Source organism: Tenrec ecaudatus, chromosome 7 (genome assembly GCF_050624435.1).
Source record: "Tenrec ecaudatus isolate mTenEca1 chromosome 7, mTenEca1.hap1, whole genome shotgun sequence".
In the NCBI taxonomy this organism is placed as follows: domain Eukaryota; kingdom Metazoa; phylum Chordata; class Mammalia; order Afrosoricida; family Tenrecidae; genus Tenrec; species Tenrec ecaudatus.
In genome coordinates, this window is record NC_134536.1 from 106,125,841 (window position 1) to 106,197,929 (window position 72,089).

The window sequence follows — 72,089 nt, forward strand, 5'->3', positions numbered from 1 at the left end:
CCTTTGACCATAATTATTCTGTCTCTATGCTGAAAAATAATCCTTGAATGATCTCAAGAAAAACCTGAAGGACTGCATGATTAATGGCAGGCTTTAAGAAAGGCTTTTTAAGAACCTACGGCATGCAACTGGCATAACCTTGCCTCCTAAAAGCCTTTGAAACTCCAGACTCTATTCTTTCTGATAGCTGGACACCACATAGTTTCTTTACCCTGTTTTGCTAGAGCACCCATATTATCATTGGCCTCTTCATTAAGATACTTATAAACCCGGGTCATATCATAGGAAATCATTGCTCTTAGATTGGGACAGGAATCAAGTGTGAGACCAAACTTCATTCATTTACCTACGGTTTATATATGTCTCTGGTTTGCTTTAAAGACATCATATCCTAGGACATGTAGTAATTCTGTTGATATTGCTATTAATTTAGTCCAAAATTTAAACCATTGTTGAGAAAAGGAAATTATACAAGTATAGGCTGGCTACAAAATACAGTCTATGAATTGCTGATTTGTACAGATTAAAATCCTGGATAACTGGACACTAGTTACCCAGAATATGGGGTTGGTGATAGGACAAATCTTCCACTCACTTTCATTCCCAAAGGCAGAATCAGGATGACCAGATTAATACATGTCAATATAAAGCAAGCAAGGCATTAAAATATTAAGTATATGTTAGTCCCCGGGACACCATTCATTGGGCACCCTTAAAACAATAGATCCAAACTAAAGCCCAATGACCATTAGTTCTGTACCCTTAGGATAGCAGTCATCTGTTTCTTCTCACACTAGGAAGCATCGGTCTTAAGTTCAAGGACTACAGGTGAGTGAGCTAAAGCCCAGTTTTCTAAGGGACATTTCCACATCAACTCCTTCTGGGACAGCCTATGAAAGATATTGTGCTCCTCTAAAGAACAGAACCAAAAGTTCCAATAGTTAAGATCACATGTACTGGGCCACCAAGAGCTGGCTAGAAACCCAGCTGAAGCGAGGGCTCCTTTGCTGAAGTAGGGTTGGGGTTTTTTTGTTGTTGATACTTTTATTAGGGGCTCTTACATCTTTTATCACAATCCATGCATTCATACAGTGTGTCAAGCACATTTGCGCATATGCTGCCATAATTTTCAAAGCATTTTCTTCCCAATTGAGGCCCTTATATCAGCTCCCCATTTCTTCTCCTGTGTTAGTCTGGGTATATTAGAGAAACAAATCCACCGAAACTCATATGTATAAGAGAGAGAGTTTTATATGAAGGGTAAGTACACATCAAGAAAGCATCCCATCAGTTATCAGGCATCAAAGAGCAAAAAATCATATCATTGGGTGCACACCTCCATGATATGATTGCTGAGGACAAATGGGTACATAAGTAAATGTGGTGAAGGAAGCTGATGGTGCCCGGCTATCAAAAGGTATAGCGTCTGGGGTCATAAAGACTTGAAGGTAAACAAGTGCCATCTAGCTAAGAAGCAACAAAGCCCACATGGAAGAAGCACACCAGCCTGTGCGATCACAAGGTGTTGAGGGGATCAGGTATAAGGCATCATCAGAACAAGAAAATCTTACCATAGTGAATGAAGGAGGAAGTGCAGAGTGGAGACCCAAAGCCCATTTGTCGGCCACTGGAGATCCCCTTGCAAAGAGGTCTGGGGAGGAGATGAGTCAGTCAGGGTGCAATGTAGCACTGATGAAGAATACAGCTTTCCTCTAGTTCCTAAATGCTTCCTGCCCCCCATCATGACCTGAATTCTACCTTGCAAGTCTGGCTAGACCAGAGGATTTACACTGGTGCAGAAAGGAGCTGGACGCACAGGGAATCCAGGGCGGATGATACCTTCAGGACCAGGGGTGTGAGTGGTGATACTAGGAGGGTAGAGGGAGAGTGGGTTAGAAAGAGGGAACCGATTACAAGGATCTACATGTGACCTCCTCCCTGGGGGATAGACAATAGAGAAAGGGGTGAAGGGAGACGTCGGACAGGGCAAGATATTACAAAATAATAATTTATAAAGTATAAAGGGACCCTGAGGGAGTGGGGAGCAGGGAGGGAGGGGAAAAGGAAGAGGACCTGATGCCAAGGGCTTATGTGGAGAGCAAATTCTTTGAAAATGATGAGGGCAATGAATGTACAGATGTGCTATACACAATGGATGTATGTATGTGGATTGTGATAAGAGTTGTATGAGACCCTAATAAAACATTTTTTTAAAAGAAAGCATCCCAACCCAGTGCTGCCCAAGCCCACAAGTCCAACATTAACCCACGTGTTCAACACTAATCCACAAACTCCTCCTCCATCTCACAAAACACACCCAATGATGCAAACTGCTGGAGGAAAGTCAAATCAGTGAACATGTAAGCATCTTAGCGCTGGCAGGGGTCTCCACATGGCTGCTCCAGCACCCAGGGATGCATCAGGGTAGTTCCATGTGGCTTCTCCTTAGGGATATCTTGCAGAAAGTGAGCCTTGCCAGCTGAAGCAGGGAGCTGGCTAAGGCAGTTGCACCCTGGTCCCACCATCACAAAGCAAGAGACCAGAGAACTTGAAAGGAGAGACTTACTGAGCCATTTATCTCTTTGCCCTTCAATTAACCCCACATGTGTTTATCAGCCAGGTTGGCACAATAAAATTTAACTATCCCCCCCCCAATCCCTGCCCATCCTCCCTCATGAACCCTTAAGAAGTTATAAATTATTATTTCCATATCTTACATGGTCCTCCTTCACCCCTCACTCACTTTTGTTATTTGTCCCCTTGGGACAAATATTCCCTCTTTCACCTCCCACCCTCCCCTAATCCTCCTTCCAGTTTTATGGTGCTTCCTTGCACCACTCTCATGACCTCAATTCTACCTTACAAATTGGATTAGACCAGAGCATGCACACTGTTACAGTTAAGAGCCCACAAGCAGGGGATCCAGGATAGAGAAACCCCTCAGGGCCAACAATGAGAGTAGTTTTTAAGATGTACATGTAGAGGAAGTGATATCTGGTTCATGGTCTGAAGGATTCTACGAGCATAATTTGAATGACACAGAAAAATTAAAGGAAAATGTAAGAAATTAAAAAGGTCAATGTGTCCAAAATAATTGGTTGATATGTAACTGTTTCAGAAGATAGTATATTATCAAGATCCATGATATTGAAGGAAAAGTGTCAATAGGCACTCAAGTTATTGACAAAATCATAGTTAGAAGAATTGGCCCAATATCAATTGACATGTTACAACAAAGTATCCAGTGTTAGAAGCACTGAATTGCCTACACTAAAATATATTAAAGACTACTACTTGGTCAACCTACTGGAAGGGATCTATATCTGTGCCTGTACCAAAGCAAGGTGCCTCTCCTCTGCCATTCCTTTGTGTCATAGCTTCATCTCCTGGAAATGAGAGATTCAGGATACTGGGTTCTCAGGACCAAAGTGCACACTTCACTTCTGGCTCTTCTTTCTTTATTGTAATGGAAGACTCCCACCCTCTTCGTGATTCTGAGATGGCTCACTTTTACCCAACAGGATTTCAAAATTGACCATTTCCATTATTAGACTTGCAAGATTTTACAACCACAATAACTCTGTTAAAATAATTTATAACGGAATCATAAAATCCCATCAGCCTCTACTCCTACCTTCTCTTATCAAGAAAGGAAATAGCATCAATTTTCATGACCTGAACTCCGGCGGTGTAGTGGTTATGTGTTGGGCAGTGTACCTAAAAGACAGCAGTTCTAAACCACTAGGTACTCCTCAAGAGAAAGAGGAGGCTTTAGAGAGAGAGAGTGGACCTCAGAATGGCCCACCAAGCCCCAGAGATGACATTCCTGCTCAAGCAGCCAATGCACAGAGAGGATCCCACCATGAGGCAGGACATCCCTTCACTGTCCCATAACGCTTGGGGGACAGCACTGGAGACACAGTGCATAATGTGTCCACTCTGCCCCATGCACAGTGGGGTGAAATGCAAAGGGAGCACAACAGAGCAGCAAGAGGAGCAACATAGCCCTGTCCCTGAGTAATTCTGAAAATAGATTTCTGACTTGCGGGGAAGGGCTTGGCACCTCATCAGACTTGATCGGGAAATCTGCATAATGGGGTTAGCAGACAGACATGGAACTATCTGGGGTTTTTTTTTCTTGTTTTGTTTTCTTTGCTTTTGTTTATTTTTATTTTTATTTTGCCCAATGTCTATCTGTATAAGATAGGCCGAACAAACAATCCTGAGGAGAAAACAACGGGCCTGGGGGGATATGGGAGAGGAAAGAGTGTATTAAGATAACAGATGGACTTTAACACAAGAACACTTTGTTCTAATAACTTGTTATTTTTTGAAACTCACCTTCCTGACACAATCGCTGAAGACAAAATGGGTGCATAAGCAAAAGTGGTGAAGAAAAGTGATGGTGCCCAGCTATCAAAAGATATGTCTGCAATCATAAAGGCTTGATGTTAAACAGGCTTCCATTCAGCAGGGAAGCAAATAAGTACACATAGAAGAAGCACACTAGCCTGTGCAATCAAGAGGTATCTATGTGACTAGGTATCAAAAGATCCAAAACAAACAACTATATTGATGCGAATGAAGAGATTTGAAGGGAGATCGAAGGTCCATCTGTAGACAATTGGATATCTCCACACAGAAGGGTTATAAGGAAGGGATAATTCAACAAAGGGTCTGTCCAGCAGAGAGGAAGCACACATAATTCCTCTAGTTCTTGAATGAGCCTCCCTTTCCTCCCCTTTACCATGACCCAGTTCTACGTTACAAATCTAGCTAGATTGGAGGACACACATTGGTACAGGTTGTACACGCATATTATAAGATCAATGAAAATACACTGGATTGAGTCAGGCACACTTTAGCTCTTAAAGTGGTATTTTGTTCTTTTCACATTATAAAGCGGTCTTTTGTACTGGATTTGACCCACGCAAATCCTCAATTTGATGAACTAAATGTAGCATATTTTATAGGTGCTCTATAAAAGTGCTTTTTTTCTAAGTGAATGAATGAAAGACTGATGGAACTTCTTTGTCGTTATTATTATAATCACTATGTAACCACATAGTGGTTACATGTTGTCCTGCTAATCCCAAGTTCCAAAGTTCAAAACTACCAGCCACTTTGTGGGAGAAAGAGGGGGTTTTCTACTCTCACCCAGAATTACAGTCTCTGAAATTCACAGAGTCGGTTCTACCCTGTGACATAGGACTGCTATGAGTTGTAATCAACTTGATGGCAGTGAGACTAGAGTTTGGGGGGGTATAGTTTGAGTTGTACCCCCAATATACATTGGAATCCTAAGCCACCTATGATGAACTGTACAGTGTGATGACTTTCCATAATACAATCTAACATTTTCTAATGTAGGGGTGTCCTAAACATAAACACTTCTAAATTACAAAAAGATCCTATTGGACACAGGAAGAAGCCGCACAAAAGAAGGAAGGCAGATGAAGCAATAAAACTGTCAAGAAGCTGGCAAAAAGCTGAGAGAGTCAGTAAGTATCTGACCTAAACTTGATGCTCTAAATTTGAACTTGCAGCCTCCTAAACTGGAAAAAAAAAAAAAAAAAAAGGAAAGACTGTCTGTCCTTTAAAGCAAACCTCTGTGGCATTTCTTTCACAGCTGTACCAGAAACTAAGACAAGGCTATCACTCATTGTCTCCGAACAAGAGGGAGAGCATACTGAATAAGGGAGAATTGAGGATTCCTGCGCATTTCAGCTTGAGGAGTCTAGAGGCAGTGGATGGCTGGCACTTTAATACAGTCATGGTATATATTCAAATCTTGGTTAAGTTTTCCATGAGAAAAATTCTCTAATTTACACATTTTGTTTATGATCAGATTTCCTACTACTAAGCAGAGTAGTTCCAGAGGAAAATGAGATTAGAGCATGAGGACTCTGGATGTCAGGTCAAGGCTCTTGAATCTGGTTAGGACAGCTCGGCTAGACTGTTATGGTCAGGGAAGCTGAGTACATTAGAAAATAATTAAGATGACCAGTCAATCATTGATATAGTGCTTGAGGAAATCTAGTTTTTCCAGTGAAGACATATAAAAAAATAACTCAGGCAATCAATTATGCATAAAGTTCCTTCCTATGAGGAGGGTATAGTGTTTGCCGAAAGATCATGTATACTTAGAGATGATTTCAACTAGTTTTGTTGTTGTGAGCTGCTATCAAGTCAGGACCTGAATCAAAATGACTCCATGAGCAGCCCAACAAAATTCTGCTCTGACTCTGTCTTTTTGATTCATGAGCTTGTTTATTTTTAATGTTTTATTGTGAATTAAATGGGGGATTACATACCTGGTCATCATTCTTTCATTCCACTTAAATAATTTTCCCAACATCAAGATTTCTTTCTTTAAAAAAAAAAAACATTTTATTTTGGGCTTGTACAATTCCCATCACAATCCATACATACATCCATTGTGTCAAGCACATATGTACATTTATTGCCATCATCATTCTCAAAACACTTGCCTTCCACCTGAGCCCTTAATATCAGCTGCTCATTTCCCTCCCTCCTCACTCCCTCATGAACCCTTCATAATTCACAAATTATTATTATTTTGTCATATGTTACACTGTCTGATGACTCCCTGCCCTTTCTCTGCTGTCCATCCCCCAGGGAGGAAACTATACATAGATTCTTGTAATCAGTTCCCCTTTCTACCCCACATTCCCTCCAACCTCCAGGCATCGCCACTCTCACCCACCACTGGTCCTGAAGGAATCTTCTGTCCTGGATTCCCTGTGTTTCCAGTTGTTATCTATACCAATGTACATCCTCTGGTCTAGCCAGATTTGTAAGGTAGAATTGGGATCATGAAAGTGGGGGTGAGGAAGCATTTTAGAACTAGAGGAAAGTTATGTGTTTCATTGTTGCTACCCTGAACCCTTACTGCCTCAACTCCTCCCCGCAACTCTTCAGTAAGAGGGCGTCCAGTTGCCTACTGATGGGCTTTGAGTCTCCACTCTGCACTCACCCACATTCACAATGATAAGATTTTTTTGTTCTTTGATGCTTGATACCCGATCCTTTCAACAGCTTATGGTCTCATAGGCTGGTGTGCTTCTTCCATGTGGGCTTTGTTGCATCTGAGCTAGAATGGCTGCTTGCTTATCTTCAAACCTTTAAGACCCCAGATGCTATATCTTTGGCTAGCCGGGCACCATTAGCTTTTCCCCCACCTTTGCTTATGCACACATTGGGCTTCAGTGCCTATTCCCCACACACTCTTTGTTTCTCTAACTTCTTCTGATAGAACATTATCTTCCCCTTTGCCTTCTGACATCTGTCTAACCTAGTGGTTCTCACCTTTGCTAATGTTGCAACCCTTTAATACATGTTGTGGTGATACCCTAACCATACAATTATTTTCATTGCTACTTCATAACTGTAATTTTGCTACTGTTATAGATAAGGCAACCCCTGTGAAAGGGTTGTTCGAACCCCAAAGGGGTCATGACCGACAGGTTGAGAACAGCTGGTCTAACCTCTCCCACCTCTGGCTACCTTTGAAGTCTGTTTCTTTTGGTATGAAAATTGTTTCTTGATTAAAAAAAAATCAGTGATCTTATATAACATCTCCTTTCTGTAATTGAATACATTCACTTAGTATAAAGTTCTCAAAATCCAACCATATCTTATGGTGCTTCCCAATTTCATCATTATTCATATATATTTACTAAAGTTTACTTATCCATTGTTTCACCGATGGGCATTTAGGTTGTTTCTATTTTCTTGTTTTGCCAATAGTGCTGCAGTAGACATGGGTGTGGATATATGTTCATGCAATGCTCTTTATTTAGGTAGAGTATATACCAAGTAGGATTATGACTGGGTGAGATCTATTTCTATTCTCAATTGTTAGAGGAAGTACCACACCACTGTCCACAATGGTGGTACAGTTCTACAGTCCCACCATCAGTGTGTGAGGATGCCAATATCTCCACACCCACTGCAACATTTGTTCTGGGCTATCGGTGCTGGAGTGTACTTCCAGAGTCAAGTTTAGAGAGTTTGGTAGAAGGATGCATACTGTAGAGACCAAGATGACATGTCAGAAATTACAACACTACGAAGTAAATTTTAATACCAACATTTAACTGACAAGACCATTAAGGATCCATATAGAGAATGTAGAGGAGCCTGAAGGAAATAAAGCAAATCTGGGTTGATTCCAAGGCAATGCTGAAGCTAGAGCTAAAGAACGTGGACAGCGTTGAGTTACACATGCTTATTGAGCGTCAGCTAGCAGTAAGGCACCATGCATGACACAGTGAAGCAACAACAAATTCAGAATGTATAAATCCACAGGGCAGTGAATAATTGTGAGTTTCCTTTAAATAAAATGGCTTGAACAAAGGCAAAGACTATTTCCTTGTTATACAAAATTCCTTACTGAAAGTTTTCTAATGCCAGACTTGCTCAACCTCAGCTAGAAATATAAACTGGTATCATATTGTAATGAACAAAAAAGATAGAGCCTTTAAGCATTCCTATAAATTAAATGTTTAAGCTTCTAATTTTTTTTCTTCTCAAGCCACTGAATTGGGGGATTGGTAGCACTTAAAAGACATATGTTGAATGAGATCATAAAATGCAAGGGAAAGAAAGATTGCATTTATTTTGTTGGTTTTTTTGTTTGCTTTTTAATCATTTTATTGGGGTTCATACAACTCTCATCACAATCCATACATACATCAATTGTGCAAAGCACACTAATAAGAGAACATTTATTGCACAACTAAATGTTGAAATGCTTAAGATGAACTTGACGCTGCAGTAGCTGCCGTCTTGGGTCTAGGCGTTGTTCCTTCCCGGAATCCATGCCCGAATCTGCGCTATACAATTTTTAGGTGTCTCATTGGACCAGTACTGGTAGTATTCCTTCTTTTAGCCGGGGCACTCCAGTTATACTTTCTCTTGTGCTTGGCTGGGCAGCCATGTTTGCCACAGGCGTCCCATCTGGAGACAGTGGCCTTGGAGCCACAGCGGCGGCACAAGGTGTGCATCTTATTGTGACGCTTTCCGAAGGTTGATGTTCCCTTGTCACCTCCCTTCTGCGCCTGAGATCAGAGGCATTTATCTGTTAAATAAGGATGTCTGTATTACATATAAAGAATTTTGGTTCGCACAAACACCAAAGTCAGGATAATGCAGAATGGCAACTGGTCAATATCCATTTTTTTCACATGGTCAGCTAAGTCAAACATTAGCTTGTTCAACTTTATACGTCTATCCATAAAAGTAATTGAAAAATGTGAAACAATTCAACCATGGTTGCACCATTCAAGTTAAGAATTGCACAGTCAAGAAATGGGGGAACTGATTATAAGGATCTACATATAATCTGGTCCCTGGGGGACGGACAACAGAAAAGTGGGTGAAGGGAGATGCCGGAAAGGGCAAGATATGACAAAGTAATCATTTAAAAATTATCAAGGGTCCATGAGGGAGGGGGCAGCAGGGAGGAAGGGGGAAAATGAGGAGCTGATGCCAGGGGCTTAAGTGGAGAGCAAATGTTTAGAGAACGATGAGGGCAACGAATGTACAAATGTGCTTTACACAATTGATGTATGTATGAATTGTGATAAGAGTTTTTGGACCCCTAATAAAATGATTTAAAAAAGAATCCCTTATTTTTCATGTATAGGAGGTGTACTCATGGACTCCCCAGTTAAAACATTTTTGTTTTGTCCAGTTGTATAAAATTGGTTCTTTAAAGAGATTATATTTTCACCAGAATACATCTCCTGTTTATGCACAATTAGGTGACTATAAATTTAGAATATAACCATGGAGTGATTTTTTTTGGTCCATCCAGTTCTTAAAAGTCTGTTTACTGAAACAACATGGTAGGTGAAGAATTGGATGACTAAAAAAGTTCCTCAATAGTCAGCACGTCATTATGATACTAGCAGTCCATTTAAAACATAATGCCACAGAATTTTCATTATTAAATATTAAAGCAATGCAACTAATTTGGATTTTTTTGCCAATAAAACAGTATCTAATATATCTGATGTATTATAAGATATAACATTTATTAATTGAATGACTATTGATTCTTCTAAATTTATTCTTTAATTTAACAAATCCTGGAAAATGTGTTTATATCAGCAATAAGTACATTTTAAATCAAAGTTATTCTTCATCTTAATCTACCCCATGTTTGCTAAGATTTTCCTAATGTGCAATAAAACATTGAAATATTAGTTTAATAAAATTAATAACCAAAATAAGTTATCATTAGCACTTTCTAGGTTGGCTAAAACATTTAAACTCTGAATAATCAGTAACTCATCTCAATATTTTTCAAGGCAATTCATATAAATTTAAAATAACTAAAAAAATTTCAATGCCAAATACAAATATATATTTTTATGAACACCTCAAGATCCAGATGTAAAGACATAGATCCTAGTAGCTAAAAATAATGTGGAAGTTTTCTTTAAAAATAGCTTATCCCATTTTTCTCATCCATATATAAGCTAACAAGTTTCTACTGATATTTGCAGGAAGACCTTTTAGAGCTATAACAGGGTGTCCAATAGGCTTGTGAAAGAGCTGGACTTACAATTGTCTGGAGCAGCCAATTAAGATGAAAAGCCAAAATGAAGTAACAATGCAACGTTAAATCACTTACTTGCATAGCACAAGGAAGAGAAGCTAGTTGAGGTGCTTGGCTTCTTTCTGCTCCATATTTTCCACAGAAATCTTTAGCCAGGAGACAAACTCTTCAAGACTGTGGTGCTGTGCTGTATGTGTGTCAACAAATGATTGAGCCCAAGTGACAATAAGGGTTGCCATGTCTCCTTTTAAAAAATCATTTTATCGGGCACTTAAAGCTCTCACAACATTCCATACAACGATTGTGTCAAGCACATTTGTACATATGTTGCCCTCATCTTTTTCTAAATATGCACTTTCTTTTTGAGCCCTTGGTATCAGCTCTTCTTTTTCCCCCTCCCTCCTAACCTCATAACCCCTTGATAGTTTATAAATTATTATTGTTTTCATGTCATACACTGACCATTGTTTCCCTTCACCCACATTTCTGTTGTTCATTCACCTGAGGTGGGGATTATGCCTCAATCATTGCGGATTGGTTCCCCATTTCTCCCACCCTCCCCTACCTTGTCCCTACCCTCTTGTATTGCTACTTTCAAGTCTGTTACTGAGGGGTTTAATCTGACCTGGTTGTGTCATGTAACAGTGTACATGCATGCTCTGGTCTAGCTAGAACTGAAAGGCAAACACTGTGGTCATGACAGTTAGCTGGAGGGGGGGAGGAAGTCTCAAAAAACAAGAGGAATATTGTGTGTTTCATCTGTGTGATGCTGTGCCCCGGTTGACTCATTCCTCCCTTGCGACCCGTCTGTGAGGGGATGTCCTATTGTCTATAGATGGGCATTGAGTCCCTTCTCTGACCTCCCTCTTTCTCAACAATATGTTTTTTGTTTATTTGTTTTGAGTCTTTTGGTGTCTCCTACCTGATTCCCTAGACACCTCATGATCACCCAGGCAGGTGTGCTTCTTCCATGTGGGCTTGTTACTTCTCTGCTAAATGCCTACTTGTTTAACTTCAAACCTTTAAGACCCCAGCTGCTGTATCTTTTGACAGCCGGGTACTATCCGCTTCTTTTACTACATTTGCTTTTGGAGCCATATTTTCAGCAATCCTGTCAGGAGGGTGAGCATCGCAGAATGTCAGGTTATTAGAACAAAGTGTTCTTGTGGTGAGAGAGGGCTTGAGCAGAGGCTCAAAGTTCATCTACTTCTTCAATGTATTGCCATCTAAATATTTGAACCTAGGCCAATACCTCTATTTTCATGAATTAATATATTTACACAAATGCACACCTATGTTTATACCTCTATCCATAGCCTTGTTTCCCAGATCTGTTTCCTTTTGCCTTCATCCTGTCCCACCATCACACACATCCTTCTTCTGCCTCCTAGCAATTCCTCTCAGTTAGATTGCAGTTGCTCTATGTTCTCCTCATTATTGCTTTTAATTCCCTAATTGTTCCCCTTTCTTCAGTGTTGTTTGTTCACTGTCCTTTCCCTTACCTCTTCCTCCTCCCAGGTCCCTCAGGAACCATCAGTCCCGATATTGTCTCCTTGGGATTGTTTCCCATGTCCATCTTATATTGGTAGGCAAAAAAAGAATAACGGAGACAAAACAAAAAGAATACAAAAGATTGAATACAAAAAGAAAAAGTCATATATCTTCTTCAGACCCTGCCAACTCAGCTGAAAGGCAGTCATGTATTTTGTGAGTGATTCAGCTCAGAAGCTGAATCTTCATCTCACTAGTTGCAGCCGTGAGTAGGGTGTGTCAACTCAACTAAACTAAGTCATAATATTCTGTGTAAGCTTACATCTGTGCAATCTGTAGATGCATTTTGGTAGTTCAGAGTACAAGCTCTGTATGGGAAACAGGGAAAGGCAGCAATAGACGATACATGTGATCAGAATGCAAAATAAGTAAAATCTTTATATGAGAGGATTTTGATAAATAAATGCATGTCCTTAAAGATATTTCAAGTTGAAACTGGGTGTTAACATTAAATAACTCTAAACTTTAGCCTTTCCCTTTGTTGAGTATGTCCACTGGACTTGCCTCCACACCAAAGCAGTGAAAATCGTACCTCCTATGACATTATAGTTACATTGATAAAGAGTTACAGCCGCAGAAATTCTCAGGAGCCATTTTACTCTGCCCTAACTGTGAGTCAGAACTGACTGCATGGAAGCTTTTTAAAAAAAAAAAAAAAAATCTATTAAACGGGTTATTTGGGCACATTCAAGATATAATTGGAGAAATAGGAGGAGGGGAGAGAGAAACAGAGAGAGAGAACAAATTAATTATGGGGTGAAAGAAAGAGGAGGAAGAAAAGCTGTCTTCACTCAGAATTCCTCAACATTCCACTTTTCAGACTTCTGACCTGTCACTAACATTGATGCCTTTGTTCGTGAGCCCATGCATGCCCTGGCCTTCAACCACTTCCTCTGACCACACAGCTGCCTAGAGAAGGCTTTTTTGTTTTCCTTTTCCCTTACCGTTGTCTTTCAACACCACCACCCCCCCGCCCCCCGCCCCCGCCACCACTGTGAGACTATTTCTGAGGATGCCCGTATTTAGTGTGCACTAGCATACATACAGCTCTGAACTATTCAATACCCCAAATCTGTCCATCAACAAAATGTGGTGGTGGTGGTGGTTGGGTTTTATAAATTTATTTTTTTCTTTATTTCCTGTTCATTAGGGACTCATAGAGGATTTCTCACACAGGTACGATTGTTATGTGTCACTATATTGCAACAGTGATATAAGGCAGCGACTATTAGGTTAACTTGTTTGCACAGTTTGTACCTCAGATGCAGGGGAGGTTACATCTATCTTAGAATGGATTGCTTCTACCTACTTGAATTTAAGACTTGTCAGGTCAGGCAGACCCCAGAATTACTGTTCCACACGGCACTAAAAGCTGGCAGACATTAAGATGTATGGATTGGTATACTGACTAGCCTAGTGATCCCAGGTGTGTAATATTCTGTCAGTGTAACTGTGTTATGCCTCTAGACATTATTCGTCTCTTGGGGCAGGAGATGAAAATTGTAAGCATTTGTCTTTCACTATGGAAAGGATATCTTGGGGTAATTTGGATCACCAACCCCCCCAAATATAATTACACTGGTTGGTCTCTGAATGTTTGAAGGTTTATATTGTTGTATAAGAAAATTAGTAACAGACACTTTTCTTTGATTTTAAGATATTTCTTATCAATTAAACCAAATATCAGCCATAAAACATCTGATCCAAACTGTAAAAGTCTGCCAGAAGCTGTTCTATAGCAATGCATGTTTGTCTTGTCCTGCTGGAAAAGGATAATTGTCAATCTATTGCCTAATTTAAATCACACAAAACTTGATGTCAGTTTCTGGGTAGACAGCCTAATTAGTAGCAGCCAAGATAAATTTAACCTGGTTTTTCTCAGGAAAAGGGAAATCCAGGATTCAGTCAGTCATGGTAAGATTAGACAATGCTTAATCTATATTTCTCCATCCTCTTTTTCTTTTTTTATTATTGTTTTTTTCATCCTCTTTTTCTTTATGAACCTGATTGTGCCAAGGTTCTTCTAGTCATTTCCTTCTTCTGGATTCAAAAGGGCCTCTTTGATTTGGGAGAAATAGCCCTAAATTTACACACATTTTATAGAGACCCCCTTTATTAAGCTTAAACAAGAAAAAGACAAGTAATCCAGATGGAGAATACTGTCAGTATGAGGCTAATTATAGATGCTGGAAACAAAGGGAATTTCAGGCACACAGGACTACACAGCAGGGAAAGGACTGTGATTGGAATGAAAAAGCAAAGACTGATTAAAAGGATTTAGAGGATTGGTTCTGAGGCTTCAGCACCCTGACCATGGGATGACTAGGGTACAATTCATGATCATGCAACCCTATGTTATATCCCGACTAGAGTCATATCTACCCGCACCCCAACCTTTAGATGATATGCATCAGTATATTAACACAGTGTCTGGTAAATCATTAAGGAGGTGTCCAGGATAATTCTCTGAAGGCGAAACTGTTCCTCCCTAGCCTGGCTGGAGGAGTTTTCATCTATGAGGTAGCTTGAAAAAGTCCAAAACATGAGTGGGAAAATTTCATTATCTTTTACCCCATTTTTATACAAGACAGTTAAAGGTCCCTCCTACTTCAAGTACACTGTGCCCGAGGGCAAAGCTGTCATCAACTAAACAAGAACAAAAACAAAACCCACTGCCATCGAATTGATGCCGACTCACGGCCATCCTACAGGACAGAGTACAATTGCTTCTGAGAGTTTCTGAGGCAGTAACTGTGCCTGGGAGTTGGAAGCCCGGACAACCTCCCTAAGAGTGGTGGGTGGTTTCAAACCTCTGACCTTAGGGATGGCAGCCCAATGTGTAACCCATACACCACCAGGGACCCCTTTGTTGCAGGTTAAAGGTCAACTAGAACCCAATTGGAGATGGAGACTGTGTTGATTCTAGTTTATGTTACTACGCAGTACCTGGATGAAGATGCGGTAGAAACCTTCCTCTCCATGGTGACGCCTCAGAGAGCGACCCTTTAATACAGCAGGCTTGAGAATTTATTTTCTCTTGTGCTTCTTTGCTTTCTTCCTTGGTTGAATTCTGTATCCAGCAACAGAACCGAGAGCCAGTGGCCCATGTAGCTGCCATCCTGGGAGCTATTAGTGTCCTGCCAAGTTCATGTGGACCTTAGCCCTCCGTGACTGCACCTGCTGGCCCGTGACCTCCCAGCTCTGGCATCACCTTCCTGTCTCATCAACTCACGGCTGCAGGAGTCAGAAGGTAGCTCGCTATCATTGAACCCAGGGGTTTGAGTTGGGATGGGCTGAGATGCTGTCTTGTTATAAATTACTTCCTTAATATAAAGTTCTTCCACATATATATATGGAAAACATATATGTTTTCATATATAATATGAAAGGCATCGCTGTCTCTATCTATCTATTTATCTATCTATCATACATTTAGTTTCCTTAGAAAACACAGTCTGAACTCAAAATGAAGTTAGGGCTCCCACTGTAAAGTGTAACTTCCCACAAACCAAGTATTTTAGCAATTAAGCTCGAACATACCATATTGACATACAGGGATGCATATAGAATAACTACTTAAAATAAGTCTTATGCTAAAATTATATCATTTTGATTATTTTTCACACTATCCCATCCTCTGACTGCTTGTGGCCTACCAAGGTTTCCGATATGCTAGCCACTTTTGTTATGCACTCCGTCACTAACACGGCATGCCGGTTTGGTGTTCTATGCAATGTCCCAACTCTTCAGATCTTGTCAGATTTTATTACATCAGAAGGAAAGAACCCTAAATACCTTGACACCAAATCTACGTGAGTCCTTGTTTATTTCAAGTGAATGTGAAAAGTTTCTGATCCTCTTTACTTTTACCGAGGGAAACGGTACACTCACCACGCAACCAGTGATAGACCTTATTCCCAAGGAGGTGCTAATCAGTTCTAAATAAGCTGCAATGCATGGCATGGAGGCTACAATCTATGTCATGTCTTGACTGAGTTTGGGGAAATTCACTGTCATTCTCTAGCATCTTTTTTTTTTCTTTCTTACTTTTTAAAAAAATAAGGGCAGACCAGTGACAGAAACTCCCAGATAATTATAAGGAAACCATTATTTTAGAATCATTTAAGTTTTATGAGCAGCACAACTTTCTACCAGTCTCTTGAAATATATCCTGTGTCCAGTCTTGGGGTTGGTGGGGTTTCCAAAAATAGTCATTATGATTGTCGTAGAGATTGTGACAACTACGAAGTTTGCCAAGTGCAGTGACACTTGAAAGGGCTAAGAGGTGGGTCAGAACAATGTGATAGATATTGGTCTATACTCATTTATTAGAGCTCTCAAAATACACTCCCCGTGTGACAGGGGCCATAGCAATACTTCTGGAATCCCACAGCAATGGTCAAATACATTTGATTCTCCAAATACCCAAACCATGTGAGCTATTTCTTTCCCAAGTACGCAGTACCCATGTAAATTCATATAGGGCCCTTTAGAGAAAATATTAAGGACTGAACACCTCTCATGACATTCTAGGACTGTTTTTGTATCAATGTACTCTGGATATAAAACCAGTTTAGATCTTTAAAATGTGCAAGAGGTTTTTATTTGTTGTTGGAATAACTGTCCCCTTTGGCTATCAGTTTGGCCAATTTTGGTGGTGGCTTATGTTTTCCTGTGATGCTGAAGCTTTGTCACCAGTTCAATAAAACAGCAGCAGGGCCACTGATGGCCAATAGGTTTCAGCAGAGCTTTCCAAATGAGAACAGACTAGAAGGAAGGCATAGGCAGTCCACCTATGAGGGATGAGCAACCGAAGCGTTCCTGATTAAGCATCGCACACCTTTCTCATACAGCCCCAAAGGTAGTGAATTATGACAGGAGAAGAGCTGACTCTTCAAGTAGAGTACATCTTACTAACATGGGCAGAACAAAATTTTAGAATCCTTTGTTTGAGAAGAAAGAGCTGAAAACATCTAACCATGGGAATATGGAATGCATGAAGTATGAATCTAGAAAAATTGAAAGTCATCAAAATGAAATGAAATGCATAAAAATGTTACCCTAGGCATTAGTTAGCTGAAATGTCAATTATAGCCATCTTGAATCTGATAATCACATAGCTTACTATGCCGGCAATGATAAATTCAAGAGGAATGGCTTTACATTATTCATCAAAGAGAACATCTCAAGGTCTGTCTTGAAGTGCAGTGCTTTCTGGGAAAGGATCGCATCTACGCTCAGAAGGAAGATTTATAGCATTCAATTTTCCCAGGTGGTTACTTATCCCAGTACTAACCAGGCCTACTCCTACTTGAATCTCAAGGTCACATGATACTTAATGCATTCAAGTTGGCATGGCTAGCACTGCCAGGTAAGATCGGGGCTGCTAATGGAAAAGTGGTTTGTTGAAATCCACACTCGGTAGGAGGAGGACGAGTCTATCTGAAACTATATATAGCATTGGCTATAAGTCCAAATTGTATTAGTGGTAGTGTCATGGTTTGTTATATACAAGGAAGACCCGTTAATGAAATTACTATTCAAATTTATGTATCAACCATTGTATTTGTCTGGGTTGACTAGAGAAACAAAGTTATAGACACATATGTCTTTAATAAAGAACTTTATATCAAAGAGTAATTGTATATTAAGAAAACACCCCAGTCCAGTGAAATCAAGTCCATAAATCCAATATTAGTCCATATGTCTGATACCAACCGATAAATTCTTCTTCAGATTCAGGTAATACATACAATGACACCAAATGCAGGAAGATCATGGGCCAGTGGGTGGATAGTCTTGCAGATCCAGTGGCAGTAGAAGTATCTCAGCACTGGCAGGTGTCTGCACATGGCTCCTCCAGTTCCAGACCTCTGGCTGCATCAGTGTAGTCCTATCAAACTCATTGTCAGTGATGTCTCCTAAGGAGTGTGTGTGTGTGTGTGTGTGTGTGTGTGTGTGTGTGTCCTGCCTCCAGTGAGCTGTTGATCTCCTTGGTGCCTCCAAATGAGGTCATCAAGCTGCATGCAGCCTGATTGTCAGGATAAACTCTGCCACTTCACTCTTCCATATCAAATTGACAACAGATTGTGTAACTACCATAGCCACTAAAGCTAGTTTGAAGATACTGACCAATCCTACAACCTTCTTCAGTCTCAAATTGATAAAACACATGAAGCGTTGGTAGTTGGAAATTATAGCCTCGGTAACAGAAACAAAGCTTGAGATTGCATAATAAAGTTTTGGAAGACAAATGACTTGTTCATTGCAAATACCCTTTTTTGCACCACATAAATGATGACAATACATGTGAATTTTACCAGATGAAATGCACAGGATTCAAATTGACTGTCTCTGTGACAGGATGGTGGAAAACTTAATATTAGCCCAAAGAAGCCCAGGGCCTACCATGTAACAGATCATTAATTGCTCTTACTTAAGTTCAGGGTGATGTGGAAGAAAGTTAGAATATGTTCTTGGCACCACAATATATCCTTGATTTTTCTCTCACCTAAATTTGGTGACCCTGTCACGAATAGATTTGAAACAATAAACACTGATGACACAAGAATAGACATGTTTTGGGAGAACATCAAGAACATTACACGTGAAGAAAGCAAAATGTCATTTAAAAAACAGAAAGAAATTAAATATCAAAACAGCTGTCAGAAAAGACTCTGAAACCTGCTCTTGAACACAGAGCAGCTGAGGCAGATGGAAAGACAGCTGGACAGACATTTTCAAAGCACACCGTAGCAGACAAAGTATTATGATGCAATGTGCAACAACCTGGAGTTAGAAAAGCAAACATGGGAGAATGTCCTAAAGTATATTTTAGTGAAGAGGCACCTCAATGTGAAATTTGAAAGATTCTATAAGGAAAATATTGAATGATACAAAAAGAATCAAAGAGGATGTAAGGAATACACAGTCACTTTCCCCAAAATAATTGATTGGCATTCAACTATTTAAGAAGTAACATATGATCAAGAGCTAATGGAACTGAACAAAGAAGTTCAAGCTGAAAGTATTAGCAAAAAATAAGTTTCCTAGAATTAATAGACTATGGAGTGAATTGTTTCCACAACCTGAAACAGTGTTGGAAGCAGGCAGTAGTCTAAAAAAATTTAGAAAGACAGCTATCTGGTCAGCCAACTGAAAGAGATTCATAATGTGTTTATTCCAAAGAAAACTGACCGAACAGAAAATGGAAATTATTGAATAATATCATTATATCAGAATTTATGCTGGATTCGGGCGAGAAGCTGAACAGACTTATTACTGCTGACGTTAGAGGGATCTTGACTGAAAACCAGAAATACGTTTATTTGTCTTTTATTGATTATGCAATGGCATTTGCCTGTCTGAAACAGCAAACTGTGGACGGCACTAAAAAAACAGGCATTCCAGAACACTTAATTGTGCTCAGCAATGACCTGTGTACAGTCCACGGAGCAGTAACTGGACAGTACAATGGTATCGAGAGATATTGCATGTTTTCCCACCAGGGAAGGTATGAGATAAGATTTTATCCTTTTGCTATACTTACTCAATCTAGGTGTTCAGCAAATCACTTGAGAAACTTGTCTATGTAAATAACAACATGACAATAGGATTGGAGGAATGCTTATTAACAAGGTGCAATATACAGATGTCACTTTCAAGTGCAGCTGGCTCCAAGTATGGCATTGTAAATATCCTCATATGCAAGTGAAAAATGGATAATTGGTAAGAAAAAGAGTAGAAGAATGGAGAGTAGCATGAGCTGATAGAAGAACAAACAAATCTATCTTGGAGGAAGTACGACCAGATTGCTCCTTAGAAGAGAATTGGGGAGAGCTCATTTCACTTCTTTTGGATACGTTTCTTTCATTTTTTTAGCAAACAAGATTTTTAATTTGAACCTCCAAAAGTGAAAATGAACTAATTATTCCATCTTTTAAATATTCACTATTGTTTAAATTAGGAAAAATAATTTTCCTCCCTGATTGATTTTCTTTTTCTTAAAAAATCATTTTATTGGGGGCTCATACAACTCTTTCCGCAATCTATCCATCCATTCGTTGTGTCAAGCACATTTGTACATTTGTTGCCATCATCATTCTCAAAACATTTTTTTTCTACTTGAGCCCTTGGTATAAGCTCCTCATTTTCTCCCCTGGCCCCTTCCCTCATTAAGGCTTGATAATTTAGAAGTTATTATTATTTTTTCATGTTTTACACTGTCCAATGTCTCCCTTTGCCCCCTTTTCTATTGTCTATCCTTGAAGGAGGGGGTTATGTGTAGGTCATTTTGATTGGCCTTGAGGGGATTCACTGTTTTTCCAGCTCTCATCTGTACCAGTGTTCACCCCCTGGTCTAGCTGGATTTGTAAGGTAGAATTTAATCATGATAGTGGGTGGGGATGGTGGGAGAGGAAACATTAAAGAAGTAGATGAAAGTTCCATGTGTCATCGGTGCTATACTGCACCCGGACTGGCTCGTCCCTTCCTTGCAACTCTTCTGTAAGGGGATGTCCAGTTGCCTACAGATGGGTTTGGGTCTCCACTCTGCACTCCCCCTCATTCACAATGATATGATTTTTTGTTCTTTGTTGCCTGATACCTGGTACTATTGACATCTCATGGTCACACAGGCTGGTGAGCTTCTTCCAAATGGACTTTGTTGCTTCTAAGCTACATGGTCACTTGTTTACCTTCAAGCCTTTAAGGCTCCAGATACTATATCTTTTGATAGCCGAGCACCATCAGCTTTCTTCACCACATTTGTTTATGCACCCATTTGTCTTCAGCAATCATGTTGGGAAGGTGAGCATCATGGAATGCCAGTTTAATAGAGCAAAATATTCTTGCATGGATGAAGTACTTGAGTCAGAGACCCAATAGACTTTTGTCACCTTAATCCTAAACCTATAAATATATGCATATAGATCTATTTCCCCATCCTCATATATAAATATATTTACATATTTACATATGTACATGCCTGCATTTACACCTCTGCCTCCTAGTTCTTTCCTCTACTTCCTTTTACTTTCCTCTTGTCTCACTCTCATGTTCAGTCTTCATTTGGGTTTCAGTAATTTCTTTCAGTTACGTTGCCCTTGATCAAGCCTTACCAGGCCTCCTACACCCTCCTCGCTATCTATTTTGGATCACTTGTTATTCCTTTGTCCCTGGGTAGGTTAATACCCATTTCCTTTTCCTGGCCTCCCTCTCTCCTATGTCCCCCTGGAACTGTTGGTCCTGTTGTTTTCTCCTCCAGATTGTTTATACCGTCTATCTTATCTAGATAGACCTGCAGAGATAATAATATGCACACAAAAAAACACAGACAAAAACAAAGCAACAAAGAAAACAAACCAAAAAAACAAACCAACGACAAAAAAAGAGAAAAGCCTGTAAATAATTCGAGGTCTGTTTGTTGTTTTTTGTGTGTGGCTTTTATGTTATTCTTTTAAAACATTCTATTAGGGGCTCATACAACTCTTATCACAATCCATACATACATCAATTGTGTGAAGCACATCTGTAAATTCATTGCCCTTATCATTTTCAAAGCATTTGCTCTCCATTTAAGCCCTTGGCATTAGGTCCACTTTTTTTCCCCTCCCTCTCTGCTCCCCTTTCCCTCCTGAGTCCTCCCTGGTCCTGAAGGTATCATCCACCCTGGATTCCCTGTGCCTCCAGCTCCTATCTGCACCAGTGTAAATCCTCTGGTCTAGCCAGACTTGTAAGGTAGAATTCGGATCATGATAGGGGGTGGGGGGGTGGGGGGGGAAGCATTTAGGAACTAGAGGAAAGCTGTATTCTTCATCAGTGCTACATTGCACCCTGACTGACTCATCTCCTCCCCTAGACCCCTCTGCAAGGGGATCTCCAGTGGCTGACAAATGGGCTTTGGGTCTCCACTCTGCACTTCCCCCTTCAATCACTATGGTAAGATTTTTTTTGTTCTGATGATGCCTTATATGTGATCCCTTCGACACCTAGTGATCTCACAGGCTGGTGTGCTACTTCCATGTGGGCTTTGTTGCTTCTGAGCTAGATGGCCGCTTGTTTACCTTCAAGCTTTTAAGGCCCCAGACGCTATACCTTTTGATGGCCGGGCACCATCAGCTTCCTTTACCACATTTGCTTATGCACCCGTTTGTCCTCAGCGATCAAATCATGGAGGTGTGTACCTAATGATATGATTTTTTTGTTCTTTGATGCCTGATAACTGATACCTTCGGAAACTTGTGATCACACATGCTGGTGTGTTCTTCCTTGTAGGACCTTGTTGTTTCTGAGCTAGATGGCTGCTTGTTTCTCTTCAAGCCTTTAAGACCCCAGACGCTCTATCTTTTGATATTCAGGCACTGTCAGCTTTCTTCACCACATTTGCTTATTCACTCGCTGTGTCTTCAGCGGTTGTTTCGGGAGGGTGAGCATCATAGAATTCCAATTTAATAGAAGAAAGTACTCTTGCATTGAGGGAGTACTTGAGTGGAGGCACAATGTCCTTCCACCATCTTAATACTGAACCTATAAATATAGGCACATAGATCTATTTCCCCATCCTCATATATATATTTGCATATTAGGAGTGTTTTCTGATTGAGTCTGATGGTGTGCCACACCCTGGCCCCAAGTCTATTTTTGGTATTCCCTGTGGACTTCATTGCTCTGTTCTTCTTGCTGCCTGGAAAAGGATGATGCTTGGTAAAGAAGGGGTCAATAAAAAAGAGAAAAACACTCAAACAGACAGAAAGACAAAGAGCTTTCAGAATTGGTCTCCAACATAAAAGTATTTTGTGAATAGCAAAGAACTTGGATGTGATCATCTCATTGCACATACCATCACCATGAATTAGGCCTCACATGATAGCATTTAAGAATAATGATGATTGAAATAATACACAGATTCACTGTACCAAAAAGGACTAGTCCACATGCCACCATTTCTAGAGGTAGCATATGGGCAAGAACCAATGGTAATGAAGAAAGAAGTTCAAGTTGCACTAAAAGTATTAGTATAAAACAGGGATACATGTATTGCTAGAATACCAATTGAAAATTTGCAACACACTGATGAGGCACTGGAAATACTGACTTGCCTATGCTCAGAAATTTGGAAGACATATACTTGACCAACTAGCAGAGATCCCTATTTGTACCCATTAAAAAGAAAGATGATCCAACAGAATACTCAAGTTATAGAATGTTATCATTGATATCTCATGCGAGTAAAATTTTGCTGAAGATCATTCAATAATTGTTGCAATAGGACATTGACAGGAAGCTTCCAGAGGTTCAGTCTGGATTCAGTAGAGGGTGAGGAAGAAGAGCTATCATTGATGATGCCACATAAGTCTTAACTGAAAGCAGAGCATACTAGGAAGCTGTTTACTTGTGTCTTATTGACTATGCCAAGACATTCAGCTCTGTGGATCATAACAAACTATCGATAGTTTGGGAAGCATGGAAATTCCAAAACATTTCATTGTGCTCAGGTGCAATTTGTACATGGGCAAATAAATAGAAATACAATGTCAGGAATAATATGATAGGACTACATTTAGTTTTATAAGAAACCATAAAATTGCCTTCCAGCGGCTATACCATTTTGTATTTCAATCAGCAATAAATGAGAAATTTAGTTTTTTGAATCTGTGACAGTAATTGCATTATCGGGTTTTTGGAACTTTCCCATTTTAATAGACATGTATGCATCTGTAAATTTATTAGTATTGGTGATTGTTGAACATCTTTGCATTTTCTTTTCTTTGTCTTCTTTGCTGAAGTGTCAATTGCTGTTTTTTTTTAATTAGGTTGTTTGCTTATTTTTGAATTTAAGAAGTCATTTCAGAAGGGAGTTTGGTTGAGGAATTTCCCACCCATATTTAGTTGTTCTTTAGACTAAGTTTAGGGGGCCCTGGTGTCATAGTGGGCTACTCATTGGGCTGCTAATCCATAAGGTCAGCAGTTTGAAACCACCAGCATTCCAAGAGAGACAGATAAGGCTTTGTACTCTAGCAAAGAGTTAATTAGACTTAGAAATCCATAGGAGAAGTTCTACCCTGTTCTATAAGGTCATGTAAGTTGGAATAAACTCTATAGTAGTGCCTTTTGGACTGAATTATGAAAGTAATAAAAATGTCACAAGGTCTGCCTACCAGTTAAGAAAAATAGCACTCCCCCTAATCTTCCTACTTTCATTTGTCTTTTCAACCACAAATTCCAAGACAGTGCCAACTGAATTCAGGAGTTCCTGCCAAGAAATAGACCCTGGCCTCCAGTGACTGGAACATTAAGATTCCTGTCAAGAAATGGAAATTCACTGGAATGCTTATTTGTGCAACATAGAATTATTTCAGAAGGAATCTCTTAGTCACTTCAATGCCAAACTATAACCTTGAGTTTCCATGATAAATGCATAGCACCTCCTTCAAGGTCCTGTATACGTCTAACATTCCCCATGCTCATAAACTTAAGAAGTCTCCAACCTCTTTGTTCCCAGAGACAGGGCTTTGTGAGTGAGTTCCTTTTACCCTGATTTGTAACAACTCATGGAATAGTTGCTTTCATTATCTGCTTGCCTCTGAGTTCTTCTTAACCTGAACCCATCTTGGAGACCCCTTGAGCCCTATAAAACAGGCACAATAAGCAATCTAGTAATAATTTGGATACAAGGCCTTTATCAGATATGTATTTTGAAAATACTTTATCTTAATCTGTGGCTGGTCTAAAGTTTTTCATTTTAGAAAAATCCAATTTAATAATTTTATTTTTTTCATGCATTATGCCATTGTATTTAAAACTCATAACCAAGCCCAAGTTTTATTCTAAAAGTTTGTAGTTTTGAATTTAGTTCTGTGCTCCATTTTGAGTTATTTTGTGAAAGATTTAGGTCTGTGAATAGACTGTATGTTTTGCATATGGCTGTCTAATTATTCCAGAATGCTTATGTTCAAAAGACTGTCTTTTTTTGCTCTGAATTGCCTTTGCTCCTTTGTCAAAATTCAGTTTACTATATTGGTTTGCATTTATTTTGGGCTCTCTAGATTGCTCGATTGATCTATACAATGATCATAATCTGTTAAATATTTACCTGTACATTACCTCCATTATACATAAACCCATAAGAGGAGGATTATAACACTATAACCATTTATCATTGTGTCCACAAATATTAGCATAGGAATTAGGGCTTTTTATTTAATACCTCTAAGTTGAATTGATACATGACATTTTAACTTCTTTAGAATTTTCTGTGTATTCCAAATCTGCAAATGACATAGGTAAAATGTACTTTATTTTCTGAAGAGTATATATATATATTTATTTCAAAGTAGAAGAAGTTATAAATTGTTATATATATATATATAACAATTAGAACTACTTTGAAATTAATTCATTTTGTATTTTCAATTTCTCTGGTCTCATTCTGTATCTCATTTTATCTTTTCTTATCTTTATAAAGCTAATTTTCCCTTAGTACATGACATTTTCAAGAAGGAGAACAGGATGTTTTTTGGCAGAGTTTTGAATTGAAGTTATTAACACAGGAACATGTCTCTCAGTGGTGGTCTGTATACGGAATAATTAGATGCAGAGCACATCTGTGTGCATCTTTTCAAGTGAGTATTCAAAAACTGCTTTAAGATATAGCCTTTGGTGCTTGATGACAATCTTTACAACTTTAGTGATATATACCAGATTTTTAGTCTTCCCCCTCTCTCAACATGGAGATGTTTGTGTTGGTTCTACACACACACAGAGAGAGAGAGAGAGAGAGAGAGAGAGAGAGAGAGAGAAATGAAGCAGTTTGATTCAATACTTATATCTCAACAGCCTTCTTTCTACAAGAGAGTGCTGAGCTATATTTAATTACAAAGAAAATATGAATCATTTGGTGATTTACAGAAGTATTGCCTATGTTTTCTCCACATTCTCAGTTTTGTTTAACTTATATAAACTTTTTTTCCTATTAACTAAGAGTGGAAGTGGATTTGTTATGTTCTTAGCAATCGTGTGCAGGTAACCACTTCCTTCTTTATTGTTTGACTTTAACAGTCCTCTGAGGAAATTGAAAATATCATGGTGTGGGTTAGCCACACCTTATTCCTTAAAGTGACTGCCTTGCTCTTCAGCACCTTAAAGAGGGAGATGGAGGAAGGAGCTGGGAGTCAAGGGACATTTATGGAGGTCTAGACAAAGACATGTACATGCAAACATATATATGAGGATGGGGAAATAGATCTAAGTGTCTACATTTATAGGTTTAGTATTAAGGTGGCGGAAGGACCTTGGGCCTCTACTCAAGTGCTCCCTCAATGCATGAATACTTTCTTTTATTAAATTGACACTCTATGATGCTCACTCTCCCGACACAACTGCTGAAGCCAAAGCGGGTGAACAAGTAAATGTGGTGAAGAAAGCTGATGGTGCCCGGCTATCAAAAGAGATAGTGACTGGGGTCTTAAAGGCTTGAAGATAAACAAGCGGCCATCTAGTTCAGAAGCAACAAAGCCCACATGGAAGAACATACCAGCCTGTGTGATCAAGTGGTCCTGAAGGGATCAGTTATCAGGCATCAAAGAACAAAAAATCACATCATTGGCTGCACACCTCCATGATAGGATCGCTGAAGACAAATGGGTGCATAAGCAAATGTGGTGAAGAAAGCTGATGGTGCCCAGCTATCAAAAGAGATAGTGTCTGGGGTCTTAAAGGCTTGAAGGTGAACAAGTGACCATCTAGCTCAGAAGCAAAAAAGCCCATATGGAAGAAGCACACCAGCCAGTGCGATCACGAGGTGCCAAAGGGACCAGGTATAAGGCATCATGCAAAAAAAAAAAAAAAGAGAGAGAGAGATATGTATACATATATGTATGTGTGTGTGTGTGTGTGTGTGATATATATATATATATATATACACCATATATATCTATATATAGATATATATATAGATATACACCATATTGAATGAAGGGGGAAGAGCAGAGTGGAGACCCAAGGCTCAAGTGTTGGCCACTGGAGATCCCCTCATAGAGGGGTTTAGGAGAGGAGATGAGTCAGTCAGGGTGCGAGGTAGTTCCGATGAAGAACACAGCTTTCCCCCAGATCCTGGATGCTTCCTCCCCCCAACTACCATGATCCGAATTCTACCTTGCAAGACTGGATAGGGAAGAGGTTGTACATTGGTGCATATGGGGGCTGGAGGCACAGGGAATCCAGGGTGGATGATACCTTCAGGACCAAGGGTATGAGGGGTGATGCTGGGAGAGTGGAGGGTGAGTGGGTTGGAAATGGGGAACTGATTACAAGGATCCACATGTGACCACCTCCCTGGGAGATGGACGGCAGAGAAGGGGGTGAAGGGAGACTCCAGATAGGGCAAGATATGACAAAATAACAATGTATAAATTACCAAGTTCACATGAGGGAGGGGGGAGCGAGGAGGGAGGGGAAAAAAAAGAGGGCCTGATGCAAAGGGTTTAAGTGGAGAGCAAATGCTTTGAGAATGATTGGGGCACGGAATGTGCGGATGTGCTTTATACAATTGATGTATGTATATGTATGGATTGTGATAAGAGTTGTATGAGCCCCTAATAAAATGTTTAAAAAAAAAAGAGAGAGGTCTTGTGAGCAGGTTTACCAAAGGCGACATGCTCTTTTGATCTCTCTACTACTGTTTTAATGAGCAGTGATGGGGGATCCAACTGAAATAAAAGCCTTAGCCCCTTTATTTCCCCCCCCATTATCATGATGTTATTTACTAATCCAATTGTGAGGATTTTGCTTTTCTTTGTATTGGGCTGCTATCTACACTGACAGATGGATATAAGTCATATAATTTCAATATTCTTATTATCGTATTACTCAGGTGGATCTTAAAATGCAAAGTAAAATGTTGGATATTTTTCTAACTAATTCAGTTAATTTATGTATCAACTCTGGGTAATCTGAATTAATACAATCATATTAATTTAGAACAAGTTTATTTATCTTCATTAGTTGAATAATTGTAACTATGGTCCATTCAAATTTGACTTAAGGAAACAAAGTTCTGCATTAAGAATCAATATGTAAAAAAAGTCAATATGTTAAGGTATTTAATCATTTTCCATGTCTTAGAAAAATTCTAGGAAAGCAATCTAAAATTATAAATTCTGTTCCTTTCCTAATAAATGTTTGATTTTTATATAAAATTTAAAATTTTATTTGCCATCTGGATTGAAAATCTGTCAGTCCAGAGGGAATTTAACTCTAAAATTGTAGCTCTTCAAATAAAATCTTATGGATATACATTTATATTTTGTCAAGCTAAGTTTAATCAATATAATTCTTGTTTATTCCGCCAAAAGATCTTATGATGGTACTTTACAACCTATGAGTGAATTTTATTTCATTTTTTAATATTTTTAGTTACAGCTGTAAAATATTTTAAGGCACAGAAACAATTCTCCTTCTCTTAAGGAGCCAGATTTAACTTTGCTGTTAGTATATAGGGTATATGTAAACTAGAAAAATCAAATATTTGCTTTGAAGTTTATAATTTATGATTTTTCATGTCACTATTATATAACTCATTTCATTTCCTTATAGAATGGTAATAATAAGCATAAGCAAAATTTACAGTACATATTATGCTGACCAATTGCAATGGAGAAAGTGGCTCTTCTGGCAGTGAGCCTGAAATATCAGCAGTGATCTCAATGGTCATCGAGTATTTATATACATGGCAGTAAACATCGCAGAGACATTTAATCTATAGCGCTAGGATTTCATTTTTCCTTTAGCACTAATGATCTCCATTTAAATTCATTCTTATGTTCCTTGTGGTCATAACCCCTTTGAAGACATAGTATTGAAACAGTCAAATAAAAACCACTGTGAACTTCACTCAATATTTGTATGCTTTACGAAGAGATAGAGTTGTAGCCCGTCAACCCACAAACGTACAGCGGATTGTGACTCATGGCGACCCTCAAGGACAGAATGGGATTCACTGCTCAATGGGTTTCCAAGACAATATATCTTCAGGAGTGCACTTCCGTGTCTCATTCCCGAGCAGCCCATGGTTTTAATCACTTACCTGTGCGTAGCAGCCGAGCACTTAACACATCGCACCACGAGGCCTCTCTTACTACCTTCCCAAAAGCCACGGGCACCAGTGATGCAGACCACAGCGACCGACTTCCAGGGCATGGAAGACCAGCTCTGTGGACTCCCCAGGCTGAAACTCTTGTCCAGAGTTGAAAGCCCTACCTTTCTCGCGCCGAGAGGAAGGCAGTTTCGAACTGGTCTCCTAGCACTAGGCCACCAGGCCTCCAATACCACCCATACGATGAGAAACACATGCTATGGTTTCCCGGCGAAGAACAAGAAATAATATCTTCTGAAAACCACTGTTTGAATACAGAATTTCCACATTGTAATAATTTCCTTTAAATTACAGCTAAATAAAATGAGTTATATTTTTTTGTGAACGCCTATTTCATATATATTTTCTGAGATAACTGAATTACTAATCAAATAAGTGATTGATTCATTACCTATTAATGAAATATTTCCACATGCCGTATAGATTCATTAGCTCTTCTGCATGAAAAAACAAAAAAGAATCACACTATATGGATAGGATGTTAGTTTGATAGCAAGGTATGGTAGGAATTATTTTAAATAGTATCAATCCTTTCTCTTATAAATAAAAATTTATAAGGAATATTTTATTTGTATATGGTATGTATCCACCTAGAATTATTTTGCTTATGGTATATGATTTATAACATATTTTTGCTAAGATTAATTAAGACTAATTTTGGAAATTACTCATCTAAACTTTCTAGTGAGTTTTGATTTAACTTTCAATTATTTCAGATGGTTGAAGGTAAATCAAGTGAAAGATTAAATACTAATAAAGAATGAATAATGGTTTTGAGTCTTCTCTAATATTATATCTTTCCTATAATATCTCCTTTCTAAATGAAGGGAAATTATACTTGGAAAAGCCAGAGATTATATTATTATTCTATTTAATTATTAGATGCTGGATTTACTACAGCTATATATTACTACTATATTTTTAATGACAAGAATATGATTTTATAGGTGTTTTTGTCTTCCTCTCATTATGTATCCCATAATATTCTTTCACCAATATTGATCATGATAGATGCTATTCACTTAGTTATCCTTACCAAACTCACAGGACCGATGATGTCTGTTTTTGTAGACTAACAGTTTTTTACTAAAACTATCACCTTCCACTGGTTCCACTGGTAACCTTAAAAAATTAACTTTTATATGTCAATGTAAAATAATGTCTGAACACAATTGGTGTAATTATGTTGCTGAAAATCAACCTCACAGACCTAGTGGGAGGTTTGTCATTTCTTGGAAGCTCCAGGTGCTGCACGCTGAATCTATCATCCTTTTTGTAGACTGTTCCTCAGTGGCATGGATAGGATAGCAGGCCCATTTCTGTAAGGCAGGGGGTCCTCTGATGAATGACTTTGACCTTGCTTTCTTCTTTGTTCTATCATGGGAATCAGACAAGTATCATAACCTGATGACTCATTCAGTCCTCTTGAGATTACTTCCTATTTACTCACTATTTTTTATGATGTCATGCTTTCACAGGGAGTGCTGGTGACTCTGTAGGTTAGGAAGTGGACCAACAACTGCAAGGTCAGCAGGTACCCACCCCTCTCAACATCCTTCCGGCTGTTTCATGGCAGAAAGCTGAGGCTGCAGGCTTCCATAAAGTTTTACAGTCAGTCTCAGAAACTCTATGGAGCTAGAGTGAGTTGCGATGGTCTCTAGCATTGTGATGTTTGGGTTTTTGAAGGTTTATTTCTTTACCAAAGTAGAGACATTGGATCAAATACTGTCTTGGTTTAGGATTTTTGAAGGATCTAATTTAACATAAGTGACGCACAGATTGGTCTGTGGAAATATGCATTAAGATAGGCATTTGGGGCAAGCTCATTCTTTATCTCATAGCAAAGAGAACAATATCCTTATTGGTAACTGCGCAGGATAGTCACTGACATAAAGCAGCTGTTCAATTGCTGAATATTTTACCATTGGTAACCTGAAAAAATGTTCTGGTGGAGGACACACTTTTAAAAGTTATCATTATTTGGGCAATTGGTAAGATTTAAGATAAATGAAGTTGATTGATTATTATGTTATATTGGCTTTTTCCCAAGGGTAATGAATGATGGGATCATGAAGGCAGTTAATACCTACATATGAGTGTTATGTACTACCTGGTAGCTTAAGAGAATCCAGAATTATTTCTGGCAATGAAAAAGCTGACACAGGGTGAACATCTAATAGTATTGGAAGACATACCAATGTTTGCATGCTCAGCCAGTGCTAGGTCGTGGTCCTGGTAGGGAAATATTTCATGCACAAAAATGGGCTGGGTCATCTGAACAAACAACACTGAAAATGAGGGTCTGTAGACATGTTCCATTGGCATTCTTAACATGGAGTGCCAGTCTCAATGTGCTCTAGTAAATGTTAACATATCTGCAGATATGCCTTTCCTGAAACACAAAACAAAACAAAAACAGGACTCACCCCTTATTGCCTCCAGAATCTCTTGGCAATTAGGCGAGAATCTAAGGTTAGATTTCAGCATTAAATGACAGGCAATTGAAAGAGACTAAACACTACAAGTGTTACATGTATTTAGTAGCATGAACCAGCAAGATCTAGGGGAGTCTTGCCAGAATTGGATTTTGAAGTTACTTATTAAATGTGCTTGACTACAAGAATGGGTAAATAAGACTTCATTGATTTGTGAAAAACTTCCTCAGAATATGGAGTTTGACATTCTGATAAACATCCTTGCCACCTTGGCAGCAGCTCTTTAAGATCTTAAGTAAGTGATTGCCAAATCCCAATGTAGTGCAAATGTCTGAGATTTTCTAGCAGGGGCTAAAGGAATGATTAGAGAGGCTAAAGCATATGGGAATTAATATATTATCCAAAGCCACAAAATCTATCAGAGGACTACATTCCAAAGGAGGACTCAGAGAACATATAATTCATCAATAGCATTATGAGTATGTTGGGTGAAAAAACAGCATTCATTGAGAAGTTCACTGGGGCCTTTCTCTAAATTTAAGGACGGTCATTAAGATAAGCATCCCCAGAGTGAGACTTGTTAATATACGGAAGGATAATGGAGCTTTGGAATAACAGATGACAAAGAACAGCTCGTAGTCACCAGAAACCAAAAGATTGCAATTACCAAATAAACCGATGAGGACTGAGGGCAACCCTGGGAGTTTGATGTGGAGCTAGTTGCAGAGATGTTCCATGGAACAGGATGTCACTACGGGAAAAATACATTTGGGGAACCTCATCACTGGTAATAACAATATCAACAAAATGAGGCTAGTCATCACAATAAAAGGCCAAAACAACCTATTCAATTATCAAACTTGAGATAATTTTCAAATCCAGAACCCACTGAGAGAGGAGAAAGAGGCTGTGGGGTAGAGGATATAGAGATAGTTTGAGAATTATTGCATATCAGATCAAAATTTACTTTGACACCTGGAAATGCCACCTTCTGTATTGATGAGGCTAAGGAAAAAAGTGAATTCTTATCTTGACTAAAGTCCAGTTCATTTATGATTTTCACCCAATGATTATTTCTCTATTACTTAATCTGCATAATTGGAATTTATATGAATAGCAATTTAACTAATGCCCACATGAAGTCTCTGGCCCATTGAGTAAGAGCAATCATATTGGCCAAGTGGAAGTCTCAAAAAGTCTAGCTTCTAACCAAGATAATAAATAAAAAATAATAGCGACTCTTGGGAGTAGAAGACAGATGAGAAATACCACTAACTCCCAAAAGGATCAGGGTTGGGGTTCTCTAATGTTATTGTTGTTAGGTGCTGTGGAGTCTGTTTCAACCCACAGTGATTTTCTGTACAACAGAACAAAACACTGCATGATCCTGCTCCATCTTTAACATTAGTCCTCTGCCCAAGCCCATGGTCGCAGACACGGTATCAATCAGTCTCACTGAGGTCTTTCCTGATTTTCTCTGTTGTCCATCCACGTTATCTACCACGATGTACTTCTCCAAGAACTGGCCACTCTTGAAAATATGTCCAAAGTCCATAAGATGATGCTTTGCCATCCTTGCCTAGGAGCACGCTGGCCGTATTTCTTGCAAGACTGATCAGGTTGTTCTTTCAGTAATCTCTAGTCATTCCAATATTCTTCTCTAGCACCACAATTAAAATTCATCATTTTTTCTTTAGTTCTCTTCATTCAATGTCCAACTTTCACATGCAAATGAGGAAATGGAAAATACCACGGTTTCAGTCAGATACACCTTATCCTCAAAGTAACATCTTTGCTTTTCAATACTCTAAAAAGGATTTGTGTGCAGCAACGTTTCTTCTGTCCTCTTGACTGCTGCTTCCATGAGCATGAAAAATCCTTGACAATTCCCACATTTTTCACATTTATCACCATGATCTGTTGTGAAGATCCTGGTCTTCTTGATATTGAGTTGTAATCCATACTGAAGGCTGCAGTTTTTTTATTTTCATCATCAATTGCTTCAAATCCTGTTCACTTTCAGCAAAATCTGAATATTTAAGGTTATTAATAAGTTTTCTTAAAATCCTGGTGCAATTTCCTTCTTTATATGTCAGCTCCTTATTATTTGCTCAGCATACAGGTTGAACAACATGGTGAGAAGATACAACCCTGCCCCACACCTTTCCTGATTTTAAACACGCAGCCTACCCTTGTTCTTTCACAGAACCGCTTCTTCATCCATGTACAAGCTCTTCATAAGCACTATCAACTGTCCTGGAATTTCATTCTTGTCAAGGTTATCCACAGTTTATTATCTTCTACACAGTTGAATGCCCTTCTATAGTCAATAAAAATGTAAGTTAACGTCTTTCTGATAGTCTCTGCTTTGAGCCAAGACTCACCTGACATCAGCAATGATACCCCTAGTTCCAGGTTCTCTTCTAAATCCTGTCTGAGCTACTTACACTTCACTTTCAATATAATGCTGCACTCACTGTACGATGACTTTCAGCAAAAATTTACTTGTGTGCTATATCAATATTGTTTTATAATTTGAGTCTTCTCTTGGGTCACCTATTGTTGGAACGAACACAATATAGATCTCTTTAAGGCAGTAGGCCCTCACTCTCTGACAACATTTCAAAGCTATGCATAAGGTTTTCCGTGGCTCCTTCCTTCAAAGTGTGGAGCGGAGTCCTGCTTCCTTGCTGGTTCTCAGTCTGGAAGCGCCTCTGAAGCCTGTCTACTTTGGGAGACCCTGCTGACATTTGAAATAGCAATGACATAGCTTCCAGCACCAAGACAACACATATGGCACCACAGTGTGGCAGACTGACAGAAAACTGGTGCGGTGCTCTAATATAATACCTGTATTTAACATGTCAGCCCCACCATGCCGAATACATAGACCTTGGAGAATATCCACACAAAACTTCACGATTACAAAGTAATTTACCTCTTCCACTTGCTTTTGTGAACTTGGTATCATTTAAACAGTAAGCTCTCAGTTGCATATGATATAGGTTCTTTATTATTCTGAAATAAAAGAGAATCAAAAGAAATTGCATCTGTGGGTAATAGAAAAGAACATTCCTTTATAATTTTACCACAGCTCTAAACAAAAGTTCCCTCCTCTTGGCATAATATTTTTTTGCTTCACATGTTAGCATCCAGATGAAAATGTCTAGCATGGAGGTATAATAATCAAGCAAACAAATTGACTTGGGATAGTTGACACTATGAAGCCTTCATCATGAACCCCTCCAGAACTGTTGTGATGACATATATGCAGTGTCCATGGAGACAGAGATATAGACTTCTAGTGCCGAAGATTGAAAATAGTAACTTGCCAAGGTTGGGGAGACCTGGTAGTGTGTTGGATTCACCACATCACCAGTTTCTAATGACCAGCTACTTCATGAGATAACTGTGAGATTTTCTACTTCCATACAGAGTTACTGCCTCAGAAAGCCATAGGAGCAGGTTTAGTCCGTCCTATAGCTGTCAATTGAGTCAGAATCAACTGGGTAGCAGTAAGGGTTTTTTTGTTTTTTAAGTTTACCAATGTTGATCCAACTCCAAGTTACTACATGGATCTCCTTCAGTCACAGAAGGATCGGCACTTTGTCCTTCTGTGTGGGAAAATAAAAATACATATGTGTGTGTGTTTGTGTTGAAGCCCTTCAATGGGAAATTTGGAAAAGATGTAGTAAGACCTTTTAAGAGCTTGATGGAGGAGAAATAATTTCAAGAAACTGTGAAGACACACACATTCTAAGAGCCATGGTCATTGCCAAATTTGAATGAGGCAGCATTTCCCCCCTGTTTTTGCTAGATTTGGTTGATATGCAATACAGAACCTGACCTTATTTTTCTAAGAGACAAATTAAGTTTGTAGCAGGGCCTTGATCCAGAATTTTCCTATTCCGTTTTCATTTATCACTCTGGTATACTCACAGTTTTCAAACTTGCGTACGCTCCCATTTCACTTTAAGACTTTGACTGAACCAGGAAGAATCAGTTCAATGCCCTGCCTCCTACAGAAAACTCCCTTCTAGTTTTTCCTCAGAAAGAGAAGTTCTCAAGAATTAAAGAGTTAACTACACGCAGAAAGTGTGTGAAACAAATGAGTTAATTGGCATCGAACTGGAAATGTGCCTTTAAGATTCCGTTCTGTGAACACAGAAATTGACGTCCTGAGTATAGTTCAGTCTCCTCAAGTTCCCTCCTCATTTTGTCTCCTGGAATTTCCCACATGGATAATAACAACTTGGTGGTTACTTCTTGGAGGATCAGGACTAACAATTGGCAGATACTTAATGATTTGTTAAATTTGCCATTAATCCACTGTCAATAAAACAACACACACCTGAGCAGAGTACCCAAACTGTTCAAGCTGAAATGCCAGATAGAACTATTCTTTAGCATTGCCTGAGGGAGATGCCTTACAAGATATTGCTGAGATCACTCAGGAAACACCCTTACAACCCATTATTTCCTCTAGAGCTGTAACTAAATTTAAGGCCCAGAAAGCTCCTAAAGATGAGGTTGAGATGATCACCCAAGAATAAAGCACACTATGCTCACAAAGATCTGCTTGAGTTTTCGAATATACACAGGCAAAGCCTGGGAATATCCCTGGGAATGGTTACTAAGAGCGTAAGATCTGGTTCAAGAAATGTTATATTAGACCGGTCTGAGTTTCTAGATATGGGACCCCTAAGCACAAATTCTTCTTTCAATGTCTCAGTGAGAGGCTAAGAGAGGATCTAATTACTTATTTGGTTGGTTCACTGAAACATGGACTGCCAGATGGCTTAGATTGGACCAACTGCAGAAGAAGGCATCCAAAAGCCTAGGGAAATTGGTATGTTGGAATGGATCTAACAGTATATTCCCATAGACCCCAAAAGGAAGTGTCCTGAGGACATACCCTTTACCACAATCATAAGGAACCTGTTTGTGAAGTGGGTCCCAGCATCTCTGAAGACTCCTGTAATTGCTATTTTTTTAATTTAGAAGGATTTATTTATTTTCATTTTATGAAATCATTTTATTGGGGGATAATATAACTCTTATCACAATCCATACATGAATCCATTGTTCAAAGCACATTTATACATCCATTACCCTCATTCTCAAAACATTTTCTCTCCACTTAAGCCAGCAGCAGAAAGCAATATTAAGTCCAAGATATGGGATCATACCTCAAGAGATCAACCAGCAACTTTTTGCAGGTTGATTACACAGGAACACTTCCATCATGGAGGGGACAGCATTCTGTTCTTACTGGAATAGACACCTACTCTGGATATGGATTTTCCTTCCCTGCACGTGATGCTTCTGCCAAAACTACTGTTCGCGGACTTACAGAATGCCTCATCCACCCGCATGGCAGCCCACATAGCATTGCTTCAGATCAAGGAACTCACTTCATAGCAAATGAAGTGCAGCAATAGGCCCATGCCCATGGAATCCACTGGTCATATCATGTTCCTCATCATCCTGAAGCAGCTGTCTTGATATGTGTAAGTATCTCTATTCTTTATTTATTTTATCATAATATACTGATTTATTTCTTTGTCTATATTCTATCAAATTAAATGCACAAATGTATAATGCTTCACTTTTTTCTCCTGTAATGCCCTAATATAATTCCTAGTAATAGGAAGGTCTTGAAGAGTCAACCTGCTAACATTGTATGATAGAAATATAGCATAGTCTTAAAGAATCATACTTATAGGAATGAAATATTTTGTGAAGACAAAGCTTAGCTAAAAGTGCTCTGTATCTGGGATGCTAAGTTGAATTCCTGTATCCTGTCTTACAGGAAATCATGTGATCCTTTCCAGGCACAGATTCACCAGGACCCAATACTGGTCTGAGTGCAATGAATCTTCCCCAGGGTTTTGTTCACCCCTTATTAAAAGCCCCTGCATACCCGGCCTGTCTCCTCATAACTTAGAGACTGAAAACAAGTTCTGTAATACAGAAGCTTTGTTAAAACTCAGCTTTGTTTTTCCAGTTTGTTTTCCGTCATTCCAAGGCTTGGGTCTATCTGAAAAACCTGTTTCACTCGGCCAGTATATGTCCTGTGAGGACAAAGGAAAAGAGACAATCATAATCTCTGTGTCCCTTTCCTTGCATGTGAAAATAAAATGTAAAAACTTGGTTCTAAATCCACCTGGTTTCTACAATCTAGCAACCATAAAGGTAAAATATGACCCCTCTTTGTGCCCAACTTGCAACAAACAAGAGCATGCTAAATATGTGTTCACTGGAAAACAATGAATTAAATTAATCAATAACTTTGATTGCCATTGCCATCAAATTGATTCTGAACACAGTTACAGAGTAGACAGAGATTCCAAGGCTGTAATGTTTACCAATGCAGACCGCCATTCTTTCTCCCGCATGTGGTGGCTTGCACTAGCTGGGCTTTCAGCTAGCAGCCAACTGCTTAACCAGGCTCTATACAAAGCGGACAGAGCATCATAAAAGAACATTCAACCTGTGAAATCCTTTATATCTGGGTGCTTTGGCTTAAAATCTAGTATTGTTTGGTGCAGAGGTTTTAAATAATGGGTTTACATGTGTGCACCTTTTATAATATTTTCTTTACATCAGAATTAGTGGAAAGTAATATATTGGGACATTTGTATCATTGGGATATTTGTATCATTAAAATTATGTGATTTTAGTTAATTTACTTTTTAATTGAGTTAACTACTTTGTTGCTATTGTTATGTGTTGTTGTTGTTATTGTTCTGTGCTAGCAAGTAGGTTGACATAGCACTACTACGTACCACACGATGAACACTGCCCGGTAGCCCCTTAGAAGATATTCTATTGCATTTCACCTTACCCGAATAACTGCTGTTTAGTTAATAATTTATACCCATGCTAAATTAAATTTATAATACATCTAAAACTACCATTATAAAAACTCTACAACCACAAATGCTTCTTTGAGTTATTGTATTGATTTCATTTCTTTACCAAATGTTATTGTTTGATAATGGCTGAAGAAAGACAAAACACTCCTGAAGATAAAAAATAATTAATATAAGTGTTTAATAAGTGTTGTCATTCACTATGTTTAACAACAAAAAAATCTAATCATACCATTTTAAACTTTTATTGTATTTAGGTGCTCTTTGGTAATATTATATAAACTTTGTTGGTATTCTAATTGTATTAGCAATAGTCTGTTTTAAACTCATTCTCAAAGGAGATTGTTATGAAGTTAACAATAAATAAAAAGCAAATGTCTTAGTTATCATACTAAGTCATAGAAAAAAGGCATCCATTAAATGTGAACAATTAGAAGAGTAAATAGCTAAAATAGTTATAGGGTTCAAGTTGAATTTGGAGATACGTGTTCAGAATAATGAGTCCAGAAATACTGACAAGAGAAACAAATCCAAAGCATATCCAGCATGTCAAGAAAAAGGCTTTCACCTGTTCACTTTGGCTCACTTATAATTGGCTTCCTTAACAGCTGATCTCATAGTGACCACCTGTCTGGGGCAGGCATATATATATATATTGCAAATAAATCCTTACATGAAACATAACAAAGACATTTTAATGGTCCATTAATAAACATGTTTGTTGTGTTGTGATGTGTGAAGCTTGAACAGCTTTCCTTGCCTGGGGTGGATTTCAGTGTTGTTGACAGGTGTGGTAGAGTTGGTTCGGATAATAGTAACCGTTCCTACAGGAGAACAAAGCACTGTCAGCTCCTTTGTAATCCACACAGTCTAGAAGAAAACCAAGCATTCACTTTAGTTTTCAAGAGATTATTAAACTAAAAAGGTAGAGCTCCAGGCGGCCTATCTTCAAAACAAATGAACCAATTAAGCATAAAACAAGTGTATGTGGTGTTAACAAACTCAGGGACAAGGGACAACAAGTGGTCCAAAATCGGCAGAGGGGAGGCCTGGTAGAGCTTGAGCAAGGGCAATGTAACCGAGAGGATTTACTGAAACCCAAATGAAGGCTGAGCATGATAATGGGACAAGAGGAAAGTAGAAGGAAAGAGAGAGAGGAAAGAAGTGGGAGGTAAAGGGCATTTGTGGAGGTTTAGAAGCGGGTATGTACATATGTAAATATAATTATTTATGATGATGGAGAGATTATCTATGAGCACATATTTATAGGTTTAGTATTAAGGTAGCAGATGGACATTGGACTTCCACTCAAGTACTCCCTCAATGTAAGAACATTTTATTCTATTAAACTGGCATCCTATGATGCTCACCTTTCCGAAACAATTGCCAAAGACAAAGCGGGTGCATAAACAAATGTGGTGAAGAAAGTTGATGGTGCCCAGCTATCAAAAGATATAGCGTCTGGGGTCTTAAAGGTTTGAAGGTAAACAAGCGGCCATCTAGCTGAGAAGCAACAAAGCCCACATAGAAGCACACCAGCCTGTGGGATCATGAGATGCTGAAGAGATAAGATATCAGGCATCAAGGAACAAAAAAAATCATATCATGGTGAATGAGGAGGAGTGCAAATTGGGGACCCAAAACCCATCTGTGGGCAACTGGACATCCCCTTACAGAAGGGTTGCAGGTATGAGCTAGTCAGAGTGCAGTGAAGCTATGAGAAAACATACAACTTTCCTCTAGTCTTAAATGCTTCCTCCCCCACTATGATGATCCCAATTCTACCTTACAAATCTGGCTAGACCAGAGGATGGACAGTGGTACAGATAGCAACTGAAAACACAGGGAATCTAGGACAGATGAACCGCTCAGGACCAGTGGTGAGAGTGGCAATACCAGGAGGGTGGAGCCAAGATGTGGTAGAAAGGGGGAACCGATTACAAGGATCTACATATAACCTCCTCCCTGGGGGACAGACAACAGAAAGGTAGGGGAAGGGAGACATTGGGCAGTGTAAGTTATGACAAAATAATAATCATTTATAAATTATCAAGGGTTCATGAGGGAAGGGGAGGTGGGGAGGGAAGGGAGAAAAGAGGAGCTGATGCCAAGGGCTCAAGTAGAAAGCAAATGTTTTGAGAATGATGAAAGCTACAAATGTGCTTGACACAATGGATGGATGGATGGATTGTGATAAGCATTGTATGAGCCCCCAATAAAATGATTTAAAAAACAACACAACATTTGTATGTTTGGAATTGTCTTTTGTTTTGTAAACATATGCTAAGAAAAATGATACGAAAATACTTTTGCTTTCACTGAATGAATTTCCTTCCAAACAGTATCAGAATAAGCTTTTATGAAGTCATTTTAGTTAGAGATTTCATATCATTTTGTGCTTCCATATTTAAAAACAACATAAAACAATAAACCCGGCATCGCTCCGAAGCACAAGCCCATTGACAGTGCGACTGAGAAGCTGAAGCGCAAGAACGAGGTCTCAAGACAAAGGAACACGGACGGACCCCATGCATTTAAGTAACCCGATGCTGCTCATTGTTTTCCAGATTTGAAATGAATGATTTACTAGTGTGCTAAGTCCTCACACGAAGAGCCTGGAGTGTAGAAGGGAAGAAGCGTGTTGACTTGTTAGCACAAGAAGCAATCGTAGTGGTAGCTGGGCAGTTCCCAGAACTTATTAGTGACTTCCTGTATCCCAATAGGGCGCTCGGGGCATCTGTCCCGGTAACTACAGGACCAGGTCGGTGGATTGCATTAAAAATCTCAGGCTATTTTCAGTTCTCTGATTGAATTGACTGGTTTCTCGTTTGATTTAACTAGTTTTGTGATTGCTCTGGCTATTGCACAGTGTCTCAGAAAGTGCAATGAAATCATAACTGTAAACTGGCATTGGCTCTAAAGAATACGTATGACGCCCTGCGCCGGCGACTCATCTGCTGGTTGTTAGCTTCCTCGGGTGTCTGTGTGGAGCAGACCGAATCTCGTGTGCCATCCGCTATTGTTAGAGGGCAGCGGTGAAGAGAAGAGAGAAGGTTGGTGAGAGCGGTGATGTGGATTCAGCTTGATCAGGCAAATGCGCCTTCGCTGGGGTCCAGACCTATGTGCTTGGACTGCATGTTCTGCCCCTCTACAAATGGCTCCCCCTTCCCCCCTCTTTACTCTCTGTTTTTGTTGACATGGGAGGGGATTTAGATAATTAATTCTGGAGGAGATAAGTCTTTTCTTCCAAGTGTAGCCCCTCTCTTAGTAATCCTAGACACAAGGACATTTGACTCAGTGGCTGCTTTTAAATACGGCAAGATTCTTTTCACTACAACTGATTTTATTCCAGACAGTTGATTATCTCTTCTAAGATACGGCTGTGGTGCTCTTAAGACCCGGGCTTCTAACCTGAGGATCATTGGAGATCTCTGCTAAATTGTGGCTTCTCACTTAGATAAGATGGGTTAGAAATGCAAAGTATCATTAGGAGTCAAACTGGAATGAACTGCTTTGAAGCCTTACTCAAAAGGTACTTCGCAGAGGATTTACTTTATGATCTAGTTTCCTCCTTCATTCTTCTAATGTGAAATAAAAGGCATCTAAATAGCCACTGAGTTATCTCTTAGAGAAAATAGAAGGCTCAGACCATCTCTAGTCATACAATATGCTTTTTTATCTCAGCAAGTGGTCTGGGTAAGAAGAGGAATGATTGATTTGACTGGAGCAGAGTCCAAGTATCAACTTTGCCTTTCTTTGAAAAATGAAAACAAAAACAAAAGCAATTTTGTAATGCTGTGTGATTTCCAAGCAAACATAGCATGGGGCATATTGAAAATACATTTCTTGTTTTCATTTTTCTCTTTATTAATCCATTGTCTACATAATGTTTACAAGATTTCTGTAGCTCTCTTGTTTTCTTTCCTGTCTTCCTGGTGACATTGAAATAGCATCTGAGAAAGTAATTGCCTTAACACTCTGTGCTAGCAGTTCTATTGTCTGAAACTGGCCCCTCTGTCCAAGACTGTTCTACTCACATCACTGAGCAGAGAGCAGCATGCGTCTTTTCAGTGTTTGCTTCCTGACAGCTCTTGTCTGCAATGATAGCAAGACAGAGCTTTCAGAGTCTCTATTAAGCAGACTTACTCAATTTGTTTCTGCTCTTGCATTATGTAAACAAATGCAAAAGAAAAATAATATGTGTGCTGGAAACGGTGGCTGGTATAAGCCCCAAGAACATTATCCTGAATGATTTGCTATAGGATTTTAAGTGTTTGCCTAGAATAGAGAACATATCCCGAGATCTATACACAGCTTGTAGATGTGAGAAATAAAAGTGATGTATTAATAAATCAATAAAACAAACCAAAACACTGTCTTACTTTGCACAATGTGCATCTGTTTTATGGGACTGGAAGCAAATTGGATAACTAGGGCAGGAGGTAAAACTTTTAGCCATGGGAACAAAAATTAAATGGGATTAAATTCAGTCACAAGACTTACTTTCAAAGTCCTTGTGATTGCTTTTTCTTTTTCTGTTACCAGGTGGAAGCTCAGAGTTTCAAGCTCTCTTATCCCCTGTTCTGGTCCAGCTCACGAGAAAGATTTAGATCAAGAGAAAAATTCAGTTGAGTCAAAGAAAAGGTTTGAACCGAAGGGATAGGTTTACTGAAGAGGATAACATCAGAGGCGGACTTTCTGGCAGGTCTTCTGCCTTTTCTCATCCTCTATGGGGCGCCTCCTCCTTTCAGGTATGTCTCCTCTGGCACCCCAGCACCCCGGAATTCATCTTGTGCTCTGGACTCAGACCACAAACTCAGGAATCTATCCAAACTCTGTGGAGAGTGGGGAGACAGGTGTCAACATCCAGTCGTACTTCCCTACTCATTTCAATATCTCCGATATCTGTGGTCCTGTCCATTGATAATGATGTGTCTTATATGCTGCCCTTCCCCTTCCTTTGGGCTGGACTGTTGTCTGCTGTAATGTTTTCCCACTTCTCTTTTATGTTAAAGTTCTGCCAGTTTCCAACCCTTGATCATCATTTCTCCCCTTGACACAAAGAGCTCCTGAGAGGTAAAGGAAGAGGGAAAACAAGTCAGAACACAGGATATTTTGCCTGGTGAGTAATAAAATTTCAACCCAGAAGACAAAAGTGGTGTTTTTGTATAGTGTCTCTTTTGTTTTTAAAAATCTGGTGCTAAAATTTGAGATCGTGAAGTATAATGAATAGTCCAAACTTTGTGCAACAGATTTCCCCAGACTGTACATTCTACTTTTATTTGTTTGCTGTTTGTTGTTCAGTAAAACTAAGTTTTCTTTATGTGTGGAAAGGAAGTCTTTCAGAGTAGACATTTGAATTGGGGTAGCTCATGAAATACAGGTATGCTGTTCAATTCACTGGACTTCATTTATTTGTGAAATAGTCCTATCTCTTTACATAGTCTCAGAGATAGCAACAGGTAAGCCAAGTGTGTTTTCCAAGGACCAGTTATTTTCTATGCCATGGGGTGACAGGGTGACAGCTGTGAACATCCTGGGCAACATAAATAATATGTAAATAATGCATGCTCTCCAGCAAGCCATATCTGGAGAGATTTTTCATAGACAGTGAAACTAATTGCTTGATCCACAATAAGAAACATGCTATTCTAATATGCTTGGATTATTTTTTAATGCACTGACAATTCTAAATGTTTTAAAAATTATCTCTGCTGAACATTATCTTTAGCTTCATAGGGTGGAAGAAAAATGATTCTGTTACACGTCTCCCTCTGTTTTTCTCTTCTTTTAGCAAATGATGTGCTTTGTCAGTACTGCCCTCTTAAAGGCTTCAAGTTAAGAAATCAAATGAGTCAAGCAGAAAAGGGTAGGAAAGTGTCTTCTATGACCATATGGAGAGCAGATAATTCTAAATGTGGATAAGGGAAAGATTTCCTCAGGCTTGCCAGGTTCCTGTGATGGGAACTCCTTGGTAGAGAAAGGGGAAAAGCTATGTAAGAGGGCAGCTGCGTTATCTCCGAGCTTTGACTTTGCAAAGGTGATTCATGCACTCCCGTTTTCATAAAGGAGATTAGTGAGGATTGCATTCAGCTACGCTTTGGAGAACAATAAGGACGCTCCCTGGAAAGCTGGTCTTCTGGAGATTTATCATATTGGAATCTATTCAGATCTAATAGGATTTCTATGAAGATGAGTGAGATAGTGTGCTTTAACACTTTTAGATTTCAAAGGAAGCATATTGAAGTGAGTGAAAATACTATTATTGTTAAGTCATGGAATCCCATAAAGTTAAAATATCATTTCTCAAAAGCACTTCTAGCAAACTATGAAGCTAGAAGCACAGCCATTTCCACACTATCTTTTATAAATCCAAGGAAAGTACAGTCAACTAACTGCTATTTAATAAAAGTAATAGAAGCTCTTCCCTTTGCAGAAAACATTTTTCATCTACCAAGTGCCGAGAAGGAATATTAATATTGATTCAGACTCAGATATGAATCCTGACCTCAAAAATACTGAATCTGATTAGCCTGTATGTGCATTGGCCCCATAGATGATAAATTCTGACTTTTTCTTGATGATGCCATTTTAAATCAAAGCAATTTGAGCTTTCTATAGTAATGTCAAGGTCTTATATATTTTCTCATGCTTTTTGGGACAGTCCACAGAGAAGAGAAAAGTAGATTTTTTTTTTTGGCAGTCATTCTGCATATGCTGTTACATCAGCTACTAGAATATCTCCCCAGATACTTTTGGTGAAATCACAAGAGTAGAAAAATACAAATGTGTCTTTACCTTAAACAATGGTATAAATAAGCAGCGAGGTAGAGTGAGCAGTTAAATAGAGAACCATATACATGTGCTCCCTTTCTGAAGGACGTCTCCCGGTCCTCAGAGAATGCTGAATTCAGAACATGTCAGGAAAGATCAGTGCTTGGAAAGGACCCCAGGCTTGCTGGGGAAAGTGTCAATGAACAGGAGGAAGGTCCTCAGTGTGAAGGACTGACTACAACAATCTGCTCAGACATGGCAACAGGCCTCTTCTGTTGCACAGAGAGCTGCTGAAAGTAGGAACCACCATGTGGGCACCCAATAAAAGAATGCCAGTTGAATCAAAGTCATGGAATCTAAATGCCCTTTATTGATATATAAGATATATATGAAATATATTTTTGAAAATGGTGATGTTGGGTGTGTGTGATTTCAAAATCACAATGTAGAATCATATAATTTTCAAGATCTACACTAACAACCTGAAAATAATATTTGTTGTATCACAGAACTCCAATTCTGGATTCCAAAATATTTTACACAAATTATTTTTTCCTTCAAATCTCCTAAACGTTTTCCTTTGTGACACTCATATCTGACCTAGTCTATAAAGTTTATTGACAGATACACTCCTGGGCATCTTCTTTTAGTTCATTTAACTTTTAGCCTTACACCAGTATTTTCTTTGCTCTAGAACACCATCTTTTACTTTCTTTCCTTTCTCTTTAGTTTACCACATTTCTCTCCCCCCACCCTTGATTTTCCTTTTCTTTTACATTAGTCTTTTATCCACATGAACAAATATTGAAAAATATAAATAAGTTGCATTGTCATAAATCAGGCTCTGGGTCTTTCTTGCATAAAGGTGATCCCAGCGCATCATTGAGTTCTGCAATCCAATTGATGCTGTGTTGACTAAAAAGTACAAAAACAGGGAGAATAACCAATTAAAGGGAGTAAAACTAATACACACACAAGATAGAAAAATAACCCTGCCTGTTTTTACCTCAATTAAATTTTATAGCGAACATTATTGAAAGTATGGCTTTCAAAATTGATTTTTAGAATGACCTAAATTTGAACAGACTGAGTCTTTAAGGTTACTATGTTTACTGGGACAATGTCAGCTACACGAAAGACTGAATTTTTGTTGGTGAATATGTTACCTGTGGTTGTTTTAGTTATTCAATATTATATGGTGGAGATAAGTCTACAAGAAAAGATTGACCAAGTATTTGGTTCAAGAAATATTTGGGATCTGTGTTAGTCTGGGTAGAGTAGAGAAACAAATTCATAGACATTCATATGTGTATAAGAAAGAGCTTTATATAAAGAGTAATTGTACATTAACAAAACATCCCAGCCAGTCCAGAACAAGTCCATAAATCCTATATCAGCCCATATGTCTGATACCAATCTATAATGTCATTTTCAGACTCACCAAACACATGCAATGATGCTAAATTCAGGAAGATCATGGGCCAGTTGGTGGGAAATCTTGTGGATCCAGTGGTGTTGTAAGCCTTTAAGATAGTTATGATTTATTGTGCCAACCTGGCTGATAAACACATGTGGGATTAATTAAAGTGTGGAGAGATAAATAGCTTGGTGAGCCTCGTCTTTCTAATTCTTGGGTCTCTTACTTTCTGATGGTCGGACCAGGTGCACCTGCCTTAGCCAATTCCCTGCTTCAGCTGGCAAGGCTCACTTCTTGCAAGACATCCCTGAGGAGAAGTTGCATGGATCTACCCAGATGCAGCCCTGGGTGCTGGAGCAGCCATGTGGAGACCCCTGCCAGCACTGAGATGCTTACATGCTCACTCATTTAGTTTTCCTCCTGCAGTTGCATCATTGCGTGTATTTTGTGAAATTGAGGACTTTGTAGATTGGCGTCAGACATATTGGTTAATGTTGGACTTATTGGCTTGGACAGCACTGGGTTAGGATGCTACCTTAATATACACTTAACGCTTATATAAAACTCTTTTATACACACACAAGTTTCTGTGCATTTGTTTCTCTGGTCTACTCAGACTAACACAGCATCTCAGCATTGGCAGGGGTCTTTCCTTGGTTCCTCCAGTTCAGGACAGTAGCGTAGCTCCATGTGTCTTGTCAGCTTCAATGTCTCCCAGGGAGTGAGCCTGTGTCTGACCTTCAATGAGCTATTTAGCTTCTAAGCGCCTCCAAATGTGGTTATCAACTTGTGACCTGATTGACAGGCTAACCTCCACCCCTTCACTCATGAGTCGCAAATCGACAACAGATTATGTAACTCCCACAGACCCCAAGGAGATTGTTTGCTTTCCTTGCCTCTCTCTCCATATAGAACCGTTGTATGACTTTTAGCTTTGTATCATATATTATGCCTGACAAAGTGCCACAGACTCTCTAGGGGTTTAGCCGATTTGTGTTATAATTAGCTATTGGTTATAAATAGTTATATTTCCTTCTCATAATTATTTGTCAGCATGTATTTATTGTATACACATAGGGAGTATAGGTGTTTCCCTTTGTGAAATTCCCAGAAAGTTTAACAGTTTCCCTTTATGAAATTCCCAGGAAGACATTATGAAGTACTCCCAAATGTTTAGAATTAAACATTAATGGAAAAGAAAAAAGTGAAATGCAGGTGACAACTAGGTGACCCCGATGAACAGAGGTTTCGTGGGAATATTGCTACTATGTGGTTGACTTTGATGCACTTCAGCAATGGGTCCTTTCTTCCTGTGCTCAGGAGAGGATGTCATGCGGTCCCACATCCCTCATCTATTATCTCATTCCTATCATTTAATACACATTAACTGGGAAATCTTCATATAATAAGCTCATTGGGGATAAATAAAGCTCACAAACTTCTCATGAGGAGCATTAAAACAGACACAAATAATAAAGCCCACAGCTAGGAGCTCTGATGGCTACAACGGTAGGAAGGTAAGGATGAGCATGTGGGTATCTGACTGACGCTCTCAGGAGTCTGTTGTAGTTGCTCATCATTTCAATGGAAGAGGCTCTGAGGTAATCTCTTTGGCTGGTAGGCTTTGGCACGATTATGCCGTGGTATTCAGTAAACTGTCCAAATTCATTTCTTACTCAGAGATTGGTATCCACTCAGTTTTGCTCTGTCTTCAAGCGTTTGCCCCTGTAAGAATGTACAGGCTCTGAAACCCTAGGGAGCTGGTCTGTTTTGCCCTCTAAGGTGCCTTTGAGTCAGAATTGACTCCATGGAAGTGGGTTTGTTTTATAATAGAAATTTAGGTAGCTGACTTAATAAACTTATTAAATTAACATAGATATGATCTTAGAGGTATTGAAGTTCCATTTGACTTTAGTGGAAAATATTACACAAAAGTGTATGTAAAACATGTAATATTCTTAATTTCATCTTGCTTGGATCCAACATCAATGTCCATGGAAGCCGCAGTCAAGAGAAAGCAATGATGCATTGTAGAGGGTAAATCTGCCGTACAAGACCTCTTTCTAGGGTTGAAAAGCACCAATGTTACCTTGAGGGTTAAGATGCACCTAACCCAAGCCATGATATTTCCAATGACCTCATATGCATGTGAAAGTTGGACATTGAACAAGGAAGACCAAAGAAAACTGGACCTATTCGAATTATGGTGTGCTGAAGACCATTGAAAATACCTTGCACTGTCCAAAGAAAAAGAAAACCCATCCTGGAAGAAGTAGAACCAGAAGGCTCTTTAGAGGCAAGGATGGAGGGACTTCATCTTACATAGTTTGGAAATGATTTCAAGAGAGCCTAGTCCCAGGAGGACAATGTGATTGGTCAAGTAGAAGGGCAGCAAAAAAGAGGAAGGTCCTGGACGAGACTTATTGACACCATGGCTGTAAGAATGGGCTCCGGCACAGAAACTGAGGATGGACAGGAATGGGCAGTGGTTGGTTCTGTTGTACAAAGGGTCACAGTGAGCCAGAACCAACCTGACAGCATTTAGCAATGCTCTTTGGTAAGAAACAATCACAGATTCAAGAGGAAAGTGACATTTTTGAGCAATTGAATAAATAAGTACATTTTGTGAGGTGTTTTGTGATAAATTATTAGAGAAGAATTTTTAAATAGATTTGTTTGGTAGGTAAAGCAGGTAAGAAAGAGAAATCATAATGAAAGAGAAATCTCATTAAGTAGGGAAATTCAAAAAGCAAATATCTTATATTTTTCCCAAAAGGAATATGGAAAGACTCTAGTGGAAGGCTCAACGTGGATGCACAATAAAATTAATTAGAATGGCTAGAGAAAAAGGAGTATAGAAGATTAGGTGCGTTAATAACAATAATTAGTTTTTAAATTACAGTACATATGTACCAGTTTTCAATTTATTTTGCTTAATTTTCTTCCGAGTGTTATTATCACCCTGCTTTGGACTATCTTCACATTTCTTGCTTGGGCGGCAGCTCCCACTGGAATGGCAGCTATTTTTCTAAACTATTGTATCATAACAGTCATGTCATTCTTGCAGGAGAGCTAGCTGTAGGAGATTGTCGTGCATGAAAATGTTAGGCCACGAAAGATAGACCTAAAATGAATAGATTTGCCATCTCAAAAGCATTTGTTTCATAAACATAGTGAACTAAGCTATCCAGTCTATCAGTAAATATTCCTGGCACTGCTTTTAAATGATATTCAGGATCTGACCAAGACTGGCCTCTTCCATGGCTGCTACCCAGGAAAGAGCTGCTGTCATGCCTGGGGTAACAGTAATCACATCGGAATTGGTCTTCCAGCTTCTATCCCTATGCCCCATAGACTAATGTCCCTCAAGGACAAAGGGCATTCAAAATAGAAGTTCAAGTATAGGTGGCCTTCCAATTGTACACAGAGAAGAAGCCAAAAAGCCTGAGTGACCTGACTCCCTGTCACCTCTCTGGCCTTTCCCTTTACACCCTCCCTTGAATTCACTCTGCTCCGGCCACATGTGCTCTTCTGCAACATGTCTGACACAGGTTCCATCCTCAGGGCCTTTGATACATGCCATTTTCTCTATCCACGAGGATTCCTCCAAAAATGACATCTTCTCGTACACTTATTTACCTCCTTCATTCCTTGGCTAAAGTGTTATTGAAGTTTAAGATCTTGACTTTATATTTCATATTTTTTGTCTTTTTAAACTGCTAAATACCAGATCTCATTAAATTATCGATTTAATTCAGGTTTTAAAAGTGACTAAAAAGTAAAAGTAATAATAGTAATCTTAATCACCCATTCCGTATTCCAATCTATTTATAAATGATGTTTAAATTCCCACATAAAGAATCATAAATCATTTATATTTAAATTTTGGTTATACATATATAAAAATAAAGTAATATAAATATCTTACAATAACTCATGTCATAATTAGTCACATTTTACAATTTAAAGACCAATGAGCTATTATTTTAGTAACTATTGTGTTACATTATCATAAAATGATTTATGAATGTAGATTATTTTATATATTAAATGTGTTCATCTTTGAATAAATTTATGAATGTGTCAAACTTCCTATGGTTTTTAATCTTTTAAATTTGATATAAAAACCAAAGTTCAATAGTCATTAATGAAAACTATAAAGGATTCCAATTTAAGTTACCTTTCTTTTTGTGTTAAAATCTTTTAAAGTACCTCTTTAGGAGCCCTGGTAATGTAGTGAGTTACCTATTAAACTGCTAACTTCAGGGTCAGCAGTTTGAAACTACCACCTGCTCCTAGGGAGAAAGATGAGGCTTTGCATTTTCTTGAAGATTTGGAGTCATAGAGACACTGTTTCTAGGGTCATTATGAGTCAGAATCCCTTCGATGGCATGGTGTGACTGACTTTTTTCTACCTGCTAACCCCTTAAGGTGGCTGAGGTTTGTAGTGACTGTTCACATCTCCGAAGCACTCAGCTTCAGTTTTAGCAATATATGTGAATGGATAGTTGAGTGGTTTTTTCCCTTCTAAAATGTTTTTTTTTTCAACTTCAGTGCTTATAAACAACATGCAAAACATGCTTTACTATGATAGACTACTTCTAAAAATAGCCCCACCAACTACCACTTAGACATAAGCTCTCTTCAATAGAGAATCCTCAGAATGACATTATCTACTACATATTTTTGTGGTGTCCAGGTCAGATTTAAAATTATACCTGTGTTCAATGAAAAGAGGAAGACAAGGTTTTCTGTGTGACTTCGCAAGTATTGCAAACGCTTCATTCTGGTAATTTTCTCTGAAGACTGGATGCACATCACATGACACAAACATACATTTGTATTTCCAAGCATATTTCAGGACACATTCAGTAGTTATAGTAAATGTTTCCTCTGTTTATTCCAGCAAATGAACTATTCATATTTCAACCATTTTTTAACTTTCATTTTTTAATCTTCACACTTCTTGCATTTACCATTTCATTGTGTTAATGCACATTTGTTCTAAATAGCCTATTAAAATTGAATAGGTCAAATTGTTCAAGCATGCTTTTAATCCAGTTTTTTCCTCTGCATTTTCAGCAAACATTTTTGTGCAAACAATATTTGAATGTATTTTATTACAGAATTCAACGTAATTTAACTTTTTCATAAGGATGGGTGAACCAGCCATTTTTTTCATTTGTCAAATGATCAGCACTATTTTTGAAAGAGTTTCAGCTCACTATAATCTTTGGTACCTTTTTCCTGTACAAATTAAGAAAATTCACAAAGGAATAACTTTTCCCATTTTTCATTACCTGTGAAGTCTAAAGGTATCTGAGATAGTTAATGTTTATTGTGCCAACATGGTCAATGAAAACATGTGGAATTAATTGAAGGGTGGAGAGATAAATGGCTCGGACAGCCTCGCCTTTCTTGTCTCTTGCTCTTTGATCCTTGGACCAGTGTGCGGCTGCCTTGCTTGTTCTCTGCCTCAATTTGCAAGCTACCCTACCTGTGGGAGCCCTAACCTGTGGACTGTGTCACTGTAATTTGAGGTTCCTTCAAGACCTCCTTCACCACACCATTGAAATTTATATCTCTTGGACCCTGTCATCTGGCTGACTGTTGGTGCCCTGACTTGCTATTTGCTGCCTATGCCCGATAGCCTGAATTGCTCTCCAGGGGACTACCCTGCAGCCCTCAAGACTTGAAGGACTGACAGTGTCTCACAACTGTCTCATGGGAGTGAGTTTCACTGAGCCATTTGTACTACTTTATAATTTAATTAATTGTTTATTTCTTATGTTATCAATCTATATCTATCTCTCTCTCTATATATATCTATATATAAAATTATTGGCGTTCTGGTTTTGTTTCTGTAGAGAACTCTGTCTAACACAGTATCTATCTCATTTCCAGGATCTATAAAATTTAGAGTAAAGTTGTAAATAATTCTAGTGCTGCAATACGATGCATATATTTGTGTATATAATTGAAAACATGTTTTTTTTTTAAAAAAGGATTTTTTGCTAGTATCCAAAGAGGAATGAGAGGATATAAAATATTGGCTTTAAACAGTTTGGTCCATCTCTCTGGTCTCCTAAAGCGCGGACTCCCATGGCAGACCTCACATGGACAGCTTGGGTAGGGAGAATATCAAGCCGTTTGTAGAGAAATGGGATTAAAATAGAATGGAACGTCCCCATGAACATTTTGAAGCCCCCTTGTGTGATTACATCACAATGGTTCCCTTGGCGTTGTAGTGGATTTAGTACTGTTCTGCTGACCACAGGCTTAAGTTCAGCTTCAGCAGCAGTTCTGCAGTATGCAGATGCAGCGTTCTGCTCCTGTAACCCTGCAGAGCCTCAGAAGCTCGAAGGAACTCTCCATTGTGTTCCCTACATCCAGAATTGACTGGGTGGCTGTGACTTTGTAAAATTAGCTCCAAGGACTAAGAACAAAAATTGTTTAAACAATTTTTAGGAAAATGATAGACATGTTTGAATTCCAAGAACATTGTCCACGATTATCAAATAGTGCAGAATCACAGAAATTGAAATACCTTAATACAAAATTATAATCTTCTGTTGGCATCTGTTTTAGCCACAACTAAATAGACCACTTCCAGGGCGTAGAAGCGCATGCTCTGTGTTCAGTGAGTTTTGTATCATTCGGGGGAGCACCCATAATATTTGAACATACACATATCCTGATTTGAATGAGCATCCATGGGTATGTTTAAAAATGTTGTTACAACATTCTAACTATCTTTTAGAAGAAGAAAAAACAAAACACTGGAATCAAGTCAATTCAAAGCCATAGCCACCCTATATGACATAATAGAATTGATCTTTAGCATTTCCAAGACTGCAAGCCTTTACAGGTACAGGTAGTCTCAGCTTTATACCAAGGAGCAGCTGATGGATTTGAACCACTGACCTTGTGGTTAGAAGTCCAGTCCGTATTCACTGTGCCACCAAGAAGCCTTTATATAACTTTATTTTAAAAATCAAAGTCAAGTTTGTTTGTCTTTATTCTTAATGTATTCCCCCCAAATAGTATTTCCATCTCTTTTACCCTTCTCCAAAGAATGTTATGCTCTTTGGGTTACATCCTATCTAAGTGACAGTTTTGGTATTCTCCAGGAACTCATTTAGCTACTTATAAATGTTCTTTGAATTTAGGAGATCAAAGGAAGTCTGATGGGACAAGTTCAGGGCTGTTCAATGAATGGGAAAAGTCTTTCTAATGAGATTCCTGAAGCAGAGGTCCTGCTACCTTCCAGAACTGTGCACATCTGTTGTGATGGAAAATTCCACAACACAACTTCCCTGACCTTTTGTTCACCAATGCATATTTCAAATTGTTTAAAACTTTATCTTTTCCCCTAAAGAGCCTGTGATCATCTAATGCGCTTCAAGAGCACATATCCAAATAACCTTTAGAAATCACAGACGTGGCAGTCATAACCTCCTGTGTTAGTCGTCTTAATGCCTCTTCCCTGAAGGTAACTGACTCGGGAAAGCCTGTGGAAACCACTGCTTTGATTATACGCCTTTGAAGGCACACTAAAAGGATGAATGCCTGTGTGTTACTGGCAGAACTTGCCTTCAGACATCTACTCATTGCCTATATAAGTAAGCACGTTTTGTTTGGAATAAACCAAGGTATATATAAATTGGCATCCTAATTTCAGTATTTGCTGACTTAAACATATAGCTGTCAGTTTGTAAATGAGCACATACAACAATTGCTCACTGCATCAAGAACATTGTCTGAAATCTTACACTTAACTATGAATAGAACAATCAAAAGGAAGTTATTGTCAGAGTGGCTTTTAATCATGTGTTTTTCCGTTAAAATTTTATTTTATATGGTCATGCCATTTTAATTGGTAGTAATAAGGGATGCCTGGGAAATTTAGTAATAGGGAAGGATATTACCCTGAAATAATTAATCAGAGGCCTTGCTTTCATACATTCTTATTGGTGCTCCAAATCAGAGCAGCCTTAAAATGCAGTCAATTTAATATGGGCCTTTTTGTCATAGCCCATTCTGTGATATATTGTGGATTCTACAGCATCTGTGCCGACAGTCATAATCCCATTTGGGAGGGAGTTCTATGTTAAGTCAATGGATAAGATTATGATGGGATGCTGGTGTTGTCGTGGTGAAACTTTGAACTTCAGTCCTCATGGTCGGCAGTTTGCAACCCCCAGCAGCTCTGAGGGAGAAGGACTCTGCTTTCTACTCCCATGAACAGTTAGTCTCTGAGTCAGCACTGACTTCGTGGCAGTATGTCCGATTCATTTTGTTTTGTTTGTAGTTATTGTTTTTTATTACTAGAGGGTGTGAACCAAGCCACCATCCTTAGTTTCCTTGTGGATATAGTCTGCGGAATGTAACACACACATACACACACATGTATCAATGCCAATCTTATGTGTGTAAGAGAGCCATTTCCAAAGCAGAGGGAGAATTTCTGGGGCCATCAAGGAAGAGAGGAACCCTGTGTTGTAGTGGTTGGTTGTTCAGCTGCAGGACACAGATGAGCACTTCTAAAGTACCGTCACTCCAAAGGAGAAAGATTGGGCTTTCTACTCCCCTAAAGAGGTGCAGTCTCGACACCCACAGCTCTGCCCTGCCCAGAAGGGTCACTATGGTTGCAATTGGCTTGGAAGCCATGGGTTTGGATTTTTCAAGGAAGAACTGCTCCAGGAGCACTAGGAAGACCCCCTCTTTCTAAAATGGTGGGAGCCAGGACGAGAGGCGTCATAGCCCGCAGCAGAGACAATGGAACCGAGCAGAGGAGCCATGCGGAGACCAGAGGCCTGGGCGAAGAGAGGGTGAGACAGTGAGCTAGAACAGCAAGCAGGCTTTCAGGCCCACAGAAGCAGAATTTCAGGGGCCCTGGGCTGAAAGGCTGGAGACGTGAGGGAGAGACTTGGCTGCTGGCTGTGGAGAGTGTTGCTTTGGCTGGTAAATCCCTGATGTTTCTGAGCTTGGCTTGTGGTAATCCGTTAACTTTCCGAACCAACCCCCTTAATCATGAATATTGGCTATGAGTTCTGTGCGGCTGCTGCAAGGGATTGTCAAACCCAAGAACAAAAAGAAGGGCGTTGAGAGGAGCACTAGGTGTCCAAACGGGGTCCCTGGTGAATACAGGGTGGAGGCCCGTCTGACCCGTGTCGGGTGGCGATCCGCCTGGGGTGGCTTTGGAGAAGCAGTGACCTGTTTTCATCAGAGGCGGCAGCTGAGAATGGTCGCATGACTTGATGTGTACAATCAGTGTCACTGCATGGCATATGGAGAAATGTCACATGCTTTGTTGTGTATGTTCTCAACAACAACAACAACGATTATCTTTGGGTTGGTTTTCCCTATTGTGCTATAGACACAAACAAGCCACTCGTACATGCTGAGCTATAAGCCCAAAGAGGCCAGGTAGGGCTTCTTTGGTGTTTCAGCAAACTGTACCCACCACACTGGAAAGGAGGATGGATTTTTTTTTTCATATTCACTTCCATCTCACTCCCGTCCCTAACTCTTCCATTTTCTCTTCATTCTATTGCAACGAAAAGAGCATTGTTCACAGGTTGTTCAGCGATAACCACCATACAAACACTTTCAGACTTCGTATGTACCGGGTTCCCTCTAAGAACATTCCATGAATGAACGTCTTCGGGCTTCACAGTAACCCTAAAAGGCAAGCACTATTATTTCCTTCCTTTTTCAGGTGGGAAGACAAACGTTGGACTGTTAAGTAATTTGTGGAAATTTGGTCATTTTACAGATAATTCTTGAAACAGTCAGTTCAGCTCTATAGATTATTCTTTTAATCCTGATATCTTGGTTTCCCAAGTGTATCACTCTGGGATCTTGTTGCGACGCCAATACCAACTGTATTGATCTGGGCTGGAGGTTGAGATGGTAAACTTTTAAAAACTGACATGCATTGCTCCGATGGCCTTGCAGACCAGATACCGAAGAACAAAGCTTTATCAAATGCCCCTCTTCTATAGTGGTCCAAGATGGAGTAGGCATGCAGTGGGAAAAGACTCATTTGTGTCCCACATGTTCTCAATGTCATCACGCTCTGCACGTAATATACCACATGGGCTGTCAAAGATAGCTTGGTTTTATAAAGCTTTAGGCAAAGTATGTCTGTAGATTATAGAAATGTACAAGGCTTAAGAGCGCTCTGGGTATAAACTAGGTAGGACACTCCCCAGTTGTCTTCTTAGAGCACAATACTAGTTAAGTCATGAATGTTTGTTCACGAGGAGACACGCCTCAGAGAAGGAGTGTGCAAAGAGTGGCACAGCTTGGAGAATGAAAGCCGTTTCCCAGGATTGCACACGTGGAAATGGCGGGATTGGCGCGTGCTTTGCTGTGTACATTCTCAACAACAGCAACGAGAATTATCATTGGGTCATTGTTCCATATTGTGCTATAGGCACAGCCAAGCCTATAAATTTAATTGTAAATCACAGGAAGAGAAACTACCAATTAAAAGTAGCAAATCCTTGGAAACAAGTACACGTAGCATAATTTGAAAAGGCAAATCAGTTATGGTTTGACATGTTTAATTAGTGATTTTTTCTGATTGTGATCAATATTCAACTGTGTTTGATTAATCAAAGGCTGGAAGTATATTATTGCACGTTGATATTTAGCTCTCCAGTGAGTAGCAGCCCGTTAACTTTACCCATACCCCCATTAATGATCTCTTTTGATATTGGAGCTTTAAGTCATCAGTTTAAATTTTCCTGTCAACTAATTTGAAATTATATTTGAACTATTTAACTAATTCAAGATAGAGTAATTAATCTATGAAGGATCTTTACACTTTAATATTAAAAAGATACTAAAAGATAACAAGTGATCACGTCTAAGTTATTAAGTTATCAAGTGTAAGCTACTGCCATCACGAACAGTAGCTAGGGTAAGTAAAAGGGCTACGAGGAGCGACTTGGGAGAGCACATCTGATCTCCTCCAGCTACACAAGGGCAAAGTAGTCAACCCAACCTCTGCCCTAAGATGATTTCTATGAGGCAGGGATCCGACAGACGTCCACTTTCCAGCCTCCTGTCTCCTATTCGGACACCCACGGTTACGCTCACAGCACTACTTCCTCTGGTGCACAGTGGTCCATGGCAATGGCCTCACAGAACTCAAAGGCAGTGTTTATGCTTTTGGGGTTGTTAGGGTAATTAATTTTTCCATGTCTGAAATGTTCAGGATACAATTCTTTTTCCGCTAGCACCCCTTCTCAGCCCTCCTCTCAGGGTATCTCTGTTCCTCACCCTCGACCACGTGACCCACAGCCTCTGTCCTGCTCTGACAACAGGCAAAAACCTCCTTAAGTACTCATCAATGCTCAAAGAGCATCCTGCTCATACACCTGCCCCAAGGCATTCAGTCATGGACCAGGACATTCAGCACACCCTCCTGGTTTCGTGCAACAGCCTCAGGGGCCTCTGTGGTCACCACCACTTCCTATGCTACTTGTGGCGTGTGTGTGTGTGTGTGTGTGTGTGTGAGTGAGTTGTGGGATTCTCTTTGTTTTTGCTTCTGAGATGGCTCATTTTACAGCCAGTAGGGAAGCAAAACTGACCAATCCCCTGTTATTTTTCCTACATACTCTATTTGAATGTTCCCACTAGTAGTTGTTTGTTAGGAGTTATAAAGCCTGGATGTGCCACAGGTTAGAAGTTTCAATCCCAGAAGCATCTGCAATTTGAATTTTCTGGGAAAGAGGCTTGTTTCCTGTTACAAGGTAGCAGGTATTTCCAGACTACAGGAGGGTGGTGTTCTTTAGTACAATGCGGAGTGAATACATGTTTATGAATGGGGACTAAACAGTCAGAAAGAGGTGCCAGGTCTGTCTAGTGAAGAAGCATGAAGATTTAGGAGGTGAAAGCTAAAATTTAAAATAGAATTCAAAATACAAGAAGAAGGTGGGAATTAGGTGGTGACGTTTCATTAAATTCAGGACAAAAGAAGCAAAGTTATAACCTGAACAAGACTGGCATGGTTTAAGAGAGAGGGACTCAGTGCCTGGTCTAATGAAATGCCAATGAATTCAAGAAGATATAGTGTTAAAGTAACATATCCAACTGTTGGTCATAAGGGAACCACAACACAGCAGGTTCTAAAGAAATTTAAAAATCTCTTTGCTCTGCGGATAAAAATTATGTTGTCAGTAGAGGAATAAAAGAGGGTGTTTACAGTATAAATAACTATGACATTTATAAAAATGCTTATGTCACAAACCGGTAGAAGTATCAGAGCTTGCATTGGAAAGTTTGTGTATCTGAAATTCATCACATTCAAAAGAAAATCTCTGCAATGTGCTTTTTCAAACAAATGCCCTGAAATATCAGTCCTGCTATTCTTCAGGGGTGTGTAAAAACTCCAGTAAAACACGTTTACCAGTTGAATATCTTTTTTATGATAGCATAACTACATAGAACTTTGATTTATAAATATGAATGTCCAAGCTCTAAACTCCCTGAATGAGTTTTCCTTTCAAGAGAAAGTGCCTAAGGTGAAAGAACTATAAATAAATGTTAATATGATATGAAAATTAGAGTGTTAAATGACTATTCTGGATACAGTATGAACACTCCTTATTTCCTCTTTCCTTATATGTTTCTTGAAACAATTATATATTTTTTGGTACAAAACCAAATCCAACTAGTTATTCTTTCTGCTTTCACCATACATCATATGCATTTTTTGTTTGTTTGTTTTGGCAAGAAACTAAACTGGTATTGCAGTTATACTCCTGGTTATGCTAATGACAGTCAAATAAAAATATATGCTAAAAGGCATCCACATTTTAAATATCTTTGTTTTATTGCATATCATACCAGACTTTTTGTTTCAAAAAATGGACACACTATATTATCCTTTTATGTGAAGATTTGGGGACAGATATTTTATAATTATTGGTTCAAATAAACATAGGTCCCTAATTTTCATTTCAGAATACCCCATTTTCAGTGATTCTGCATACAAGATTTTAAAAGAAGAAAAATCCCTTTAGTTTCTAGAGACCACTTGTTCAGGATACAATATGTTGTGTTGTGATTAGGTGCCATTGAATCAGTTACAACTCCTAGGAAACTAATGTACAACAGATTTAAACACTGCTGGGTACTGTCCCATCCTCAGATTATGGTTATGTAAATAGGATCCGGTTATTTTTTAAAAGTGGTGTTCGAAAAGTGTTCCAGAACCAAGAAAAGGGTTGTTAAAAAACAGATGCGCATATCCTCTTGCGTCCAAATCCCAGGTATATTCATTTACCTGGAGTAGTCCATAGTGGCATGTATTGGCATCACTCTGTGATGACATCACTCCGCATTCAGGTGTTCAATAAAAATTGATTGTATCACATATATGCGTTTCAACCTGCTTCCAGTTCACTGCTAAGGGAATTCTGATATAGATTTTTATTTTGTCCTAATTTAAAATAGAGCAGAAAGTGCTACCCTAATCAGGCTTTCATTTACTCTTCAAATAGCATCTGTAATGTTCAGATACTCATTTATAAAATTCCATTAAAATTATTTAACATGGATGTTACTCCAAATTATTAGATTAAATTTATTTCAACTATTGTAAATAGGATATCTTATGAAAATTGAAAAAAAAAACTTTTGTAATTATAAGCAACAATAATAATAGCAGCAATCACAATTTCAACCGCACTGTCATCAAGTTGATTTTGACTAATAGTAACCCAAGGAGACAGAGTGGAATGGCCCCTATGGGTTTCTGAGGCTTCCCCCGAAAATCGTATCTTTTGATTTTTGAGAGGCAGCTGGCAGGTTTGACCTGCTGACCTTACAGTTGGTAGCCCAGTGTTAAGCACGAGGGCTCCTTTTGGGAATTACAGAGGGCATATAATATGAGAACTTTTCTGTAATCTTCCTGAAGCAGGAATTTATCATTTCAAGATGGATATTGTTCATATATTTTTAAACATCATAATTATATCTTTTAAATTTCTTGATTATTTTGTTATATACTAGATAAACTATGTTAAATTGTTTTTCTATGACAGGCACTGTGCTGACATTTTCAATGTCTCAACTTATATAATGCTTAAAACAATATTCTTTGGTAGTCAAATATAATTATGTAAAGAAATAAATTATTATATAGTTAACATATTATTATTATTATAGAGGTAAAGAAATAGAAGAAGTTAAGTAACTTGTCAAGTTACAGTTTATAAATGGGAGCACTACAAATACATTTAGTTGGTAATTGGTTACACTGGGAATACATTTCAGGTCTGTCAAAAATCAAAGTTACTAAACATTTTATTGTAATTTATTTTGTTATATAAATATTTAATTTTTTTGGACTGGCAACTCATGTCAATATTCTTACTATATTTTTATGACTGAATTCTGAATGTTCAATTTAATGACCAGTATAAGGTGGCACAAGAGTTAAATGTTCTTCTCTTAACTAAAAAGTCATAACCTGCAGGCCACTTCATATATTAAAAATGGCAATAGACTCCTATAAATATCACAACTAAGAAAGCCAATTCGGCTTTGCAAAGTTATATTGGGTTATATATAGTATGAGTTGTAACCCGTTCAATTACAGTGAGTATATGTTATGAGTTAGAATTGATTGATGGCCCACACAGCATAGTATTTCAATAGTATATAGTGTAATCAAGGAGGAGGGAGGTATCAACTGCCGTACTAGTAGTGCAGTGCTGTACCAGGTGCTAGAAGGCTAAGAAAGGGGTTTGCATAATTAATACTTATAACTGCTCACCTAAAGTTGGGAGGTTCAAATCTACCAGGGGTGTCTTGTAAATTTATCTACATCTAGATCTGAAAAACCAGCCATTGAAAACTCTGTGGAGCCCAGTCCCCCCCGCCCCCATACACACGTGCTGGCTCTCCATGAGCTGTAACTGACGGCACGGCACTGGTACAGTCTTGGCATGGTATAGTGTCTTAGGCTGCTTTCTCCAGAGAAGCAAACCTGGATGCATACATGCGTATAAAGAGGAAGCCATTTATAGCAAGGAAGTGGCTCGCACAGTGGTACAAGTGAGTAATTCCTGTCTGTTTCAAGTCTGCCGATCAGATACTAAGCTTTTCCTGATCCCCATAGTTGCCAGGAGTGATGAACCAGGAAACAGGAAGAACATTTCAAAAACAGGAAGGCCATAGACTGGCAGAGGCAGAGACAGATGAATCCATGGTGGGAGATACATGATAGGCCTTTCATAGCTCCCAGGTTAGGCAGGCTGGTGACTCAAGTCTATAGAACCAGAGGTTGATGAGACAGACATTGGATCCAGGCCAGCATGAGAGAGCTAGATTTTCTCCAGCGTCAATTCATACAGGACTAGGCCGACCCCTGATGAAACTTCTTCAAGATGACCTGATGAGGGGATGACACCAGACTCCCCTTGCTTTGCTGCACACGGCAGACTCTGTCATGCGGCTGATTACATCATGTTAGATTACATTATGGGGGATGCCTCCATTGCCAGACGGCTGATCATCCCAGCCTAGTCAACTTGACACAAAACACAAGTTGCATATATACGTGAGAACTGTATTGATTGATCATAAAATATGCATTTACCCCTTCTTGTTTCCTAATATTAAATGATGTTATTAATTATAACAATGCACCTACACGTTCTTATGTACTGTGAGGTAAGCGATGGTCAAGTGAAAACAAAATAAGTCTAAACTGTTAACAGAAGTAGTTGCTGGAAGAAAAAAAAAAGTAGCTGCTTGAATTCTTGATAACTCTTTCAAAGAGAAATGATTAAGCTAGTTATTTTTTTAACCTTTGGCTTTCTCTTTCATCTAACTCGAAACAAATATATATATGATGCCAAATATCTGAAAGGGAATCAGTTCTGGTTTTCCCAGTGGTCAGATTGTCTTTTTTCCTTATCACCCCGAAAGAATGAGATGTTGATTAACAATGAAGTTTCAGAAGACAGCTCCCTATGGACATCCAATTACGTTCTTCCTCAGCAGCCAGAGGCTGGGAGATGGAAACGGATTGACAGCTGGACTCTGGCGTGTAGTCCTCCAGGCCACGTCATGGGCCCCCTGATTGCACTTCGATGGTGAGACATTCTAAGACTCTGCTAAGGACATCCTTGAGGTCCTTCCTTAATTGAACCCCACGAGACTAAGCTTAATGCATTATGGACCCTGGATGACTCCCAGGGCAGAGAAATATCTTGAGGCCCCAAACAGTTTGGAGCTGTAGAAAGAAGTTATAGGAAACAAACCAGAAGATCTGGACAGCATAGCCGTCTTTTTAGGCACAGGGAATCCGCTCTGTGCTTTGAGAGTACTGCGTTTCCTCACTGTGCTACACTGGAAAAATGTGCAGGCCAATGGAAATCTAACTGTAAAGTCATCTTCCTTTAAAAGCCTTTCTTTAAAAAAAATCATTTTATTGGGGGCTCATACAATTCTCATCACAATCCATACATCCATCCATTGTGTCAAGAACACTTGTACATTTGTTGCCATCATCATTCTCAAAACATCTGCCCTCTACCCGAGTCCTTAATATCTGCTGTTCATTTTCCCCCCTCCCTACCCATTCCCCCTACCTCATGAAACCTTCATCATTCACAACCCATCATTATTTTGTCATATGTTACACTGTCTGACGTCTTCCCCCGCCCTCTTCTCTTCTGTTCATCCCCCAGGGAGGAGGCTAGACGTAGATTCTTGTAATCAATTCCCCCTTTCAACCCCACATTCTCTCTACCCTCCAGGCATCGCCACTCTCACCACTGGTCCTGAAGAAGTCATCTGTCCTGGATTTCCTGTGTTTCCAGTTGCTATCTGTACCGATGTATGTTCTCAATTAAAAGCCTTTCTTAGGTTCTCATATCCTATTCTGAGTTCCAGATAATTTTAAAAATTTTGGAATTTGTGTTAGCTCTTTTATACTAAGGATTTATGCATTTATGTTTATGTAATAATAATGAAAATATTTTTTCAGATATTAAATGTTACATAAATTTTCATGGATAAAAGTAGCTTGACCCAATTCAACAACCCCTTCTTTATCTACTTCTTTATATATTAAAACAGAAGAAAATAATAATTATGCTCTAAAGATAATTGTTATTGAGATCATCAAACACGAATAAGTTTTGACAATAATATTGTTTGAGTCTCTAGATAAATATCAATTGCTAATTTAAAAATAATACATATGGATATAATGCATTGTATATTATCTACTACTTCTGTTCGTTTCTGTAAAATAAGTTGAATGAAGGCTGAGAACGATATGTACAGATGAGTACCTGACTTGATCTGTAAATTATGAGTGGACCCACCACTTACTGAGAGAGGCAAACATCTCTCCTGGACTTGATTGTGTGTAAAGTTTTTCAGGAAAACACATATATGCCAGACTTGTGGGACACATCACAAGTATTTCTCAGTCCAGTTACTTTTCATTTTATGAAAATGGCACTAAGAGTCAAATTAGCATATGGCCAATTTGCTGAATGCCCGGAGGTTCCTGGATCATGCTGATACATCTTTATCTGCTCATTAGGCTTCTGGGCTGAAATTTGGTTTTCTTGAGATTATGCCTATTACTCTTGAAGGATTATAGATAAACAGTTTGTTCGCATTATGCTTTACTTTCTTTTTCTATGAAACGGATTAGTTGACATTATACTAAGAAATATATGTTTGGTAAATAAGTTAGCATTTATCCAATTATATTTAAGGCATTCTTGATGGGCAGTAAGGAGAAATGATGGCCTATTTACACCTATAATGCTTTCAAAAACGTGTTGTTATAATTAGGTAACATTTAAAATAACATCCCAATGAATAATATGTTAGTGTGTGTGCATGTGTATGCATTTAAGGTCTCTTTCAGGAATACATAAACTGTATACGCATGGCTCCTGAGGCTTGGAACCAGATGGCGGAGCAAGACTCCTTTAACGGATTCCATCTTAAAGAAATGAAGTAATGTCCTAGAAATACTGTGGTTAACTAAGAGATTCATTACTCATCCGCTTACTCCTAAGCAACTTATCAGTTACAAAGAGTTTCAGTTTTGGTACTAGACTGTTTAATCCCATGTTATAATCAAAAGTTTGAACTCAACTTATTCTTTACCCTAGGAACACTAGTAACACAGTGGTTAAAGCCCTAATTCTAACCAAAAGGTCAGCGGTTCAAATCCACCAGCAGCTCTGAAGGATAAAGATGTGGTAGTCTGCGTCCTTAATGACTTACAGTCTCAGGAACATTATCATTCCACTCTATCCCATGGGGTCACTATTTGTTGTGGCCATGGCAGTGGGTGATGTTTGGAATTTGCATCCTACTACCAGTCTCATTCTGCAGCTGGAGCAACTTATGAACAGGGCAGCCTGTTTCGTCGTAGAAGACAAAAATATTGTCTTTATATTATTTTTCTGCCCAATTGTTTTTCCTTTACTTTCAATTGTATAAACATGGATTTGGGCCCAACCAAGACTAGAACTAGAACATCAAGAAACAATCGAAAGGTACTGACATTTCAAAACAACATGACCAACATTAGGACTATTTAGGGGGGCAGACAATAGAATTTTGTGGGTTTTTTAATTTCTCTATCTTTTATATATATGTGTGTGTATATACATATCCATTTTTAGAGATATTTGAGACTTCCCTGAGGGGTACCCCATGAGAGATACTGCTCCTCTAATTTACCACACATGACCCTTAGTCCCAGTTCTTTTTGCCCACTCTCCACTATTGCAGTGCTCTCCTTTCTTTGCATTAGCCCCTTTGAGCCTTTGGAAATAGGCTAATGGTTTCTATAGCTTTTTAAAGGAAAGGGGAAAGAACCTGTTATATTGCTCAGCGAGTGTATAGAGGGGGAGAACCAGAGATCAGAGGGAAATTGGATCTTATTACTGAGGAAAAGGAAGGAATAGTCAGTTAGCTTTATTTTGATGGTGACGTTGTGAAACTTACCCAATGAAGAGCTAGAGAAAACAAAACAAGGCTGCAATCAGGGTTAATGCCATTTCAAAAAGGAGAGAGATGATTTTGAAGCTCTTCACGGAGATGGGGAATCTGAGGATGCAGGCTTAGAGACATCAGTATGACTAGCAACTATACTCAGATATTTTAAAGCAGATTAGAAGGCTTAGACAACTGTGGGCACACAGGGGCGTCTGTGGAGGCAGGATTTAAAGGTGGAAGGAATGCCAGATCCTGGGAAATAAACTGCAGCACAGGGTTGAGAGAGATAGTTTACGAATGCTGTTAGAGATAGAGATAAACGGAGACAATGTCAGGTAATTGATAGTGTGGGAAATGTGAAAACAGGAAGTTTGAACAAATGTTGACTTACAACTTGAAAAAGTAAAGACAGTCCTGAGGCAAAGGTACTCTTTGATTTCATGTGGCGATTGCAAAAATCAAGAGTCATAGTTGAGAACAGAAAACACAAATTTATGTTTATTATTAGTTGGATAAGGGCCCTCATGACGCAAGTAGTCAACATGCTCCCTGAAAGAGTAGCAGTTAAAACCGATCAGCCACTCTCCAGAGAAAGATGAGGCTGTCTGCCTTGTGATCCTACGGGACAGGTGTCTGTCCTTTAGGGGTCTTACAAGTTGACCCGCCTTTAAGACAGTGGGTCGGTATTGTTTACATGTAGATATACTTACTTAGGTATATACGATTAATTGTGCGTGTAGAATTAGCACAAATTCATTTATGTGCATACTCTTTTCATTTCATTTAGCCATGGATTTCTTGAAGCTCCAGCATATATCAGTGCAAGTGTACATGCATGCGTCTAAGTGGAGAAAGTAAAGGAAGGTCCTGAGATGAAGCTTAGTAATAAATGAAAGATTCTCCATTGTGCTTCAGATTGCAATCTCCCAGACGGAAGGTGATCTAGATAGATGACGAAGATCTTTATTGCTGGACTTTGGAAGCCTAATCATATCTTAAAAGGAAAATAAGTTTGAATTAAGATATATAAGAAAATAGCATAGTCTGGAAAAAAAATCTCTATAAATGATCCTTTTCCCCCTTTTATAATTTTCTGCCATAGTATCAAAATAATATTATTATTAATCAAAATAATAAATTCATATCCTTTATGAGTGAAGGAAGAGCTAAAGTAGTCATTTCTTCCTTGAACACAATAGAAAATTTCCATGGAAAAACAGAAGATGGTGACAGACTCTAGTCTCCTTGCAATGTTACAATGTCATGAGATTTGTGAAGGCGACAGTGCTCATTTATGGAATACTCCAACAGTGAGTTTCCAGTTTGGGAGGGAACAGTGAGTGAGCTCGATGAAGTATAGCTCTTGGAAGAACGATGCAGGAGCCACACACTGCATGGAATGTGCCCCTTGCTATTGAGTCACTTCTGGCTTACAGAAGCCCTGTAGGAGAAGTTAGAATGGGAACACGGCTGTAGTCTTCCCCAGGCTGGAATCTTTGTGGAGGCAAGGCAGTTAAGCACGGGGCTGCTAAGAGAACGGTTGGCAGTTCCACACTACCAGATGCCCTACGGAGCGAAGACAGGCTCCCATACAGACTGCAGGCAGGAAAACCCAATGCAGCAGCTCCACAGGGCCAGTAGGAGTTGGGATGTGGTCAATGGGAGTGGGCTTAGCTTAGTTCTGTCGCCCGCCCCAATATATGTGTACATGTGCATGTTGCTGTCTGTAAAGATCTCCTTCTGTGAGTGTCTTTATTGTTTCTTATTTTCTGTTCCTCCTTCCTTCTCTCCCCAACAACCTACCCCACCCACCCACCCCCACCCCCCCACCCCCACCCAGCCCTCCAGCCACTCTGTAACTGCCAAAGTCTGTTCCGTTTGGTGTAAACACCAATCCTTTGGATGTTTCCGTGTATGGGGTGCTCAACAGTTTCATCATTAAAAAAGAATGTATTCATACATTGTTTCACCAGTGCAGTTTTAGTTTCCATCTTTTTGCTACTGTGAACAGCGTTGCGATCGATGTGTGTTTTGTTATTTCTTGTCACTAAAAAGTTTTCTCTATTCACCATCGTGATTACGGGGAATCCACTCACTGCCATGGAGTCAGTGCTGACTCACAGCGGACCCCTGTTGGTTTCCTAGACGGTAACTGCTTACAGAAGCAAGCCTCGTCTTGCTCCCGCAGAGCTGCTGGTGGTTTCAAACTGTTGACCATGCAAGTCACAGTCCAATGCTCCTGGGAAAAATAACATTACTGTTGGGCAGAAAGAAGCCATTGCCATTGAACTGATTTCAATGTATAGTAACCTTAGAGGATATAGCAGAGCTGCCTCATAGAGTTTCAAAATTGTAATCATCATGGAAGCAGACTCCTTGGTCGCACAGGGTTGCTCAAGAGTTTGAACCATCAGCGTGTTGGTTGGCAGCCACGTGCTTTCACTTGGGAACACCAGGGCTTCTTTTGAACACAATAAAACAACAGATTTTTTAATTGAAGTATGTAAACATTGCTATATTATCTTTCTTCAGACATGTGGTATAACAAAAAGGTTGGAAATTCACTGTTGGGATTAAATAAAAGCAAGATTGATGTCAAGGATGATCCTTAGGGGGAAAATAAACCTCGTATTAAGTCCTCAGAGTATTAAATGTCAATGCCAACATTTCTACTAGAAATGCAAATTTTGATCATCAAAATATACATAAAATAACTCTCCAACAATGTGTATGAGTAACTTTAATTAACTGTGCATTATGGGAGAAACACATTAAATTAGATAAGCAAAGAACAACCAAGTGCCTTTGGAGTGGCATGGTCACAATTAACATGCTTAATAAAGAGGAGTTTTAATGACATCGAATGAACCAAATCTTGATTGTCAGCAGGTAATTTAGTAAGCACATTATTTTGGATATGATATTGCTAAAATGTGGTCCTACCTCTTTAAAAAATATATTACAATTAAGCATTGATCAATCCAGATAGTAGTGCAGACAGGTCAGAGTTAAAGCAGAAATTTTTTTCAGTGATTGGAGGATGGGGGCACACATCGCGAGGAAAGAAAAAAGGGAGGCGAATTAAAATGATCTCCTTGAAAACATGATTGAGCTTCTGGATCAGTAAACTAGTGGTTCTAATGATTGCTTAATTTAACAAATGCATCATCTATGGTTTTATGAGACATACCTGATTATAGAAGATACCAAATAAGCAATACAATTCATGAAAAATAATGGAACATGAAGCTATAAACTTAAATGCTCTCTTTATGTGGTAACCGGTGGACCTTTCAAAGAGCCTCTTATTTTGAAGTGATCAGTGGTATGGACGATGGTGGCAGCAGCACAGTGACAACAAACTGAGATTCAAGGCAGATTCAGAAGAGGATATGCCAAGAGAGACAGCATTGATGACATCAGATGGATAAAATGTATCATCAAATTAATTATCTGCTAAAATCAGAGAATGCTAGAAAGAAGAACTTGTGTTTTATTGAACATGAGAAGTCATTCTACGTAGATCATAACAAATTATGGATAAGCTTTTGAAGAATGAGAAATCCAGAACACTTCATTGTGTTTGTTCTACTTTGGTTTCCAGATTGCATCCCTAAACTTATTAATAAAGCTTGATATGAGGTGATTTCTCCATTGCAGTTCCTGTGTGGATTCTTTAAGGCCCCTGCAGACACGGATATGCTTACAAACGGTATAGACCAAGAGGCGATCATTTGAACTGAACAAGAGAAAACTGTGTGGTTTAAAATTAAGAAAGTGTGTGTGATGGTTATATTCTATTACTGTATTATTCGATCTGAATGCTGAGCAAATAATATGAGAACCTGGATTACATGCAGAGGAATGTGGCGTCACGATTGGTGGAAGCCAGATGAACAACCAGCAACACGCACACGACACAACCTTGCTTGCTAAAAGGCAAGGGAGTCTTGAAGTGTAACTGATGAAGATTAAGGACTTGTGCCTTCAGTAGGGATTGCAACTCAATGCAAAGAAAACCAAAATCTTCACAACTAGATCAAGACCACGAGAAGCAGGGGAAAGTTTGACGTTGCCAATGATTTCATCTTGCTTGAACGCAAAATCAATGCTCATGGAAGTACCAGTCAAGAAACTAAAAAGCATAGTTCATCGGGAAAATCTATTCTATAAGATATCTTTAAGCTGTGAAGGCCAAGAACTCCACTGACCCAAAACAACGCATTTTCAGTCTTCTCGCGTATGTGAAAATTGGACAAAGAAAAAGGAAGGCCACAGAATAAGTGATGGATTTGAATGACAGTGTTTCAGAAGAATATTGAAACTACCACGGACTGCCAGAAGACCAGGTAAATCTGTCCCGGAAGAAGCACAGTCTGAATGCTCCTTGCTAGTGAGAATGGAGATCTTTGAGCTCATGAACTTTACACATGTTATCAGGAGAGACCAGTCCCTGATAACATGCCTGAAAAGGGAATCCTGCTGGATAAAATGGAGAAATTAGAGGTTAGTGAAAAAAGATGGAGAGCACCAAGGAGAGGCATTGACCTAGCAGCCTTAACAATGGGCTCAAACAAACCGGCTATTGTACATGGGGTCCCTTTAGGTTGGAACGGACTTGAGACTATCTAATGAGGTGTAGTATGCCTGCATCCTCTTCTATTTTGTCTGAACTCCACATTTCTTCTTAAAACTCTCTCCCATTGAATCACTTCTGACTCAGTGATCCTATAGGACAGTCTAGAATTGCCCCTGTGGGTTTCTGAGACTGTAACTCTAGGAAGCTTCATCTTTCTCCATGGAGGGGCTGGTGATTTTGAACTGCTGACTTTGTGTTCGCAGCAAAGTGTGTAACCCACTACACCACACTCTTAAAATTGTTAGTAAAATCTGATGTCAGGTAATCTCTTATACGTGGTCTAGTTTAGATGAATTCAGACCCCTTAGGCATTATTAGGGGAAGTTCTAACTTTCCCTATAGGCGTGCTATGAGTGGGCATCTACTCGATGGCAGTGGGTTGAGACATTGATAGACTGAAACATGCTATCTAAAGAGAGAGTTGGTACTTGGATTATACGAAGCTACTAGCTGCTATTGTGTATTAGTTTTGAAATTGTGTTTCATTTAATTTCTTGGTATATATATTTATTTATGTGTATGAACCTCATATTACTACATTTGATGTGTCTTCTTACCCCTAAGAGTATAGTCTGTGAAACTTGGAATTGGAGTACCTCAAGAATGGATGATTAAAAGAAGCTAACATCTCAAGAAGACGGTGGAAGTCATACAGTGAGATCAGCAGGCTCCAACAGGCATCTGTGTAAAAACCCTTCTGACATCCACAGCAGAAAAAGAAAAAAAAATTGAGTGGGACGATGTTTATATATATATAATGGAACATTATCCCACTGTAGAATCAATAGGCTCAGTTGAAAATATGAGGGATATCTGTAGTTAAAGTTTATGGCGCAGGAACAAATTTGAAGCACTTCATGCTGTTACCTGGAATACATATATTCCTCAACAATGATCTTGTATGGATAAGTGACTTAGTATAAATCAATATGGATTCTGAAAATGCAATTCTCATTCTATAACAGTATATTCTTGGATCAAAGTGATTTATTGTCCTCTCATTCCATTTCAGAGGTTTGGGGACTAAAATTTAAAAAATAGTATGATTACATATTAAATGAATATTTTATCAGTAAGAAGAAACATATAATAAACTACATGAATGTTTAGGTGAGACCTTTGTGATACTTGATTAACTGCATTGAGTTCCATCCTTCATGAGCATAGTGGTATTGCTGGTTGAAACAAGGCTCTTACTTTAAACCCAATGGGTTAGATATCAAAAATAAGAGGTAGGGAAACTTATGTCCTAGAAGAATATAAGGCCTCTTCTTTGCTATATATTTCATTGTCTCACTCACTCATGAATGATAATTACTGGCCTACACTTTCTATAGATAACTAGTGTTCTTTCTATATTTCTTTGGAATATCTCTTTACTTCTCACTAGAACAATATTATAAAATTCCAAGCAGCCTTTCTTTTTAATGCTTGGGAAGAGAGTGTATCCTGGGTAAAGTTGGGCATGCAGAGTTGACCTATTCCTTAATACACCTCATTGTTTTCTTACTTCCTGTCTGTTAACTTGGGATTACCTTACCTGTCATTTGGTGTGTCAATCTAGAGAGCAAAGATTCTGGAAACCCAGAGACCACCGAGCCCATTTATTACGTAGGCCTAAAGTATGCTCAGTGCTGGTAACTTCATTCACTTGAGCAG

General features: G+C 38.9%; 1 pseudogene; it reads right to left on the bottom strand.

Annotated features, from left to right (window-relative positions):
• Positions 1–8,777: 8,777 nt before the first annotated feature.
• On the bottom strand, positions 8,778–33,299 carry LOC142452445 (large ribosomal subunit protein eL37-like; annotated as a pseudogene).
• Between the last annotated feature and the right edge of the window lie 38,790 nt (positions 33,300–72,089).